This window comes from Cuculus canorus, unplaced genomic scaffold (assembly GCF_017976375.1).
Source record: "Cuculus canorus isolate bCucCan1 unplaced genomic scaffold, bCucCan1.pri scaffold_93_arrow_ctg1, whole genome shotgun sequence".
Lineage (NCBI taxonomy): Eukaryota > Metazoa > Chordata > Aves > Cuculiformes > Cuculidae > Cuculus > Cuculus canorus.
The window spans coordinates 93517-163429 of record NW_026527857.1 but is presented as its reverse complement, the minus strand read 5'-3'; the positions used below and the strand labels follow the sequence as shown (position 1 = coordinate 163429).

The window sequence follows — 69913 nt, the reverse complement described above, 5'->3', positions numbered from 1 at the left end:
CCCAAAAGTATTTCTATCCTGAGTGCAAGCTGGGAACCCTGGGCAGGTGGGCTGGGCGTCCGAACACTTTGAGCTCGGTTTCTTGAACGTGTTTTTCATGATCGTTATCAAGTTAAACCGCAAATTGTCCTGCTATTGTTCCATGCCTCCTTAGGAGCTCAAGACCTCTACTCAGGCTCGAATCATCCCTGCAGGCCTTCTTCCCCGTCATCTGTAACGCTATTTTGCAGGTCGTGCACCAACAGGCATTACACGGCATTTTCTGGCATGAATTCAATTTACCCCCTTCACACATTCAATTCTTCGCTATTCTATGAGTCTTTGTTCCAGAAATAAAGCTCCTGGTTTTCACATCAAACTCTTCTTCAGTCCCTTTCTCTCCATTCACCTTCCAGGAATGTCCCAGCGTGGCATGTGGTGGCCGGTATCAACAACTTGGCTCAGGAGGGCCCTGAGGTCCAAGTGGGCTATGTGAGGCGGATCCTGGATCACAAAGGCTATAACAACATCACCATGGCAAATGACATCTCCTTGATGGAACTCCACGAGCCTCTCCAGAGCAGCCCCTACGTGCAGCGCGCCTGCGTGCCCGATTTCTCCCTGCGACTCTGGGAGCTGTGAAACTGCTATGTTCTCACATCTGGCTGGGGGGATACCACGGCCAGATGGGAGTTCTTTAAATGTGTTTTATTGTCCTGGAGCAAGCTGGGAACACTGGGGAGAGGGGCTGGGGGTCCTGACAGCAAGAGGGAGAGCCAACGTCAGCCTGGGAGGACGTCTGCCTCTGGGGAGATGGCAATAAGCTGTGAACCAAAGCAGGGTGGAAGGGAAACACCATGCTGCCTCTATGGATACAAAGCCAAGCACCAGGGAAGGGAGGATGGGGACAGGAAGCAACTGCCGGGTGCTCATTCCTGTCTTGCCCACAGCTCCTGGAACACCCCCTGTGCTGCAGGAGGCCCAAGTCCTCCTCATCGACACCCAAGTCTGCAACAGCAGCGGGTGGTACCGCAGGGGCATCCACTCCCAAAACCTCTGTGTGGGATATGCGCAGGGCGCCATCGACACCTGCCAGGTAGGAACACGATCCCAGTCCTGCCCCAGCAGCACCGCTGCCTGCCTCGCTCAGCAAGTCTTCCTCCCACCGCTGGCTCCCCATCGCTCCTGAGCTCACCTCCTGTTCTCCAACTGCTTGTCCATGCTCAGCGTCCAGCCTGTCCCACAGCCCTGTGACTCTGCCCGTATGGCCCATCCCACGTTCTCCACAGCCCGTAGGTCCAGGCACCAACCCTGGAACATCCCTCTGCCCCACAGCCAGGGTCCATGGGCAGAGAAAAGAGAGAGCCCTGCCTTACAGTCCCACAGCCACCTCCCCAACCACATTCTGTCGGCTCCAGCGCCTGAGCAGAGCCTTTCTGTGCAAGAAACACAGCTCTGGCAGCTGCCGGGAGAGAGCAGGAGCCAGCTCTGCTCCCTCTCTCTGTCTGCCTTCCAGGAATGTCCCAGTGTGGTGCGTGGTAGCTGGTACCATCTGTCTTCTTTGGATTCTATTTCGAGTCTATTCTGTCTAGGAATAAATAGTTTTCGCAGCAAACCCTGCATCAGCCTCATTCTGTACCCTGGGCAAGGCGAGCACTCCAGGCCTGGTCCCTGCACAAGGGAAGGAGGGCACAAAGGCAAAGACTCGCTCCACAAGGCGAACCCGTGCATGCTGTGAGAGGAGGGAGAGAGTGCAGCAGGAGGGAATAGTGGTCCCGGGGGCTGGAGGTCTCAGGTGCTCTTGCCCCAAATTGGGTTTTCTGCCTGTAAAATTGGTGTTCTGGCCCCAAAAGAAAGGGTTCTGGCCCCGAAAAATCAGTGTTCTGACCCCAAAATGTGGTGTTCTTGTGCAAAAAATGGGTGTTCTTGCCCCCCTAAATCACTGTTCTCGTCCCAGCTAGGGGCCTGCGGGCACTGAGCAGAACAGGGGTCCAAGCCAGGGGTCTGGGAACGGGGCTGTGTCCCAAAAAAGGGGTCTTGTGGCACTAAAGATGGGATTTCTGGCCCCCAAAATCTGTGTTCTGGCCTCAAAAATGGCACTTCTGGTCCTAAAAGTTAGTGCATTTGCTCCAAAATGCATGTTCTGGACCCCTCAAGATCCATGTTTTGTCCCCAAAAGTCACTCTTCTGGCCACAAAAGTGAGTGTTCTGATGCCAAATAGTGGTGCTCTGGACCAGAACTAGGTGTTCTGACCTCAGAAATGAACATCCTGCCCCCAAAATGGGAGTTCTGATTCTAAAAATCAGTGTTTTAGCCCTGAAAGTCTGAGTTCTGGCCCCAAAAATCCCTGTTGTGGCCCCAAAATGGGAGTTCTGGCCAAAAATAGTGGTGGTCTGGTCCTAAAACTGGTGTTCTGGCCGTAAAACCTGGTGCTCTTGCCCCAAAATGGGTTTTCTGGCTTTACAATTGCTATTCTGGCTTCAAAGGATTCTTCCCACTAAAAAATCAGTGTTCTGGCCCAAAAGTCAATATCGTTGTGCAAAAATGAGTTTTTGTGACCTCAAAAATCAGTGTTCTGACCCCAACCATGGCACTGAGCAAAGGAGGGATCAAAGCCAGGGGTCTGGGAATGGGGGCTCTGGCCCCAAATGGGTCTTCTGACCCCCACAACGGGAGTTCTGATCCCCAAAATCAATGTTCTAGCCCTAAAAATCTGAGTTGTGGCCCCCAAAATCGGTGTTCTAGCCCCCAAAATCCGCTTCCAGCATCAAAAATGGCAGTTCTGGCCCAAAATTGTGGTGTTCTGCTCCTAAAACTGGTGTTCTGGCCCCCAAAATCAGTGTTCTTGACAAAAAAAAAAAAAAAAAAAGCAGGTTTGGCCCCACTCAGGGAGCTGTGGGAATTGAGGAAAGGAGAGGTCAAAGCAAGGAGGGTCCCCTCCCTGCCCAAAAGCATTGTGCCCCCCCAAAGCCGTGTTTTGGCATCAAAAACACTGCTCTGGCCTCAAAAATCAGTGTTCTGACCCCAACATTTGGTGCTCTTGCCCCAAAATGGGTTTTCTGCCTGTAAAATTGGTGTTCTGGCCCCAAAAGAAACGGTTCTGGCCCCGAAAAATCAGTGTTCTGGCCCAAAAGTCGGCGTCCTTGTGCAAAAAAATGGGTGTTCCTGCCCCCCCAAATCAGTGTTCTCGTCCCAGCTAGGGGCCTGCGGGCACTGAGCAGAGCAGGGATCCAAGCCCGGGGTCTGGGAACGGGGCTGAGTCCCAAAAAGGGGTCTTGTGGCACCAAAGATGGGATTTCTGGCCCCAAAATCTGTGTTCTGGCCTCAAAAATGGCACTTCTGGCCATAAAATTAGTGAACTTGCTCCAAAATGGGTGTTGTGGACCCTTCAAGATCCATGTTCTCTCCCCAAATATCACTATTCTGGCCCCAAAAATCAGTGTTCTGATGCGAAATATTGGTGCTCTGGACCAGAACAAGGTGTTCTGACCTCAGAAATCAACATCCTGCCCCCAAAATGGGAGTTATGGCCCGCAAAATCAGTGTTCTGTCCACCAGAATGGGAGTTCTGGCCCCAAAATCAGTGTTCTCTGTACAAAAATGGGAGTTCTAGCTCCAGAAGTCTGTATTTTGGCCCCAAAAATGGGAGTTCTGCTCCCAACAGTTTTGGTTCTGACCCCAAGAATGGGAGTTGTGGCCCAGCCAGAGGGCTGTGGACACTGAGAAAAGCAGGGATCAAAGGCCGGGGTCATGGAATGGGGGCTCTGGCCCAAAATGCATCTTCTGGCCCCCCAAAATGGGAGTTCTGATCCCAAAAAAACTATGTTCTAGCCCTAAAAATCTTGAGTTCTGGCCCCAAGAATAGGTGCTCTGACCTAGAAATGGGTGTTCTGGCCCCCAAAATCTGTGTTCTGCCCCAAAAATCAGTGTTCTGGCCTTAAAAAATGGGAGCTCTGGCCCCCAGAGTCTGTCTTGTAGCCCTAAAAATGGCAGTTCTGGCCCCAAAGAGTGATGGTCTGGTCCTAAAACTGCTGTTCTGGCCACAAAGATTAGTGTTCTGGCCTATAAAAAAATGGGAGCCTGCCCCCCCAAATGGCAGGTTTGGCCCCCAAATGGCAGTTCTGGCCCCACTCAGGGCGCTGTGGGAAATGAGGAAAGGAGAGGTCAAAGCCAGGGGGGTCTCTGCCCCCCAACCCCACCCCCCCCAAGTGTTCTGCTCCCCAGATCAGTGTTCTGGCATCAAAAATCTATGTCCTAACCCTGAAAATATGAATTCTGGCCTCAAAAATCAGTGTTCTGACCCCAACATTTGGTGCTCTTGCCCCAAAGTGGGTTTTCTGCCTGTAAGATTGGTGTTCTGGCCCCAAAAGAAACGGCTCTGGCCCTGAAAAATCAGTGTTCTGACCCCAAAATGTGGTGTTCTTGCCCATAAAATGGGTGTTCCTGCCCCCCAAAATCAGTGTTCTCGTCCCAGCTGGGGGCCTGGGTGGACTACAGGGATGAAGTGAGATCGTGCAGGGAAAAAATCAGGAGGGCCAAGGCCCAACTAGAAATAAAACTGGCTGAGTCTGTGAAAGACAACAAAAAGTCTTTCTACAAATACATTAACAGGAAAAGGAGGACGAGGGAGAATATCCAGTCTCTAGTGGATGCAGAAGGAATAACAGTGGCAGGGGATAAGGACAAGGCTGAGGTACTTAATGCCTTCTTCGCCTCAGTCTTTAATAGCAAAGAAAGTTGTTCCTTCTGTTTACAAATCCAAGAGTTAGAGGAGCAGAGTGAGGCTCCCACAATCCAAGAGGAGGTGGTTAGAGACTTGCTTGCCCAGCTCGACACCCACAAGTCTATGGGGCCGGATGGGATCCACCCAAGGGTATTGAAGGAGCTGGCGGATGTCCTTTCCAAACCCTTATCCATCATCTTCCAGAGGTCCTGGCTGACTGGGGAAGTTCCACTGGACTGGAGGCTGGCTGATGTTGTGCCCATCTACAAGAAGGGTTGCAGAGAGGATCCGGGGAACTCCAGGCCTGTCAGTCTGACCTCAGTGCCGGGGAAAGTCATGGAACAGGTGATCTTGAGTGCTATCATGAAGCACATGCAAGAGAACCGGGTGATCAGGCCCAGTCAACAGGGGTTTACAAAAGGCAGATCTTGCCAAACTAACCTGATCGCCTTCCATGACAAAGTGACTCGATTACTGGATGGGGGAAAGGCTGTGGATGGAGTCTTCCTGGACTTCAGGAAAGCCTTTGACACAGTTTCTCACAGCATTCTGCTGCAGACACTGTCAGCCTCTGGCCTGGACGGGCGCACACTCTCCTGGGTTGAAAACTGGTTGGATGGCCCAGAGAGTGGTGGTCAATGGAGTTAACTCCAGCTGGAGGCCAGTTACAAGTGGGGTTCCTCAGGGCTCAGTACTGGGTCCAGCTCTGTTCAATGTCTTTATCAATGACCTGGATGAAGGCATTGAGTGCACCCTCAGCAAGTTTGCAGATGACACTAAGCTGGGTGGAAGTGTGGATCTGCTGGAGGGTAGGGAGGCTCTGCAGAGGGATCTGAACAGGCTGGACTGCTGGGCTGAGGCCAATGGCATGAGGTTCAACAAGGCCAAGTGCCGGGTGCTGCACTTGGGGCACAACAACCCTATGCACTGCCACCAACTGGGAGCAGTCTGGCAAGAAAGCTGCACAGAGGAGAAGGACCTGGGGGTGTTGGTTGACAGTGACTGAACATGAGCCAGCAGTGTGCCCAGGTGGCCAAGAAGGCCAATGGCATCTTGGCTTGGATCAGAAGCAGCGTGACCAGCAGGCCCAGGGAGGTTATTAAGTTATTCTCCCTCTGTACTCAGCACCGCTGGGACCGCACCTCGAATCTTGTATTCAATTCTGGGCCCCTCACCACAAGAAAAATGTTAACGCTGTGGAGTGTGTCCAGAGAAGAGCAACAAAGCTGGTGAAGGGGCTGGAGAACAAGTCTTACAAGGAACGGCTGGGGGACCTGGGGTTGTTTAGCCTGGAGAAGAGGAGGCTGAGGAGAGACCTTATTGCTCTCTACAACTACCTGAAAGGATTTTCTGGAGAGGAGGTAGCTGGGCTCTTCTCCCCAGTGACAGAGGACAGGACAAGGGGGAATGGCCTGAAGCTCCGCCAGGGGAGGTTCAGGCTGGATATCAGAAAAAAATTCTTCACAGAAAGAGTCATCGGGCACTGGAACAGCTGCCCAGGGAGGTGTTCGAGTCACCTTCCCAGGAGGGGTTTAAGGAATGGGTTGATGAAGTGCTTAGGGACATGGTTTAGGGAGTGTTAGGAATGGTTGGACTCGATGATCCAGTGGGTCCTTTCCAACCTGAAGATTCTATGATTCTATGATTCTGTGACCCTATTGCAGCCTTTCAATATCTGAACGGGCTTTTAATGATAAAGATGCTGAAACACTGGATCAGGTTTCCCAGAGAAGATGAGGATGCCTCATCACTGGTAGTGTTCAAGGTCAGGTTGGATGGGGCTTTGAGAACCTGACTGAGTATAAGGTGTTGCCGCCCATGGCCGGGGGGGGTGGTGTGGGGGGGGTGAGGAGTTGGGGGCGGGTAAGGTGGACTAGATGGATGTTTGAGATCCCTTCCAACCCAAACCATGGTTCTGGCCTCTGTGATGTCATCCTTTGTGATGCTGCCCTGTGTCCTCAGAGACCTCTCTGCTGTCCAGGACAAGCACCCTCTGGACTCACTCTCCAGGAGGATCTGGAGGAGGCAGGTGGTCTCTCCGCTGGGAGCTGCCTGCGCCTTGCTCTGTGTGTGAGAAACAAAGCAGCTGCGGTTCAGCCATTGCAGTGCCCGGTGCCGGTTCCAACGGAGAGGAAACTCTTCCCTACGGACAGGGTAAGTCAGGTGTGCCCATGCCTGCTTCTGTGTAGTGATTGCTCGGAGGTTAATCTCCCTGGCAGGGCCTCCAGTTCTTGAGGGTTCTGTCAGCTCCTGTTCTTGTGCCTCCCTGTGCTCCCACAGTCCTCAAATTCCTCATATCCTTTACGATCTCTCCAACCCTCTAAGGTGCAGCAAGGTGGAATTGAGTGTTGTTCCAGTTTTCCAGTTTCCGCACAGTGGTTGCTCGCAGAGGAATCTGACCAGGCTGGCACTCGGGACTCTTGATTCAAGGCCTTCCCTATTCTTCTCATTTATCACACATAAAAGTTTAATTACATTCTACAAGTCCTTAGCAAATGCTGACCCAGCTCAGAGAGCTCCCAGCAGCATTATGGCTTCATGGCTTCAGTGGTGGTTTTACACCTGATTCTCTTCTGTCAAGTCCCCCATTGAGACTCGTTCATGGATCGATCTTCCTTATTGTCGGATGAGTCTCAGATCCATCCCATGGCTGTAATTCTTATTGCCAGAGAAGCGATAGTTGAGATGGGAGAAATTAGTGCAATAATCACATTTTTAAACTCCCAAACATGATGCAAACCATCAGCATAATTCTCACAAATGCCATTACGTTTTGTACCAAACTCTGTAACCATCTTTTTAGGGACAATCCTAACCCACGCAAAATGTTGTTTCACCATCCTGGTTCCATTGCTGCTTTCACCTCCTGGCTGAGGGTGATGTACTGACGATCCAATGGCAGTGGGGTTTGATGATTCAGACTTCTGTCGAAGGGAATCAAACATGGGACAGGAGATCAAAAGCTTCTTAGCATTCCTCCCCCTTTTAGACCCATTTCTTCCTTGTGGTGAGCGAGACCAGTTTCTGGGGATGGTTTTCCACAGAGCACTGCAAAAGCACTCCCTTTTCCTCTTGCCCGGGGGTTACCCTGACTTGCACTAAGGCTGACGGCAAAACCTCTGTCTGTTTGAGATGAGTCTCTTGGCATAATTTGGCACTTTGTCTTTTGAGGGTCTGCTTCATCCTTTATACATTACCACTCGGCAGAGGTGGTAAAGGAGAATGGAATCCCCATTCCATCTGTAGGAATTCAGATTCCCCCTTTACTACTTCTGCAAGAAAATGAGGTCCACTGGCTGTGGCCTCTGTGATGTCATCCTCTGTGATGCTGCCCTGTGTCCTCGGAGACCTCTCTGCTGTCCAGGACAAGCACCCTCTGGACTCACTCTCCAGGAGGATCTGGAGGAGGCAGGTGGTCTCTCCGCTGGGAGCTGCCTGCGCCTTGCTCTGTGTGTGAGAAACAAAGCAGCTGCGGTTCAGCCGTCTCATTGTCTGGTGCCGGTTCTGCCGGAGAGGAAACTCTCCCCTACGGCCGGGGTAGGTCAGGTCTGGCTGTGTCTGCTTCTGCGCAGTCATTGCTCGGAGGTTAATCTCCATGGCAGGGCCTCCAGTTCTTGAGGGTTCTGTCAGCTCCTGTTCTGGTGCCTCCTAGGACCTGGAGCCTGTGCTCCTGGTTATTTTCCACATGGGAGACATTCCCAGCCCAGGGGGTCCTGTTTTGGTGTAACTGTGCCTGCTTGTTTGCTCTGGGATCATTCAGTGCAGTCCTTAACTGCAATCCGGATTTCCCCTGATTTTGGGGTTTGGTGGTGTAATCTCTCCAATCGGGATGTGGAGGGGGCAGGGAGCGGCAGCACGGTCAGATCTGTCCCTGCAGAGCATGGGGACTCCAACACCTGGGAGTTGTCCTGGTCTCTCTTCTGGTGGAGCCTTGAAGCAGCCGGTCCCCAGAATGGACCTTCCTGGGTGTAGGGAGCCCTGAATATCTGGAGTGAGTGTTTGCCCAACTCTCTTCTTGCATGTTGAGAGGGAACTCCCTGGCGCATCCAGCGCTCCACACTGGGTCTGGATTGTCCCAGATGACCATCTCTGGTAGAGAAACGTTTTATCTGCTGGACTTGAGGACAGGTCTGTCCATCCTTGGGTGTCCTGCTGCTGCCGTCCTGCACCACAGGATGGTGCGGGAGAACTGTTTGTGCAGTTGGTGCAGCTGAACAGAGCAGTGGAGAAGAATGGGGCTCTGCTCCATCAGAAACTGCTGAGAGGGGAGTGATGGGAGTTCTCTGTTTGTGGTCAGTTTGTGGTGTGGCTGTGAGACAGCTCGTAGGGTGTTCCTGCAGGAATTCTGACCACAGGAGCGGGCAGCAGGGAGCACTCACAGAAAGGAGGGGAATTGTTTTAAGCATAAAGATGAGGGGAGAGTGATGAGTGCCCTGGTGAACAATGTCCGGGTATCCCTGGTCTCAGGTGAGGTTCCTGTTCCGTGTCCTGCTGGTGGAGCAGAGATGGAGATGTACAGAGCAGCTGGAAAATGAGCCTGTTTGTGCTCACAGAAATACCTGAAGGCCTTGATAGAACTTCAGGCTTCCCATTCCCTTCCCTGTGACCATTTGACCATGATTTCTCTTTCTCCTTCTAGGGAAAAACTGAGGCTCTGCAGCATGGCTTTACGGTTCCGTGATGTTCTGTTCTACGCCGTTCCTGGAGCGGTGGGAATTCTGGGGTGCTGGTGGATCTACTCCCGTATGAAGAAAAATGCACTGAGCCCTAAGGAAAAGCAAGAGGAGGAAGGGCAGGAGAAAGATGCATCAGCCAGAGCAGCAGCGTGTGTTCCTCGTAACCTGCCCATCTTAGCGAAGGAGGAATGCCGAGAGAGTGAAACCTCGGCCTCCCTGCTGCCAGCAGCGTCATCGATGTCCAAGAGCTCCCCAGAGAAGAGGAAGAAGGAGAGGGAAGCCTGGGAGAAGGAGCTGATGGAGAAGGAGGCCAGGCTGGCTCAGCGAGAGCAGCAGCTCCGGAGATGGTGGGAGGACCTGGAGCGGGAGCGCAAGGAGCTGCAGAAGGAGAAGGCCTCCTTCCAGCTCGAAGGGCAGAGCCAGGTAAGTGCCGCCAGGGTTCATGCTGCCGGGGAAGTCGTGTCCTCAGGGAACTCCTGGGTGCTCCTGGGCCAGCTGCACACCAGCAGTGATCGACAGATGCCAGCCCAGACTCAGACAGGCAGGGTCTGGTATTTCTGGCTCATTCCCTGCCCGGGATGTGTGGGACTGTGTTTGGGGCTCCTCCAGAGCTGCTGAGGCATCATCAGCACTCAGGGCTGCAGGAGGGGGTTCCAACACCTTGAGCTCTGTCCGTTTCTTTGTGCCGTGTGTCGGCAGACAGTGGAGCTGAGGGGGTTGGTGCGCAGAGCAGATGCCCTGGGCAGTCCCAGGAGGTCGATATTGCCTTTGCCTTTGGCCTTCACACCGTGAGGGCTCAGCTCTGGGGAGTGATCGGGCAGATGGGGCGTCCTTTCTGGAAACAGCCAGAGCCCTGTGGGTTACCAGCACCTCAGCTGCCACCAAAGCCGCTTGTGAGGCCAATAACTGTTGGGCAATGCTGTTTCTACACTGACATCCATCTCCAAAAGCGTTTGTGAGATCTGCCCAAGAGAAGGGTGTTGTTCAGAGCCAGAAAGATCATCCCCACACAGACCCTGCTCGGAGCATCTCTCAGCCAGCTGGGGTTCATGGTTTCACGCCTGTGCCCCAGTCTGGCTGAGGAGAGCAAGCGTCCCTTGGCAAAACACAGGCTGAGGGGATCCTCGAGGCTGCTGCCGATGGCTTGTGTGCACCTCACTCATTCTGAGGGGAATTGGCTTAGAGCTGGAGAAACATTACTTGACAGCTCTTGGATTGTGTCCTGGAAATGGTTCTGTGTGCGTGAGCAGAGGAATTTTGGATCTCAGCAGTGAGGCCTGGGAAGCAAATCCTCAGGGCAGGGCTGGCTCCCTCCCAGCTTGGCTCCTGATCGGGCCAGGAGTTTCCCGAGCACCCGGCGAATCTCCTGCAGCATCGAACAGATGCCGACGTGTGAGAGGCACAGATGCTGCCGGAGAGGCTCGCTTCTCCTTGGCCTTCTGCCACCGTCCCTGTGCAGGAACGCTGCAGGGGGAGCCTTGGTCTGGAGAGCTTAGAGAATATTTGCCCTTGTCTTGTAAGAGCAAAGCCAGCGGAACACTCCTCTTGCTGTGTTTGGTTTCTTTGTCCAGCAGAGAGGGCTTCGGCCTCTGCTTTGCCTGGATGGGGCCCACTCTTGAGCTGCTGAGCGGGCTGGATGTTCACCACAAAAACCTCTGTCTCTGAGCAGTCTGGGACACCTTTCCTACCCAGGGTCTCTGCTGGCCTCTTCCGTCACTAAAGAAAATTGCTTTTCTTTTCCTTTACAGACTTCCAGTTTACAGAAGAAAGTCGTAAGATTCCCCTCTCAGTCTGGGGTCGCTGAGGCCTCCAAGGAGAAGAGCCCTGCCCGTCCTCAGCAAGGGCACGTGGAGTCAGAACCGTCCGTCTCCCCAAGAAGCAAGAGTCTCCTAAGGGCCCTCAAAGAGAAAAGCCCTTTCCGTTCCCCTGGAAGATCCAAGACGATGGACCAGGCTGCTGAGGAACAGCCCGGATGCCAGACTGCCTCTTCTGTTCAGCCAAAGCCCAGGGGAAGGAGAAGGAGAAGATAACGGGACGGAGACTCTTAGGTCCCTTTCCAAAGTCCTTCAAGTGTCTTAAATTCCAAACGGATCGATTTATGATGAAACAACACCAGCGATCCTTTTCCACATTATGTTTTATTTGTTTGGAAATACTTGTTGGTTTCTTTGGAGGAAAAATAAAGAATCTTAGAATCATAGAATATTGTGAGTGTGAAGGGACCTTCTCCTAATATCCAACCTAAACCTCCCTTGGCTCATCTTCCCGACATTCCCTTGGGTGGACAAGGTATCATGTGGCCCAGTGTGTCTCAAGAACCCATCACCCAGTAGGAAGGCACAGGCCATGAAGGGGGCTTGGAAGCTCACATCTGGCAGTGTCTCTGACAGACCAGCAGAAGGCACCTGGTTGACACATTGACTGTGAGATCCTCTAGAGGGGTCAGGCTCATGGAATGGTGGGTCATAGAAGATGTGGTTCATTAAAGAACTGTGGCATTGAAGGATCAAATCAATGCAGTTTCATAGTAGGGTCAAAGGAGATTCGAAAGATTCAGGTCAGAGAAAGGTTGTAGAAGAGTCGGGTAATAGAGGGGATGGGTCTTAGAAGCATCATAGATGAGTTGGTTCATATAAGGGTCAGAGAACAGCCAGGTAATAGAAGTTTCAGTTCAAAGAAGGATTGGGTCACTCAATAGTCACAGAAGTGACTTCCAGAGGGCAGACTTTGGACTGTTCAGAAGGTTGGTTGGCAAAGTCCCATGGGATACAGTCCTTCAGGGCAAGGGAGCCCACGAGGGCTGGCTGGGCGCTCTTAAAAAATGAAATACTAGCAGCTCAAGAGCAAACCATCCCTGTGTTCTGGAAAAGGAGCTGGTGGGGGGAAAAAGCCAGCTCGGTTGAGCAGGGAGATCCTGATATACATCAAAAAGAAGAAGAATGTCTCTGAGCTTTGGAGGAAGGGACAGGCATCTTGGGTGGACTACAGGGAGGAAGTGAGATCATGCAGGGAAAAAATCAGAAGGGCTGAGGCCCAATTAGAAATCAAATTGGCTAAATCTGTGAAAGATAATAAAAATCTTTCTAAAAATACATTAACAAGAAAAGGAGTACTGAGGAGAATATTCAGTCCCTATTGGATGCAGAAGGAACAACAACAACAGGGGATGAGGATAAGGCTGAGGTACTTAATGTCTTCTTTGCCTCAGTCTTTAATAGTAAGGGAAGTTGTTCCCTCTGTGTACAAACCCAGGAGTTAGAGGAACAGAATGAGGCCCCCATGATCCAAGAGGAGGTGGTTAGAGACTTGCTTGCCCAGCTAGACACCCACAAGTCTATGGGGCCGGATGGGATCCACCCAAGTGTATCGAAGGAGCTGGCGGATGTCCTTTCCAAACCCCTTTCCATCATCTTCCAGTGGTCCTGGCTGACTGGGGAAGTTCCACTGGACTGGAGGCTGGCTGATGTTGTGCCCATCTACAAGAAGGTTTGCAGGGAGGATCTGGGGAACTCCAGTCCTGTCAGTCTGACCTCAGTGCCGGGGAAAGTCATGGAACAGGTGATCTTGAGTGCTATCACGAAGCACATGCAAGAGAACCGGGTGATCAGGCCCAGTCAACACGGGTTCATGAAAGGCAGGTCTTGCCAAACTAACCTGGATCAGGGAAAGGCTGTGGATGAAGTCTTCTTGGACTTCAGGAAAGCCTTTGTCACAGTTTCTCATAGCATTCTGCTTCAGAAACTGTCAGCCTCTGGCCTGGACAGGTGCACACTCTCCTGGGTTGAAAACTGGTTGGATGGCCCAGAGAGTGGTGGTCAATGGAGTTAACTCCAGCTGGAGGCCAGTCACAAGTGGGGTTCCCCAGGGCTCGGTACTGGGTCCAGCCCTGTTCAATGTCTTTATCAATGACCTGGATGAAGGCATTGAGTGCACCCTCAGCAAGTTTGCAGACGGCACTAAGCTGGGTGGAAGTGTGGATCTGCTGGAGGGTAGGGAGGCTCTGCAAAGGGATCTGAACAGGCTGGACCGCTGGGCCGAGGCCAATGGCATGAGGTTCAACAAGGCCAAACGCCGGGTCCTGCGCTTGGGGCACAACAACCCTATGCAGTGCTACAGACTAGGAGAAGTCTGGCTAGAAAGTGCCTAGAGGAGAAGGACCTGGGGGTGTTGGTTGACAGTTACTGAACATGAGCCAGCAGTGTGCCCAGGTGGCCAAGAAGGCCAATGGCATCTTGGCTTGGATCAGAAACACTGTGACCAGCAGGTCCAGGGAGGTTATTCTCACTCTGTACTCAGCACTGGTCAGACCGCACCTTGAGTACTGTGTTCAGTTCTGGGCCCCTCACCACAAGAAGGATGTTGAGGCTCTGGAGCGTGTCCAGAGAAGAGCAATGAGGCTGGTGAGAGGGCTGGAGAAAAAGTCTTTTGAGGAGCATCTGAGAGAGCTGGGTTTGTTTATCCTGGAGAAGAGGAAGCTGAGGGGAGACCTTATCATTGTCTACAACTGCCTGAAAGGGGGTTGTAGAGAGGTGGGTGTTGGTCTCTTTGCCCAAGTGATAGGACCAGAGGGAATGGCCTCAAGGTGCACCAGGGCAGGCTCAGCGTGGACATCAGGAAAAACTTCTTCACCGAAAGGAGGTTGTGGAGAGAAGGGAGCTGGACTCCCCAAGTGAGAGGGGACAGGACAAGGGGGGATGGCCTCAAGCTCCACCAGGGGAGGTTCAGGTAGACATCAGGAAAAAAATTTCACAGAAAGGGTCATTGGGCACTGGAAGAGGCTGCCCAGGGAGGTGGCTGAGTCACCTTCTCTGCAGGTGTTTAAGGGACGGGTGGACGGGTTGCTGAGGGTCATGGTTTTGGGAGCGTTAGGAATGGTTGGACTTGATGAACCAGTGCATCCCTTCCAACCTAGTTATTCTATGATTCTATGATTCTATCACCTAACAGTACTATGGCCCAGGTCTTCTCTGATCCAACACTTCTACGACCTTACCATTCTATCACCTTTCTGTGACTCTTGTATGATGCAACACGTCTCTGACCTTGCTATGAAATATTTCTATGACACTACTCTTCAATGACCTCATTTTTCTATCACTCTTCTATGACACGACACCTTTGACCCTGCCCTTCCATCAGCAAACTCTCCTATAACAATTCTATATCTTGAGTCTTCTTCAGTCCCTCTGTGACGCGACCCTTCAATGACCCAACTCTTCTATGACTCTTCTGGGACACCTACACATGTGTGACCTGACCCTTCCACGACCCAACTCTTCCATTTCCCTTCAATGACCCAGTTCCTCTATGACCCAAACCTTCTATGACCCCACTCTCATATGACTCTTCTCTGACCTTTCTGTGACCTTGCTCTACTATGACCTAACTCTTCTATGACTCTTCTATGACCTCACACTTTGGAGACCATTCAGCGACCACCTCCATATGCAGCCTCAACATTCTTTCACCTGACTGCTCTCTGACCCTTCAATAACCCAAGCCTCATGTGACCTTACTCACCTATGACCTTTCTAAGACCCAATTCCTCTATTTCCTGACTCTTCGACAACATTTCTCTAAAGCGCCCATGGACTGGAGATGGGCCAGGAGTCTGGCCGAAGGATCCCAGTGGTCTGGATAAGAAGGTGGACATTCCCAGGTGTCACAGAAGATGTGGATGACCGATAGACATGTTTACGGAGCCGGTCAAATGCCAAAATCCTTTCCTTTATTTGTAGCCTTGGTGCCTTGTTGTTGTCTAAACTCTCTCTGTGGATGCTGACATGGACTGAGCAGCCTGGTCTGACATCAGAGCTAGTGCTGCTTGGATCTGGGCTTTGGACTAGAACTAGAGGTCACCTGAGCTCTATTATTCCCTAAGTTTTTCTAGGAGCAGAAGATGTAGAAATCCACTTAGCAGGTTGCTCCGAGCGTCCCCAGGAGGCCTAAGTGTGCCCTCACACCTCATGCTGTGGGCCTCTAACTCTATCCTGGCAGACCTCCTCCAGATCCACTCCAGTTACTCCACTTTCCTTTTGAAATGGGAGACTCTTTGGGTCTGGTGACATCGTCCTGGTGCCAGAAGAGTGAGGGCAGTGATTGTCTCCCTTGCACAGCGTTAGGAGTTGCTCACTCTGCTTCCTCCCAGGGAGGGGCTGGGGGTGGGCAAGAAGTTGACGGGGGACACAGCAAGGAGAGATGACTCCAGTAGTCCAGAATGAGATTCCATAGCATAGATGCCACGGTCAGTGATAAAGACTGTGACAGGAGAAGGAAGAAGCGGACATTTTTATAATTAAAGGCATCAGGTGGTGGTAGACTGATGGAGTGTGAGTCCGCTTGAGGAGAGTGGCAAGTGATGGCATTTGCATTAGTATTTGGTTTGGATTATATGGTCTTTATCTTTTTTTCTTTCAGCTATTAGACTACTTGTAGCTCAGCCCACAAGTCAAAACCACTTCCATGCAGCTTCATGAGCAGAGACCTGGCCGGCTGAGGAGTGCCCTGAGGAGGTGGACCTGGGCACTAGGATGCTTGCTTGTCCTCTCTCACAAGAGGCCTGCACCAATCCCATGCCTTTCAAAAGAGATTTTCCAAAGAAACATTGATCTTCTCCTGGAACGTGCTCAGCATTGAGAAGTAAAGGCTTCAGGGAGACCTTAGAGTAGCCTTCCAGTACCGGAAAGTAGTCACCAAGAAAACTGAGCAGGAACTTTTCCCAAGGACATGGAGTGATAGGACAAGGGGGAATGGCTTTAAATTGGAGAGGGAAAGATTTAGATTAGACATTAGGAAAAAATTGTTCACAAGGAAGGTGGTGAGGCAGTGGCCCAGGTTGCCCAGGGAAGCTGTGGATGCCCCCTGCCTGGAGGTGTTCAAGGCTAGGTTTGATGGGGACATGAACAGCCTGGACCAGTGGGAGGTGTCCCTGCCCATGGCAGGGGTTGGAACTGGATGGGCTTTAAGGTCCCTTCCAACCCAAACCATTCTATGATTCTGAAAAGTGTGGTAATACAAACTTAAATTAAAACATTCTTTTCTTAGGTGGACTTTGAAATCTTCCTCTTTAACCACACTGGGAAATGACTCCAAGGAGATGTACAAGGCTTGAAGACCTGGAGAAATCTCCAGGAAGACAAAGAGCTCGTTAAGGCTTTCTGTATTTTAATGAGACCCAGGGTGGATTTGCTGATGAGTCCTTGAACCTCATCTTCTGAGAGGAGAATGAAGAAAGCTCTCAAGAAGTCAAAAGCAGAACTCAGAGTTCCTTGAAGTCTTAATTGGTCTCAGTGAGGATGGTTAGTGAGAAAGATTCCCCAGGGACTCGTTAGAGCCGAGAATTGGAGGCCATGATTGCAGGCAGGCAAAGGCACTGTGCAGGCAGCTGTGATGCTGAGAGAAGCCTGGGTTTGCTTGGTGAAGCAGAAAGGCCAAGGCCTGACCCCCAGGCCCTGGGCAGGCAGATCTGGCTTTGACTGCAATGACGCTGCTGTCATGAACATTCTCACACTGCTGAACTAAATTGGGAGCAGTTATTCCATGTCATTCCAAACACAGGCCTGTAGGGTTACATGAGATGCCAAGGCTCTCACACCAAGATCCATGCAGTTGTAGAAGCGTCGGGTCATAGCAGGTCAGGGTCATAGAAGTGTTGATTCATAGAAGAGTTGCAGAAAACTTTTGTGTGAGAAAAGTCAGGTGATAGAAGGGTTGGATCACAGAGGAGTGATAGAGGAATTCAATCATAGAAGGTTTATCGAAGAGTTGGGTCATAGAAGTCTCATAGCAGAACTGGGTCATAGATGATTAAGGTCATAAAAGGTTCATAGAATATTCAGGCCGTGGAAGAGTCGAGTCACTGAAGTGTGAGTTTATTTGGGGTTTTAGGAGGGTTTGTCCATAGAACGGTCACAAAAGTTTTGGTTCAGAGAAGGGTTGGGTCAGAGAAGAGTCTTGGAACCATCAGGTAATAAAAGAATCAGGTCACAGAAGGTTCATATAAGTGTCAGGTCATAGAAGAGTCATAGAAGAGTGGAGGCATAGAAAGTCACATCATAGAACAGTCAGACCAAAGTCAGGTCATGGAATGACGTATTGTGTCATAGAAGGCTCGAGTCGAGGAGGGGCCTGATTATATGAGAGGCAGGTCACAGAAGAGTTGAGTTATAGATGTGTCAGGTCTTAGAGGAGCAATAGAAGAGTTCAGTCATAGAAGGTTCCTACAAGTTTCAGGTCACAGAATTTTCTCGTAATAGAAGAGTTGAGTCACAGAAAAATGAGAGTTGATTTGGATAATAGAAGAGTTTGGTCATAGAAGGGTCATCAAAGAGTCAGATTATAGAGGTGTTAGGTCATAAAATGATTGGGTCATAGATTGTTCTGGTCCTAGAGGAGCCAGGTCATAGCAAGCTGTAGAAGGATCATAGAAGAATTGGGTCATAGAAGGCTTGAGCCATAGAAGGCTCGGGTTTTAGAAGAGCCTTGTCATAGAGGAGTCCATAGAAGAGTGGGGTGGTAGAAGAGTTGGTTCATAGAAGAGATGGGTGATTGAAGGCTCATTGAAGAGTAGGGTTGTAGAAGGGGTGTGTCCTTGAATTGTCTAGGTCATAGAAGGGTCATAGAATTCGGGGTGATAGAAGTCCTAAAAACACAGCTGGTGGCTCATATAAGAATAATATCATGCAGGAGTCAGATCATAGAAGGGTCACTTAAGAGTAGGATTGGTTCATAGAACAGTTGGGTTATGAAGGGTCGGGTTAGAAGGGTTGGGTCATAGAGGCGTCAGGGCATTTGCGTCACAGAAGAGTGAAAGAAGACTTGGGTCATAGAAAGTCATGTGACAGAAGACTCAGAGCATGGTCAAGTCATAGAAGGTCACAGAAGGCTCGAGTCACAGAAGTGTCAGGTCATATAAGGGACGGGTCAATGAAGAGTCAGGTTATAGATGAGATGGATCATAGAGGAGTAATAGAAGAATTCAGTCCCAAAAGGTTCATAGAGGTGTTATGTCACAGAAGTCTCAGGCCATAAAACATTTGGGTGCTAGAAGGGTCATAAAATATGTGGGTCATGGAAGAGTCAAGTCATAGAAGCATGAGAGTTTAGTCAGGAGAAGGAAGGATCGGGTCACAGAAAAGTCTTAGAAGAGTTAGGTCATAGAAGTATTGGGTCATAGAAGAGTTGAGTCCCAAATCATTCAGGTCATAGAGGAGTTTGGTAATAGAAGGATGGTGAGACACAATCTGCCCAAAGGGAATCCAGTCCCCTTCTCTTTCAGATATCCAGAAATAGAATCTGAGGGGAAAATGTCTGGGGCACAGCCTTTAGCTCCCCTGCTCATCCATTGGCCATTTCTGAAAAGGACATGCAAAGTGGAAGAAGTGCCAGTGGTCAGGGAGTCTCCATGGCCTTGTGAAAATGATGGAGAATGGCCTCACTGGGACATCGTCCTGCTCACTCAGCTCCCTGGGATAATCTCCTCTCCTGTCCCACAGGACTGGGAAGGAATTGTGTTTGCTCAAGTGATCCCTGACTTGTTCCCACCCACCCCTGGTCCATCTCCTCCAGAGTCCCGTCCTGAGTCACAGTGGCCTGGGAGAACTTGCTGAGGAAGACAGGGACAAAGAGGAAGACAGGGGATCTCAGATCTCTCTACACCTGCTCTGCCTGAATTCATCAGTGCCCACACAGGTCTGAAGCAGCAAACACTCATCATGGGGCCATTGAATGGCCTTTCAAGTTGAGACTGAATCTCGGTCTGGACCCATGCTGAGCATGGAGGATGCTGTCCTTGAAGACTCTCTGTGCTGAGCTCTGTGACCATGTCCCAGCTCTGTCTCCCACAGGAACAGCTCCATCTCCTCCTGCCTGTGCCCCTGGCTGAGGGCACTGCTGCCCACTGGGGTTGAAGCCCTGCAGCTGTGGCACCAGGCAACCTCATTCCTGCAATGAGGAAAACTGGGACCAAGTGTCCAAACCCCATGTGTGCAAAGCCTTTGCTTAGCAGAAAGACATGGCTGGGACAGAAGAGAGCTGAGTGTCTTTCAGACTCCAGGGCTAAAGACCTATAATGAAATGCATAAATTCACTCAATGGAACAGATACTCGCGGCGTGGAGAGCTGAGATCATTCCCTGTCACCTTCCTGTTGTCCTGTCTAATGATGGGACAATAACATTGATTTTCATGGCCAGCTGTTTTTCTAACAGGAGCAATGACACTGCAGGACAGAAGTGTCTCTTCCAGCTGAGAGAGGGAACATCAGGGATGGCTTCAGGCTGTTTCTCAGCAGGTTCCCTGGAGCCCCAGGGACACCTGGAGGGAGCCCCGAGGGGGCAGAGAAAGGGCTGCCTTGGGCTGCTCCTCTGCTGCTGAGCTGGGCTGGGCTCCTGGCACGGAGGGAGCTGGTGGCAAGTGGGCAGCGCTACAAAGAGCCATCTCTGGGCAGGAGCAGCTCCTCTGCAAAGCCCAGCAGGGCTGAGGGCACTGCCTGCAGGCAGCGAGGGGAGAGGAGGGAGGCACAGAGAGGGGAAAGGCAGGGTGGGGTGGGAGGAAAGAGGAGGCTTCATTTGGAGAAAGATCTTCACAGCCCTTCTCCAGGTGAGTCTCTGGGTGCAGGACAATGCAGGTGCTGTTCCTGGAGGGATCTCCTAAAGCCAACACAGCCACAGCCTGTGGGATCTGTCAGGAGGGCTCTTGCTGTTTCTCCAGCAGAGAAAAAAACAGAGTCAGTGCTCAGCCTGCCCGGGGAGTTCCCCATGGAGGGACAGAGAGAAGGTATGGGAGGAAGAAGCACCTCCTGGCAGGAGAGGGTCTTTCTGCTTTCAGGAGGTGCTGTGTGAGTCAGGGCTGCTCACAGCTCCAAATGCCTTCAGGATATTTCTAAGAGGACATTCTAAAGGGAAGATCAGGGCAAAGATTACATTAAAGATAAGGAACTCTCCTGAGTTTGCCTTTTCACTTTCCTGCCCTTGGGGAATTTCAGTGGAAAAATAGAAGAAAAGGCTGTCATGATTGAAGAAATCAGTGAGACTCCTGAGCTGTGTCCTTGAGGGGTCAGTAGGTCTGATAGGAGCCTCCTAAAGTGTCTCCAGCTGCTCCTCTGCTCATGGACACCACCAGCATCACCTCTGCTGGACCCACCAGGCTCAGTCTGTGCTGTCCTTTTCTGCTTATAAACAAGACCCTGTGCCCAGCTTTACCCGGCAAACAGGCAGGATTGTGTAGGGCTGGGGGAGAGCAGAGAGGGTCAGATGGGGTCTGTGAGCACTGACAGGGAGAAGGCATGGGACAGGGAAACACCTCCCAGGAGGAAAATCTCCATCAGAAGGCATTGGATCACGGAATGAGAGGAGAATTAATACAGAGATGTTGTGGGAGGGAGAATTGAGACAGCTCTGTGTGCTCCCCTGCAGGGCAGCCCCTTCCTCTGAGCAAGCCCCCTGGCCTCCTCTCCCACCCAGCAAAGCCTCTGCCCTCAGGGCTCTGGGCTCCAGGGCTGAACCCCCTCCTCTGCAGCCACAGCTCCAGTGCCCTCTCCAGAGCACAGGGGCTGAGAGCAACTGCCCGGCAAGGTTGGTGTCTGGGAGGGGGTGAGCACAGCTGGGGAAGGGGAACACTGTCTGTGTGCCCGGCTGCCTCTGCCCTGGCCTCTCGCAGCCAGACCCTCACTCTCTTTCTCCCTGTTTCTCCCCTTGTCTCTGTTCTTGCTGTTGTTCTCTCATTCTCACTGCCAGGCTCTCTGGGGATGGGAGTTGCAGCTGTACAGTCACCCACTGCCCTGGTGGCTCCTTTCCTGCTGTTGTGTCCATGGGAACCCGTGTCCCAGCTTTGCTCTGAGCTGTGAGGCTGTGGGCAATGCAGTCAGTGGGGCTGGGGAAGGAGCTGAATCTCCTCTAATCAAATGCCATCCTGAGGACACTTGGCTCTCCTTGAGGTTTCCTTCCAAGCTCTGAGCTTCCCTCCAGGATGCAAACCTGTCCCATCGTTTTCAGTTAACACCTGTCCCATCAGGTGTTACCTGAAAGCCTCATGGAGAAATGCAGAGATGCTGCAAGAGAGAAAATGCTGTTGGGCACGTGGGACCAAGAGCGAGGCACAGAGCAGCTCCCCTCCCTCTGCACTAAGCCACAGGCAATGCTCTCACCTCACAGGACTCCCTCTCTTCTCCCAGAGTGCAGCAGAGATGCTGAGCAGTTCTGACAGCCGAGAGCACTGCCCAGGGTGGGAGAAGGAGCTGTAAATTCCCAAAACTCTCAGCCTGCCTTCTGCCCTCTCTGCCTTCCTCGTCCCTGGTGGTGCAGATGCTGACAGGCCCTTCTGCACCAGGAGCAGTTCCCCAGGACAAAGCTGAACCCCAGCAGTGTCCCCTGTCCCCACTGTCCCCATGTCCCCCTGCTGCAGAGCAGGGCTGACTCCTCGCAGCCAGCGGGCAGAGGCTCTGCTCCTCCCGGCACATTTACACATCACCGAGCAGGGCTGCAGGCACAGCGATAAAGGGCGGGCTGAGAGAGAAGGGACAGGGTGTGAGCAGCAGGGAGAGGGGAATGAGAAATAGCTTTGATTTGCACAAAGACATCTCCCTTAACTTTTCACAGTTGCCTTTTGACAGTGCCCCATGTCCAGAGGCAGCAGATGTCCAACAGCAGCTCCATCACCCAGTTCCTCCTCCTGGCATTCGCAGACACACGGGAGCTGCAGCTCTTGCACTTCTGGCTCTTCCTGGGCATCTACCTGGCTGCCCTCCTGGGCAACGGCCTCATCATCACCACCATTGCCTGTGACCACCACCTCCACACCCCCATGTACTTCTTCCTCCTCAACCTCTCTGTTCTTGACCTGGGATCCATCTCCACCACTGTCCCCAAATCCATGGCCAATTCCCTCTGGGATAACAGGACCATCTCCTACTCAGGATGTGTTTCTCAAGTCTTTCTGTTTGCCTTTTTCATTTCAGCAGAGTATTCTCTTCTCACCATCATGTCCTACGACCGCTACGTTGCCATCTGCAAACCCCTGCACTACGGGACCCTCCTGGGCAGCAGAGCTTGTGTCCACATGGCAGCAGCTGCCTGGGGCGCTGGGTTTCTCAATGCTCTGCTGCACACGGCCAATACATTTTCCCTGCCCCTCTGCCAGGGCAATGCTGTGGAACAGTTCTTCTGTGAAATCCCTCAGATCCTCAAGCTCTCCTGCTCACACTCTGACCTCAGGGAGGTTGGGCTTCTTGATGTTAGTGCCTGTTTATTTTTTGGCTGTTTTGTTTTCATTGTGGTGTCCTATGTGCAGATCTTCAGGGCAGTGCTGAGGATCCCCTCTGAGCAGGGACGGCACAAAGCCTTTTCCACGTGCCTCCCTCACCTGGCCGTGGTCTCCCTCTTTGTCAGCACTGCAGCATTTGCCTACCTGAAGCCCCCCTCCATCTCCTCTCCGCCCTTGGACCTTGTGGTGTCAGTTCTGTACTCAGTGGTGCCTCCAGCACTGAATCCCCTCATCTACAGCTTGAGGAACCAGCAGCTCAAGGATGCAGTGTGGAAACTGAAAACTGGGTGATCCTCCAAAGCAATGAACTGCTTATCACCTTCTGCATAGCAGTTATCCTGTAACTCATGGCAGGCTCAGGCCAGCTTCTATATTTGTTGATAGTTTTTCGATTCTTTTCATTCTGTTGTTTTTTTTTTTAATTCACTGTCTTCTTCTCTTTTCTTTTCTTACTGATTGTTTGTGTAAATGAGGAGCTGTGCTCTCTGTGTGTTTCAACAAAATAAAGGGATATTCAATGACTTTTCTTTCCTGATCTCTTCCCTCCAAGTCTATTTTGGAGCTCTTGAGACAGTTCCTGTGGTCATGGGTGGAGGGGAAAAGAGTCCCAGCACGGCAGCCCTGCCAGGCACCAGCGCTTGATCTCCCAGAGCTGTTCTCTCTCCCCTTCCACACTCTCCTCCTCACCCCTTGCCTTGCTGGAAGGCCTGAGGGCTCTGAGCTTGGTCACAGCGGTGCTGCGTGGCAGTGCTGTGCCCGCAGGCAGGGACAGGCAGTGGGCACTTGTGGGACAGAGCTGCCTCCACAACAGCCTTTCCATAGAGCAAAGGGGATCTCCTCAGGGCAGAGCCTGAAGGCTTAGGGCTTCTTTCAGGGATTCCCCCAAGGGTATGTCCAAGAACCTGAGACAGAGGTGAAAACACCAGTGTAAAGGCAGACGCTGTGGGTGTAATGGATTCGGAAGAATATTGTTTTCTTCTACAGACATGCCTCCTCTGGGAGATCTTCAGCATCAGCAGGGAAGGGTCTGGTCTGTGCCCACGTGCACTGGAGCACCCACAGAACCTGCCCCAGGACAATCATCCTGAAGTAGCCCCTCAAAAGCACCATTCCCAGCACTTCCCTCTCACTCCAGCTTGGAGACATTCTTTGTCGCTCCCTGGAAGGACACGGAATGAGGAGGTCAGAGTCAAAGTTCACACTGTTCAGAGGAGATGTGAGGATGTACATCACAATCATGAGGTGAGATGAACCCAAGAGAACACAAACAGCCCTTCCTTGGGTTTCATGAAGGTCTGTGGGACAGAAAGTTTCTCAAGGTCACATCATGTTGAGGTCAACATCCCAAGAGTGAGTGCCTGAATGCAGTACTGGGATGTGCTTTCTTGAACTGAGGTCCCTGTGTCCATTCCTCATGACATGAGGCATCTCAGACAAGTACAGAGTGGTGGGATACACCACAGGTCTGAGATGCGTCTGATTCTCTGGGAGTCCAGAGAAACCCTGTGACTATTGCCTTTGTGTGTAAAAAGGGAAAACTGGGTGAACATCTTTGGGTACATAAGGAGTCCACGAGGCCAGCTCAGACATGGACTCCTGACAGAACCCTGGCATTTCTGTGTGTGCCTCCAGGAAAAACCCTACCGGTCCAGGGAGATTCATCTCACCTGCCTTGGACAGGCTCAGTGCAAATGTTTCTGCCTGCTGCATCACCCTTGCCTGTGACCCTTGAATGTGCTCTCAAAGGTGCCAGAGCAATCAGAGCAGTTCTGGGGTCCTTGGAAAAGGCAGATGTGGGTGGCAAACGTCCCACAGGCATTTCCAGGCCCTTGAAGGACAAGAAAGGTGTTGACAATCAAGCCCCAAGAGCAGAGAGAAGGAAATGCAGGTAGGGAATATACCGGTAGAAACCAAATATGGAAAGATACGTGTCGTTGTTGGGATGGACACGACATTCAAAAGTTTGTGAGCAAAAGCCAAACCTTATTGTTTTACTGGCCTCTTTATATTTTTTGTTATCTATCAGGCTGTGTTCATATACTAAAGCTGTTAAAGTGATTTGCTCAACCGCTCTGTCCACGTGCCTAAAGCTTTACTATGATTCGTTGAACAACACTGTCCATTTGCTACCTGTATCTACTATTTTTCTTGCCAACTTTCCAATAGATGTTACTTGTTTCACTTCCAAGATTCTTCTTCCGGACTTTCCAGCCTCGTTATGGGAACACGTGTATCTATTCAAGGTCAATATCCATTTTCTCTGAGTCCTCACACCAGCTGTGGACTCCCACAATTCCCCCTTTTTGTATTTGTGCTACAAAAATTTTCCCGACAGTCCCTTGCAGGGCCCTTTGCAACAAACTGATCAGAGAAGGCAACATTAATAACACAATTACAACAGTAACCAGAGTCAACAACCCTGTTTTTATCAATGATAACAATCACCCTGACAGTCCCCATCCTTTAAACAAGCTATTCAACCAATCTGATCCATCATCTACTTGTAACCTTTTCACCCCTTCTTTTAGAAGCTGAATGCTTTTATATATTGTTTCCGAATGATCCGACAAACATCCCTGTCTGCCCCGTTAACAGCTACGTCAACAGCTACCCCAATAAAATTCCACCACTGGAGTTTCCATAACTACGGAGATAAAGAGCAATGACTGTGCTGGAGATGTACCCCTTTTCTTCTTATTTCTCTTTGCCACAAGCTCCTACATTCCCACAAGCGCTGTTAGTGATTCCAAGGTCTTTTAAGCCAGTTAGCAACCTTCAGAACAGCGGCCGCTTGCTCTGCGTTTGCTACTGATATCATGGGCACACCAAGGCATCGGCCGCCTGTGTTGGTGCACACACGACAAAGGAATCCTTTATGCTCGCGCTGATTCAGGGGCACAGTCTTTTCTCATCGAGTTCAAATCCGTACACGCTTTCTCCCATATCTCCTCCTTTTCTGTTTGCAATCATCACAGCCTTCAAGGGTAATCTGTAATGAAAAACTGTTATCTAAACACCAGTCTAAATATTCTATTGTAATAGAGAAAAAATGTTAATGGCTCATTTCCAGTTATTTGTACTATTCTTTTTCTGCCTTTAATGATGATACCTGCAATTATCTGAATTGGAATAAATATGGTTTCCTTAGGTTGATAAAATATCCACTCTAATATCACAAGATCTGAAAGCACAGGTACCCATTATGCTATCAGACCAAATGCCTGACAGAGTAACAACACCAAACAAACACATTGGATGACCATCGAGTCGTCTCTGGGCTTTTCTCTGAGTAATGGCTTTTTCAATTTTGTCCAAAGTTTGTTGTGCTTCACTCGTAAGAGTACGAGGTGTTGTTAAAGCCATGTCTGCCTTAAGAAGATCAAATAATGGATTTATTAGTAATACCCAAATAAGGTTTAACCGAAATGATTGTTCCTCGTAGCTTTTGCAAATCGTTTAAAGTTTTAACTGCTGTTTGCAATTTTGCTGAGGTTCAATTGTGGCACCTAAAATTTTCCACTCACAGTATTTCCAGATTTGGATTTTTTCAGGTGCGATTTGAAGGCCAATTTTCTCCAATACAATTTTTGAAATGGTGTTAATTGAGGTTTGGGTGATATACAGCTCAACCGCTCTGTCCACGTGCCTAAAGCTTTACTATGATTCGTTGAACAACGCTGTCCATGCGCTACCTGTATCTACTATTTTTCTTGCCAACTTTCAATTAGATGTTACTTGTTTCGCTTCCAAGATTCTTCTTCGGGACTTTCCAGCCTCGTTATGGGAACACAGTTGTCTGTTGATGTCAATATCCATTTTCTCTGATTCCTCAGACAGCTGTGGACTCCCACAGGGTGACACTGATGGTGACCTCACACCCTCCTGCTGCTGCTTTGAGCTCATGAGTCAGATGCTCACTCCTGTGTGCTGTGCATGGGTTCTGCTGATGATGGTTCCTCCAAAAAGCCATATTCAGTCATGTTTAAGCATTATTGTGATGTCATCAGGAGCCCCACACAAGCCGTGTGCCTGCTCTTTTCCCAAAAGCTGCTCCAGCACCAGTGCAATCCCAAGCTTGTACATAGCCATGTGCCTTCTCCTGGCCCACCCACCACTCACCCACAGGTGACCTCCTGGCATCTACAACTGCCATGTCTGCTCCTGGTCTATCGGATGTTCAGATACCACTGACACCCAAAGGAGCTTCACAGGCCATGTGCCACCTCCTGGCCTATCACCTGCTCAGGCACCGGTGACCTCACAAGCACCTGCACCATCTACAGGCCTTCTCCTGACCTATCAGCTCCTCAGGGGGGAGTGACCTCATAAGAACCTGCACAACCCATGGGCCTTCTCCTGGCCTGTGGAGGAATCAGACACTAATGACCTCACCAACACCTACACAAGCTTCTGTCCTTCCCCAGGCCTGTTGGTTCCGTGGGAATCAGTGACCTGACCACCATGTATCCAACCTTTTGCTCTCTCCCCGCTTATCAGGTACGAGTGAACAAGTGACCTCACAAGCTCCTACAAATGCCACGAGTCTCCTCTTGGCCCATCGGCTACTCGGGCAGTGGTGACCTCACAAGCACGCACCGACCCCTTTGCTGTGTGATTGTCTTTTGGGGTGACCCCCTCGCAGCAAAACCCTTACATAATCCCCTCCTCCCTCCCCCAGCAGGATGGGGGAGACCATCGCCAGGGCAAAAGCGAGAAAACAAAACTCGTGGGTGAAGATAAAGAGAGTTTCCTAAATGGAGGGAAGCAAAAAGGAAACCAGGGATGGAGAAGCAGTCAGTCCCAGCAGCAGAGTGATGTCCAGCCAGTGTCCAAGCAATGGCTGCTTTGGAGAAGCTCCCCTCCCAGTTTTAGTGCTGAACAAGGTTCTACAAGGCGTGCGATTGCTCTTTGGTCCGTTTGAGCCACCCGTCCTGATTTTCCCCCTTCCCAGTCTCTTCCCACCCCAAGCCTCCTCTCTCTGGGGCAGAAACAGAGAAGGCCTTTGCCTCTCTGCCCGCACGGAGCAGCAGGAGCTGCAGTACCAGTGTGTTATCAGCGCCCTGCGCAGAGCACAGCCCCACACAGGCTACGAGCAAGAAAATGAACCCCATCCCGGCCAGGCCCTGGGCAATCTCCATCTCTTAGTCCATACTGGTTTGTTCCGGTCTGAGCTAGAACTGAATCAGTTTTCTCATTTTAGCTCAAAGTTCCTGACCTTGGACACTTCCAGAGATGGGACACCCACAACTTCTCTGGGTACCTGTTCCGATTCCTTGAAACCCATACTGTAAAATATTTCTTCCTTACATCCAATCTAAATCTCCCCTCTTCCAGTTCAAAGCCATTGCCCCTCGTCCTGCCACCACAGGCTTTGGGAAAAAGTCTTTCTTGGCCTCTGACCACTATGATTTCACCTGCAAACACCCCGGAGAGTGCCCAGAGGCCTCCCAGGATGGGGTTTGGAGACCTCAAGCGTATGACCAGTGGCCTCTGGGCTCATTGGTGTGGAGGCTGCAGACACCGTAGGATTCGCCTGAGAGTGCTTCAAGGGTGGTTTCCGAGATGGTGGAGCTTTTCTGCATAGTGGAAAATGGCAGGAGAAAGAAATAATGCTAAAACTTGTAGCTGGGGAGGTCCAGGCTGGACAAGAGGAGAACGAAAAGGGCAGTGCTGTGGTGCCACAAGTCATCCAGAAGGAGTCTGGATCAGCCCAGGGCTTTGTGTGTCAAGCAAGAGCCGGGGAGGACAGAGAGACATCAGCAAAGGAAGGTGACAGCAAGGTGGGGCAGCCGGGGAGATGAGTGCAGCCTCAGGGCAAGAGGCACAGGTGATGCAACACTGTGGGACAGCATGTTGTGGAGAGGACAGAGGGATGTGGAAAAGCTGAAAGTTCCCTACCAGAGCAGCCTTTCCATGACTTTGGTGGTGGTTGTCCTCTCTGCCACGGATGCCCATGAGGAGATGACAAATCCTTCCAGCCCTGGGGCCTCATTGCCTCCTTGTCCATTCTCAGGAGGTGTTTTTCCACGGTCCTGCCCTTGGCATTGCCCATCTCCACATTCCACTGCCCCAGGAAGAGCCATGAGGACTGAGTGAGGGACAGAATGTCCCTTCCTAAGGGCTGGGGGTCAGGGCTTGGCCTTTCAGTTAATGGGATCAGGGCTTGGTCCTTTGGATTAATGAAACACATCCAGGTTTGCTCAGCATCAGAGCCACCTTTACCTTGTTTTCATGGAATCATAGAATAGTTGGAGTTGGAAGGGACCTTAAAGATCATCTACTTCCAACCCCCCTGCCATAGGCAGGCACATCCCACTAAATCAGGCTGCCCAAGGCCCCATCCAACCTGGCCCTGCACACCTCCAGGGATGGGGTTTCTTGCCAGCCTCTGGTCCCTGTCCTGCTGGTTTACTGTTACCTCCTTGTAAGAGAAAAACTCACATTTCTAACCTGTAGTGAAATAGATGTAATTCCTATGGATATTTTTGCCACCAGAGGTCAGCACACACCAGATTAAATAGCAGATCAGCTCCTATAAACTAAATTAAAGAGGAAAGTCCTCAGCATTGGGGGACTCTGAACAGCCACTCTTCAAGGATGCAAGCAACTTAGTTGTGGGGAGCACAGATGAGGCTGAAAGCTTTTTAAAGGGATGAGAATATTTTCTCTGCAATCTGGACAGGTTGTTCCGGGTTTAGGGTTATACATCACTGTGTAAGGGCCTCTACTTTTTGCACCAGTGGAATGACGCGGAGGATACAAATCATACCTTTATCGTGCAAATTAAATGAGAAACACTAGTAGGGAGTTATAAGAGCGCTCTGTGATACTCACAGAAGCATGGCACCATCAATATGGACTGCACTGGGAAGAGGGTTTCTCATCCCTGCCTGGAGCCGTTTTCCCAAGTATGGTGCTTTCCTTCCTTTTTTCTGGGACACACATTCAAAATGTTCCCTCCTTTCCCCCTTTCCCCATGAAAACCCTGAACCCACCCTCAAAGCACTGTGCAGGAACAGTTGTAAGAGGCGAACTAAATAGGACTGCTTATACAGTTTGTGCCGAGAAATAGTTTTGAAAATAAGAGGCTTCGTGACAGCAGAAACCTTTTTCTCATCTTTACACATGTTTTGGTCTAATGATCTTACCTCTAAATATTAAAAGGAGTTAAAGACAGAGTATCATGGGAGTTTCTGGGATGTGTTCCTTACTCAGTTCTAGGGAACTCGGGGCCCAAAGTCCTTATCCGTGTGTGTGCGCTCCCTTCAGGCTGACGGATAGCGCACTTCTGCCTCCAGTGCCAGCACAAGCTGCAGAGCAGTTCTGTGCCTCTGCAACAGAGAAAACCCACAGCAAACAGGACTTTACCTTTCTATGTCGTGTACCTGGGGACGGGTGTTTATTGTTTGCAGTCCTTGTGTTTTGAAGAGTGCTTTGGCTGAGCCTGGCGTAAGCACACCTGCTCATTGGTTTGGAAAAGGATTACAATTTATTTATTATTAATTTATTATCTCTCTATTACTCTATATCTATATCTATTCATTTATTCATTACTCCAGGACTTGCCTTTTCCTAACCTGTTTTCACTGCCTCCATTTCTCTGCTCTAACAGGACACTGGAGATGCTTTCTCAGCAGTGCCCTCGGTGGGACCCATTAACACTGCAAGAAACTTTGGGGTTTGAATTGGACTTTGACTTTGACTTCTTGAGAGGTTTATTCAACTTCCTCGAAGGGGCTGTGGTTCATGGACTCAGCATCAAAACCACCAGAGTGTCATTAAAATGCCGTGGGCTGCTCCTCTGCTGCTGAGCTGGGCTGGGCTCCTGGCACGGAGGGAGCTGGTGGCAAGTGGGCAGCGCTACAAAGAGCCATCTCTGGGCAGGAGCAGCTCCTCTGCAAAGCCCAGCAGGGCTGAGGGCACTGCCTGCAGGCAGCGAGGGCAGAGGAGGGAGGCACAGAGAGGGGAAAGGCAGGGTGGGGTGGGAGGAAAGAGGAGGCTTCATTTGGAGGAAGATCTTCACAGTCCTTCTCAAGGTGAGTCTCTGGGTGCAGGACAATGCAGGTGCTGTTCCTGGAGGGATCTCCTAAAGCCAACACAGCCACAGCCTGTGGGATCTGTCAGGAGGGCTCTTGCTGTTTCTCCAGCAGAGAAAAAATAGAGTTTTTTTGGATCAGACAGTTCCCCATGGAGGGGCAGAGAGAAGGTATGGGGGGAAGAAGCACCTCCTGTCAGAAGAGGGTCTTTCTGCTTTCAGGAGGTGCTGTGTGAGTCAGGGCTGCTCACAGCTCCAAATGCCTTCAGGATATTTCTAAGAGGACATTTTAAAGGGAAGATCAGGGCAGAGATTACATTAAAGATAAGGAACTTCACTGAGTTTCGCTTTTCACTTTCCTGCCCTTGGGGAATTTCAGTGGAAAAATAGAAAAAAAGGCTGTCATGATTGAACAAATCAGTGAGACTCCTGAGCTGTGTCCTTGAGGGGTCAGTAGGTCTGATAGGAGCCTCCTAAAGTGTCTCCAGCTGCTCCTCTGCCCACGGACACCACCAGCATCACCTCTGCTGGACCCACCAGGCTCAGTCTGTGCTGTCCTTTTCTGCTTATAAACAAGACCCTGTGCCCAGCTTTACCCGGCAAACAGGCAGGTTTGTGTAGGGCTGGGGGAGAGCAGAGAGGGTCAGATGGGGTCTGTGAGCACTGACGGGGTGAAGGTATGGGACAGGGAAGCACCTCCCGGGAGGAAAATCTCCATCAGAAGGCATTGGATCACGGAATGAGAGGAGAATTAATACAGAGATATTGTGGGAGGGAGAATTCAGAGATCTCTGTGTGCTCCCCTGCAGGGCAGCCCCTTCCTCTGAGCAAGCCCCCTGGCCTCCTCTCCCACCCAGCAAAGCCTCTGCCCTCAGGGCTCTGGGCTCCAGGGCTGAACCCCCTCCTCTGCAGCCACAGCTCCAGTGCCCTCTCCAGAGCACAGGGGCTGAGAGCAACTGCCCGGCAAGGTTGGTGTCTGGGAGGGGGTGAGCACAGCTGGGGAAGGGGAACACTGTCTGTGTGCCCGGCTGCCTCTGCCCTGGCCTCTCGCAGCCAGACACTCAAACTCTTTCTCCTGTTTCTCCCCTTGCCTCTGCTCTTGCTATTTTTCTCTTATTCTCCCTGCCAGGCTCTCTGGGGATGGGACTTTCAGAGTCAGGCACTGATCTTCTCTGGGGCTGTGAGCAGTGCATACCTGACGAATTATCACACCTCACTAATGAGATATCATCATTAAGACACTTGGCTTTCCTTGAGGATTCCTCCCAAGCACTGAGCAGCTCTCCAGGATGCAAACCTGTCTTATGGCATCTTTGTGTTCCCTGAATCTCTGTGGAAAAGCACAGAGATGCTCCAGCCAAGGAAATGCTGTTGGGTTTGTGAAATGAGCTGTGTGTGTCCTGGGCTGAAAGTGGAATGCTGAGACCTCGAGAAAGGGTTGGGCACTCAGTGCTTGGCAGTGGGTTTGTCTGCTTTCAGCAGATCCTGGTGGCTTTGAAGGTGAATATGAAAGTGTGATTACTCTGTCTTTGAAAGGTGCAAGCCCAGGGCAGCAGGGAACAAGAGTGAAGGACAGAGCAGCTCCCTACCTTCTGCACTGAGCTGCAGGCAGTGTTCTCGCCTCGCAGGACTCCCTCTGTTGTCTTTGAGTGCAGCAGAAATGCTGAGGGGTTCTGACATCCAAGAACACTGCCCAGGGTGGCAGAAGGAGCTGTAAAATCCCAGACCTCTCAGACTGCCTTCTTCCATCTCAGCTCCTCATCCCTGGCAGTGCAGATGCTGACAGCCCCTTCTGCACCAGGAGCAGTTCCCCAGGACAAAGCTGAACCCCAGCAGTGTCCCCTGTCCCCACCGTCCCCATCACCCCCTGCTGCAGAGCAGGGCTGACTCCTGGCAGCCAGAGGGCAGAGGCTCTACTCCTCCCGGCACATTCAGCCGGCACCGAGCAGGGCTGCAGGCACGGAGCTGAAGGAAGGGCTGGAGGAAAAGGGACAGTGTGTGAACAGCAGGGGAGGGGAAGGAGAAATGGCTTTGATTTGGCTCAGAGAAGTCTCATTTAAATTGTCACTGTCTTTTCCTCCTATAACAGTGCCTCTCGGCCAGATGAAGCAGATGTCCAACAGAAGCTCCATCACCCAGTTCCTCCTCCTGGCATTCGCAGACACACGGGAGCTGCAGCTCTTGCACTTCTGGCTCTTCCTGGGCACCTACCTGGCTGCCCTCCTGGGCAACGGCCTCATCATCACCACCATCGCCTGTGACCACCACCTCCACACCCCCATGTACTTCTTCCTCCTCAACCTCTCTCTTCTTGACCTGGGTTCCATCTCCACGACTGTTCCCAAATCCATGGCAAATTCCTTATGGAACACGAGGGCCATCTCCTACGTGGGATGTGTTGCTCAGGTCTTCTTTGTGTTGTTCTTATTTGGTGCAGAATACTCTCTTCTCACGGTCATGTCCTACGACCGCTACGTTGCCATCTGCAAACCCCTGCACTACGGGACCCTCCTGGGCAGCAGAGCTTGTGTCCACATGGCAGCAGCTGCCTGGGGCGCTGGGTTTCTCTATGCTCTGCTGCACACGGCCAATACATTTTCCCTGCCCCTCTGCCAGGGCAATGCTGTGGAACAGTTCTTCTGTGAAATCCCTCAGATCCTCAAGCTCTCCTGCTCACACTCCGACCTCAGGGAGGCTGGGCTTCTTGATGTTAGTGCCTGTTTATTTTTTGGTTTTTTTGTTTTCATTGTGGTGTCCTACGTGCAGATCTTCAGGGCTGTACTGAGGATCCCCTCTGTTCAGGGACAGCACAAAGCCTTTTCCACGTGCCTCCCTCACCTGGCCGTGGTCTCCCTATTTCTCAGCACTGCAGGGTTTGCCTACCTGAAGCCCCCCTCCATCTCCTCTCCATCCCTGGACATTGTGGTGTCAGTTCTGTACTCAGTTGTGCCTCCAGCATTGAACCCCCTCATTTACAGCTTGAGGAACAAGGACCTCAAGGATGCAGTGTTGAAATTGATATTGCATGAGTGTCTGAAGCAATAAATTGCTCATCATGTACTGCATAGCCGTTTTCATTTAATTCATAGCACATACAGACTGGCTTCTCTATATTTTGTTGCTGGTGGGATTTTTTAGTTATTATGATGTCCTTTCATAGAATCATAGAATCAGCAGATTGGAAAGGACCCACCGGATCATCGAGTCCAACCATTCCTAACACTCCCTTAAACCATGTCCCTATGCACTTTTTCCACCCTTTCCTTAAACACCTCCAGGGAAGGTGACTCGAACACCTCCCTGGGCAGCTGTTCCAGTGCCCGATGACTCTTTCCGTGAAGAATTTTTTTCTCATATCCAGCCTGAACCTCCCCTGGCGATTCCCCCTTGTCCTGTCCCCTGTCACTTGGGAGAAGAGGCCAGCTCCCTCCTCTCCACAACCTCCTTTCAGGTAGTTGTAGAGAGTAATAAGGTCTCCCCTCAGCCTCCTCTTCTCCAGGCTAAACAACCCCAGCTCTCTCAGATGCTCCTCCTAAGACTTGTTCTCCAGCCCCCTCACCAGCTTCGTTGCTCTTCTCTGGACACGCTCCAGAGCCTCAACATCCTTCTTGTGGTGAGGGGTCCAGAACTGAACACAGTACTCAAGGTGTGGTCTCACCAGTGCCGAGTACAGAGGGAGAATAACCTGCCTGGACCTGCTGGTCACACCGTTTATGATCCAAGCCAAGATGCCATTGGCCTTCTTGGCCCCCTGGGCACACTGCTGGCTCATGTTCAGTCGGCTGTCAACCATTACCCCCAGGTCCTTCTCCTCTGTACAGCTCTCCAGCCACTCTTCCCCCAGTCTGTAGCACTGCATAGGGTTGTTGTGCCCCAAGTGCAGGACCCGGCATTTGGCCTTGTTGAACCTCATGCCATTGGCCTCAGCCCAGCAGTCCAGCCTGTTCAGATCCCTCTGCAGAGCCTCCCTACCCTCCAGCAGATCCACACTTCCACCCAGCTTAGTGTCCTCTTCAAACTTGCTGAGGGTGCACTCAATGCCTTCATCCAGGTCATTGATAAAGACATTGAACAGGGCTGGACCCAGTACCGAGCCCTGAGGAACCCCACCTGTAACTGGCCTCCAGCTGGAGTTAACTCCATTGACCACCACTCTCTGGGCCATCCAACCAGTTTTCAACCCAGGAGAGCGTGCGCCTGTCCAGGCCAGAGGCTGACAGTTTCTGAAGCAGAATGCTGTGAGAAACTGTGTCAAAGGCTTTCCTGAAGTCCAAGAAGACTACACCCACAGCCTTTCCCCCATCCAGTATTCGAGTCACTTTGTCATAGAAGGCGATCAGGTCAGTTTGGCAAGATCTGCCTTTCGTGAACCTGTGTTGACTGGGCCTGATCACCCTGTTCTCTTGCATGTGCTTCATGATAGCACTCAAGATCACCTGTTCCGTGACTTTCCCTGGCACTGAGGTCAGACTGACAGGCCTGGAGTTCCCCAGATCCTCCCTGCAACCCTTCTTGTAGATGGGCACAACATCAGCCAGCCTCCAGTCCAGTGGAACTTCCCCAGTCAGCCAGGACCGCTGGAAGATGATGGAAAGGGGTTTGGAAAGGACATCCACCAGCTCCTTCAATACTCTTGGGTGGATCCCATCTGGCCCCATAGACTTGTGGGAGTCTAGCTGGGCAAGCAAGTCTCTAACCACCTCCTCTTGGATCATGGGGGCCTCATTCTGCTCCTCTAACTCCTGTGTTTGTACACAGGGGGAACAACTTTCCTTACTATTAAACAAGGGAAAGAAGGCACTAAGTACCTCAGCCTTATCCTCATCCCTTGTCACTGTTGTTCCTTCTGCATCCAAGAGGGACTGAATATTCTCCTCAGTCCTCCTTTTCTTGTTGATGTATTTGTAGAAAGATTTTCTATTCTCTTTCACAGACTTAGCCAGTTTGATATCCAGTTGGGCTTTAGCCCTCCTGATTTTTTCCCTGCACGATCTCACTTCCTCCCTGCAGTCCACCCAAGACGCCTATCCCTTCTTCCAAAGCTCATAGACATTCCTCTCCTTTTTGACGTCTCTCAAGATCTCTTAGTGAATAAGAGAGCTCAGGTGACCTCTAGTCCAAAGCCCAGCTCCAAGCAGGGCCTTGTCTGAGGTCAGCCCAGGCTGCTCAGTCCATGTCAGCATCCACAGAGTTTAGACATCAACCAGGCACCGAAGCCACGATTAAAACAAAGGCTTTCGACAATTACCGGCTCCGTGAACACATCTGTTGGTCAGCCATGCCTTCTGTGATACCTGGGAATGTCCACTTTCTTGTCCAGACCAGTTAGATCTTTTTGCTAGAGTCCTGGCCCATCTCCAGCCCATGGGGTTCTTTAGGGAAAGGTTGTAGAAGAGCCATATTATAGAGGAATTGTGTCATAGAAAGGTCACAGTTGAGTCAGGCCATATGAGGCTTGGGTTATTGAAGGGTCGGAGAGCAGTCAGGTCAGAGAACGTTTGTTCCCTATATGGGGGTGATCACTGAATCTCCCAGAAGTGTGAGGTCATAGAAGAGTCATAGAAGTGTTAGGTCTTCTAGAGTAAAGTCACAGAAAGTTCAGAGAAGAGTCATATGAGAGTGGGGTCATAGAAGGGTCAGATTATAAAGGAGCTGAGTCATTGAAGGGTATTGGAAGAGTTGGGTCATGGAAGGGTCAGGTCAAAGATGCATAGGTGTCACAGAAGAGTCATAGAATTGTTGCATCTGTGAAGAGTCGCATCAGAGAGGGACTGAAGAAGACTCAGGATACAGAATTGTACCCTGTAGGATAGAAGAGTTGGCTGACAGAAGGGCAGGGTCAAAAGTGTCCTGTCATAGAAGAGTAACAGAAAAATGAGGTCATTGAAGAGTAGTGTCAGAGAAAGTGGGTCATAGCAAGGTCATACCATGTTGGGTCATACAAGGGTATAGAAAGGTGATAGTATGGTCAGATCGTAGAAGTTTTGGATCAGAGAAGAGCTGGGTCATAGTACTGTTAGGAGATAGAAATGTCAGGTCACAGAATGGTCACTGAAGAGAGCAGCCATAAAAGAACGGAGTCACAGAAGAAGAGGGTCATAGAAGAGTTGGGTCATAGAATAATAGTAGGGTCATAAAAGACCTGTGTCAAAGAACGGTGATAGAAATGTTGGATTATAGGAGAGTAGGCTCACAGAGAGCTGGGAGGGGCTGTGCTGAGCTGGAAAGTGCCCGGGAGAGGACACCACCAATGGTGGCTGAGCTGTGTGACCATGCAGGGAGAGGACACACTGCAGTGGGTGTGAGGGGCAGAGCCCAACCCTGCAGGTGCAGGAGAGAGGAGGCCGCTCAGTGCCCTCAGTGACAGGGACAGACTGGGAAGGGGCCCCAGGGCACCGGTGTCTCCCATTCCCAGTTCCAGCACTGGTCACTCACGCCAGCCGATGGGTGAACTTCGCTCTCTGCCCATCTTCTTTATGACAAAAATCACTCGACTACTGGATGGGGGAAAGGCTGTGGATGTGGTCTTCTTGGGTTATTCTCCCTCTGTACTCAGCACTGGTCAGACCGCACCTTGAATACTGTGTTCAGTTCTGGACCCCTCACCACAAGAAGGATGTTGAGGCTCTGGAGCGTGTCCAGAGAAGAGCAACAAAGCTGGTGAGGGGGCTGGAGAACAAGTCTTATGAGGAGCATCTGAGAGAGCTGGGGTTGTTTAGCCTGGAGAAGAGGAGGCTGAGGGGAGACCTTATTACTCTCTACAACTACCTGAAAGGAGGTTGTGGAGAGGAGGGAGCTGGCCTCTTCTCCCAAGTGACAGGGGACAGGACAAGAGGGAATGGCCTGAAGCTCCGTCAGGGGAGGTTCAGGTTGGATATCAGAAAAAAATTCTTCACAGTAAGAGTCATTGGGTACTGGAACAGCTGCCCAGGGAGGTGGTCGAGTCGCCTTCCCTGGAGGTGTTTAAGGAACGGGTGGATGAAGTGCTGAGGGACATGGTTTAGGGAGTGTTAGGAATGGTTGGACTCGATGATCCAATGGGTCCTTTCCAACCTTGTGATTCTGTGATTCTGTGATTTTAAGAAACTATTAGGACTTGTGAAAGGGACCTAACAGTCCCCGTCCCATTTTCCTTTCCTACTCTTCCTCCTTGGCCTTGGCTGAACTGAAGGAGTAGTCTGGCATCTGGACTGTTCCTCAGCAGCCTGGTCCATCAGCTTGATTGTGCCAGGGGAACAGAAAGGGCTTTTCTCTTTGAGGGTCCTGTGATGCTTGAATGTGCTCTCAAAGGTGCCAGAGCAATCCGGGCAGTTCTGGGGTCCTTGAAAAAGGCAGATGTCACACCCATCTTCAGGAAAATCAAGAACCAGGACTGGGAGAACTACAGACAGTTCAGCCTACCCCAAACCCTGGGGAGTGGGGGGCACACATCCTGCAGCCGTTTCCAGACCCCTGACGGACAAGAAAGCTGTGGCTGATACAAAATGGGCAGGAAAAGAAGGGCATGTATTGCACATGGACTTTTGAAAGGGCTTAGACATGGTCTCCTGTGGTATCATTACAGCCAGAGTGGGGCAGCCCTGAGGGGAAGGACTTGGGGTGCCCATTGATGAGAAGCTCGAAATGAGCCGGCAATGTGCACTCACAGCCTGAAGACCAACCGTGTCCTGGGCTGCATCCAAAGCAGCATGGCCAGCAGGGCGAGGGAAGGCATTCTGCCCCTCTATTCCTCTCTTGGGAGACCTCATCTGGAGTATTGTGTCCAGATCTGATATCCCCAACATGAGATAGAGATGGAGCTGTTGGAATGGGTCCAGAGGAGGCTACAAGGATGATGCAAGGGCTGGAGTGCCTCCCATTCGAGGACAGGCTGAGAGAGTTGGGCTTGTTCAGCCTGGAGAAGAGAAGGCTCCCAGGAGACCTTATAGCAACCTTCCAGTACCTGGAGAGGGTACAAGAAAGGTGGGGAGGGGCTGTTTCCAAAGGCTGGTAGTGATAGGACGAGGGGCAATGGGTGTAAACTGGAGAGGGGCAGATTTAGACTAGACGTAAGGAGGAATTTCTTCACTATGAGAGTGGTGAGACACTGGCCCAGGTTTCCCAGGGAAGCTGTGGCTGCCCCATCCCTGGAGGTGCTCAAGGCACGGTTGGATGGGCCTTGGGCAGCCTGATGCAGTGGGAGGTGTCCCTGCCCGTGCCAGCGGGGTTGCAACTGGATGATCTTTAAGAACCCTTCCAACCCAAACCGCTCTATGATTCTTTGAAGCAGCAGCACATCTCTGCCCCATGATGGTGATCCAGAACTTCCCCCAGATGGACATTGCCCAGGGACCTGCAGTGTGGGCCAGGCATCGCGTGCTCAGTGCACGTCAGGGGGATGCTGCTGCCCACAGGCCCACACGGACCAGCAGCACCCACCGGCCCCGACATGGAGCTGGGGAGCAAAGAACGGGAAGCAAACACGCCTTGTCTTCTTCTAGAGAGAAAGTGAGGTGCAGGGCAAACAGTGGTTGCTCCATTCCAAGCAGAAGTGGATTTGGGGTGGTTTTCTGCTCATTTTGGTGGGATTGGCCCCTGAGGGTGCCACGAGCCAGCGCAGTGTATGGCTTAAGAGAGGCTGGTGGGGCAGGTTTCAGTGGGTTTTTTCAACCAAAAACGGTTCCTGGAACATTCAAAGGCGCTTTAGCACACAAATCCTTCTTACAACCATTTCTGCCACATAAGCCTCCATCAGCAAGCAGCCCCGGAGATGCTGGCGTGCTGGAGCGTCCTCTGACCAGGACAGGAGCTTTTAAAGGCACTTGAAAATTCAGGGTCCAGTCCTGTTAATGATCTGGATGATGGGGCAGAGGGTGCCCTCAGCAATTTTTGCTGATGATACCAAACTGGGAGGTGTGGCTGATGCTCCAGAGGCTTGTGCTGCCATCCAGAGGGACCTGGACAGCCTGGAGAAATGGGCTGACAGGAACCTGATGCAGTTCAACAAGGAGAGGTGCAAAGTCCTGCCCCCGGGTAGGAACAACCCCAAGCAGTGATAGAGAATCATAGAATAGTTAGGGTTGGAAGGGACCTTAAAGATCACTCAGTTCCAACCCCCCTGCCATAGGCAGGGACACCTCCCACTAAATCAGGCTGCCCAAGGCCCATCCAACCTGGCCTGGAACACCTCCAGGGATGGGGCAGACACAGCCTCCCCGGGCAACCCGTTCCGGCGCCTCAGCACTCTCAGGGGGAAGAAATTATTCCTCGTGTCTCTGCTGAGAGCCACACAGCTGGAAAGGAGCTTGGCAGAAAAGGACCGGGGTTACCTGGGGATCAGCAAGTTACGTTTGAGCCACCAACGTGTCTTCACCGCAAAGAGGGCCGAGTGCAGCCTGGGCTGCATATGGCCACGTACTGCGAGCAGGGAGGGGAGACTGAGAGGAGACCTTCGGAAGAACTGTTTCTCTGTGAGGGGGGAGGCCCTGGCCCAGGTTGCCCAAAGAAGTCACGGCTGCCCCATCCCTGGAGGTGTTCAAGGCCAGGTTGGATGGGGCCTGGAGCAACGAGATCCGGTGGGAGGTGTCCCTGTCCATGGCATGGGGTGGAACTGGATGGGCTTTGAGGTCTCTTACAGCCCAAACCATTCGAGGATGACTCTACGGTGATGATCCTCCAGGGGATTCCGCACCACTGAGGCCACACCTGGAGCACTGTGTTCTGGGCTCCTCGTCCTTGTGCTTTGCTCCCCAGGAAGGCGCTTCCTGTGTGTGCCTGGAGATGTGTGCCAGCTCAGGACAGAAGGAACTGACGGGGCCCCGGGAAGACACTGACAAGCTCTCAGGGCCTGGCTTGAAGCAGCGCTGCCAAGGGTACAAGAGAAGAAGTGGTGGATGGGGTGGCATTGCAATAAGCCCCAAGGTGTGTGCCACGGCTGCTGGGGGGGAGCACAGTGGGCAAGGATGGCCCACGCTGACACCCCCCAGCCACGTGTCGTGGTACCCCCCGACCACGCACTGTGACATCAGAGCCCTCGCTGCTTATATTGCAGCACGCAGCCTCTCCCAGACGGCTCGAGCCTTCCCTCCAGCTGAGCGTGTCGGCGAGGCTGGGAGTGCGGAGCGAGCCTTTAGCTCGGTGCTGGGCTTGTGCCCTGCCAACTGGTAGCTGCAGCTCTCGGTGCCGCCTGTGGAGCCGCAGCAGGTTCTTCCCCGGCCGTGCTGGGTTCAGGCAGCCGGGGCAGCCAGGAGGAGCGCTGGCCGCAGCAGAGGTGAGCTGTGCGGGGAACCTTCCCCCTGGGAAGGAGGTGCATCACTTGTTTTCTTTGGGCATTGTTTTCCTCTCTCTTTCTTGTTTATTGTGATTTATTTCTTAGTCTTTGTGAAAATAAGAAAATGAGAAGCTGCTCTGCTCTGCTCTGCTCTGCTCTGGTGAGACCTCACCTGGAGCCCAGCGTTCAGTTCTGGAGCCCTCAGCACAGACAGGGCATAGAGCTCTTGTAGCAAATCCAGAAGAGGCCACAAGGATGATTTGAGGGCTGGGGCACCTCCCATAGGAGGACAGGCGGAGAGTTTGGCTTGTTCAGCCTCGGGGAGAGAATGGTCCAGGAAGACCTTAGAGCAGCTTCTAGTACTGAAAGGGGCTCCAGGAAGAGCTGGGAAGGGGCTCTTGATCCGGGAGAGCAGGAACAGGGTGAGGGGGAGCAGCTTGAAGCTGCTGGATGGCACGTTGAGATGAGATCTTAGGAAGAACTATTTTGCGGTTGGGCTGTTGAGGCACTGGCATAGACTGCCCAAAGAAGCTGGGGATGGCCTGACCCTGGAGGTTTTGAAGGCCAGGTTGGAAGGGGCTTTGAGGAACTGTATCTCATAGAAGGTGACCCAGCCCATGGCAGGGGGGTTGGAAATTCATGGTCTTTAATAGTCCCTCCAATGTGGACCATTCCATGATTGTATGTGTACCCCTGAGGCACACACCGTGGTACCCCCGACCACGCACTGTGACATCACAGCCCTCGCTGCTTATATTGCAGCACGCAGCCTCTCCCAGACGGCTCAAGCCTTCCCTCCAGCTGAGCGTGTCGGCGAGGCTGGGAGTGCGGAGCGAGCCTTTAGCTCGGTGCTGGGCTTGTGCCCTGCCAACCGGTAGCTGCAGCTCTCAGTGCCGCCTGTGGAGCCGCAGCAGGTTCTTCCCCGGCCGTGCTGGGTTCAGGCAGCCGGGGCAGCCAGGAGGAGTGCTGGCCACAGCAGAGGTGAGCTGTGTGGAGAACCTTCTCCTTGGGGAGCTGGGCACGTTTCCATTGGGATGGATCTGGGCTGCCCTTCCAGCACTCTCTGCGCAGCCCATGACCGGGGTCTCTCCTCCTCTTCCAGCGGGACCCCCACCACTGCAGCGTTACAGAGGACGAGGAGTCCATCCCCAGGAGCTCTCCCAGACCAGCGCAGCATCTGTGGAGTATGGCCATGGAGGAGGCAGTGGCCCCTGCGGCAGCGTTTGACAGCACCCAAGAGGAGGGACGTGATGGAGCAGAGGCACCACCAACACGCAGCGAACCCCAACGCCAGACTCGGGATCCAGACTTTGTGGGCGGCCTTTCTGCCTCGACCTGGGGGCATCTCTTCCGCCAGTACCCAGGTCTCCTTCGTCACCTGCGGCCCTGGCTGCACCGTGAGCTGGGGCGCATCTTTGAGGGAGATCCCGCTCAGGCAGTCGGGCTGCAGGAGATGATCCTGAGCGCCCTGCCCGTGCTGGGTCTGCACGAAGAGCGCCTGGAGGAGGAGCTGCACCACGACCTGGGCAGCCACACCAAAGTGTTCGTGAGAGGACTAATTGACTTTGCAGCGAAAGAGTGCAGGAGGGAAGCCTGCCACCTCCTGCACCACGGCACGCCCCGTTTTGGTGGGGGCTTGGAAGAGAGCCCCGGACGCGTCATCTATGCATCCTTCAGGAGGTGGCGCGATCGCAGCCCTGTGCGCAGAACAACCTGGGCTGCCCACCAGGAGAGACTGCAGGGCAAGCTGGTGGCCAGAAGCAGACGCGCTGGCTTCCAAGAGGAAGGCAGGTGCTGCTTTGTGTCCAGCACCAGGCTGGCTGTCTACCGACGGGAGCGGGAGCGCAGCCCCATGGCCACCAACAGATCCTCTGCATCCCCACACCAAGAGGACCATAGCCCTTTGTGCACCACCAGCACCGCTGCCTCCCGCGGGGGGACTCCTGCCCCACAACCAGACCTCTCCAGCAGCGCTGCGGCAGCGGACGAAGAGGAACTGCCTGTCATCTCGGTTGCTGAGTTGTGGGGGTGTCCTGACTGCCCCCCCTCTGTCCTCAATCCCACCCCAGGACGGTACCAAGACCGGCACGCGGTGCCATGGGCGGATGGCGGTGGGGACTGTGATCGGGGCCAGGCAGGGGCTCCTCGTCTCCAGGTCCCCGCTGGCCCTTGAAGAGGAAGACCAGCAGCTCCCAGGACTCTTCCTCACCCACCAAGAAGACACCCTGCCACAGATGCTGGAAGGCAGCCCTGCAGCTGGCAAAAGAAGGGCCTGGCCAGAAGCAGGGCCACGCGCTGAGTCCCCTGGGGACCACAGGGCTCTGCTCCCTCCTCCTAAACACAGCTCTCCCTCACAATAAAGACGCAATAATGGCAAAAAGAGTCGCAATGTTCTTAGCAACGCAGCTGCTGGCGGTCTCCCCACACAGGCTGCTGAATCTCCCTTTGCCGGATGCTCAGCTGACCTTTTCCCCTGGCAAACCTGGATGGTATTTAAGGTCCCTTCCAACCCGCACATTCCATGATGCTATGATTTACAACTTCAGCCCTGCATGTTGGTGGTGCCACTAAGGAGAAGAGGCTGGAGAGCATCTTTCGGGGGCTCTCGGGGCGCTGCAGCAGGCAGTGCTGTGCCCAGACACTGCTCTGGCCTCTCTTGGAAGGCCGCGAATGCCTCCCACATCTAATTCCATCCCCTGCTCCCACACGTGTCACTGTATGCTATCACAGCCGGGATGTGGCTAGGCCTTCAGCAGGCAATGGCTGCAAACCTAGATGCAGCAGAGCATCCCAGACACATGGCTGAGGAACACTATCCCATTTTCTGATGGCGCAGTGTTCCCTTTCTTCATCTCTTTTCCATTCAGCACCAGCAGAAGTCGGAGTCAGCAGGGAGGGCAGGATATGTGCAGGCTCTGACAAAGCCAACAGCAACCTGCGCTGAGACCGGGGCAGCCAGGGCCTCCGGTGGAACAGGGAGGCTGCTGGCATCCATGGATCCTCAACACTGAAGCAAGAAGACAGCACGGCCAAATTTGATAAAGAAAGCAGCTCTTTAGAAACCTTCGCCTGCTGTTAGCGCCCCTCCTTTTATGCTGTATTCGCACTGCCCAAAGAAAACAAGGTGGTGTCCTGGCAGCAACACAGGCCTGTTCATGTCCCTCTGCAGAGCCTCGCTACCCTCCATCAGATCCACGCTTCCATTCCAAGCAGAAGTGGATTTGGGGTGGTTTTCTGCTCGTTTTGCTGGGATTGGCTGCTGCAGGTGCCAGGAGGCAGTACAGTGTATGGCTGAAGAGAGGCTGGTGGGGCAGGTCTGAGTTGGTTTTTTTAACCAAAAACGGTTCCTGGAACATTCAAAGGAATTTTAGCACACAAATCCCTCTTAAATCCATTTCTGCTGCATGAGCCTCCATCAGCAAGCAGCCCCGGAGGTGCTGGCGTGCTGGAGCGTCTTCTCACCAGGACAGGAGCTTTTAAAGGCACTTTTGTTGGTGTTTGAAAGCAGGTAGAGCCCCTAATATCCTGGTTTGCAGGTCTCAAGGGACAAGGCAATTCAGTTTCCTGTCGCTAGGTAGGAACAACCCCAAGCAGTGATATAGAATTCTAGAATAGTTTGGGTTGGAAAGGACCATCAAGATCATCCAGTTCCAACCCCCCTGCCATAGGCAGGGACACCTCCCACTAAATCAGGCTGCCCAAGGCCCATCCAACCTGGCCTGGAACACCTCCAGGGATGGGGCAGACACAGCCTCCCCGGGCAACCCGTTCTGGTGCCTCAGCACTCTCAGGGGGAAGAAATTCTTCCTCATGTCTATGCTGAGAGCCACACAGCTGGAAAGCAGCTTGGCAGAAAAGGACCGGGGTTACCTGGGGATCAGCATGTTACGTTTGAGATACCAACGTGTCTTCACCGCAAAGAGGGTCGAGAGCAACCTGGGCTGCATATGGCCACGTACTGCGAGCAGGGAGGGGAGACTGAGAGGAGACCTTCGGAAGAACTGTTTCTCTGTGAGGGGGGAGGCCCTGGCCCAGGTTGCCCAAAGAAGTCACGGCTGCCCCATCCCTGGAGGTGTTCAAGGCCAGGTTGGATGGGGCCTGGAGCAACGGGATCCGGTGGGAAGTGTCCCTGCCCACAGCAGGGGGTGGAAGTGGATGGGCTTTGAGGTCTCTTGCAGCCCAAACCATTCAAGGATGACTCTACGGTGATGATCTTCCAGGTGATTCCGCACCACTGAGGCCACACCTGGAGCGCTGTGTTCTGGGCTCCTCGTCCTTGTGCTTTGCTCCCCAGGAAGGCGCTTCCTGTGTGTGCCTGGAGATGTGTGCCAGCTCAGGGCAGAGGGAACTGATGGGGCCCCGGGAAGACACTGACAAGCTCTCAGGGCCTGGCTTGAAGCAGCGCTGCCAAGGGTACAAGAGAAGAAGTGTTGGATGGGGTGGCATTGCAATAAGCCCCAAGGTGTGTGCCACGGCTGCTGGGGGGGAGCACAGTGGGCAAGGATGGCCCACGCTGACACCCCCAAACCACGTGTCGTGGTACCCCCCGACCACGCACTGTGACATCAGAGCCCTCGCTGCTTATATTGCAGCACGCAGCCTCTCCCAGACGGCTCGAGCCTTCCCTCCAGCTGAGCGTGTCGGCGAGGCTGGGAGTGCTGAGCGAGCCTTTAGCTCGGTGCTGGGCTTGTGCCCTGCCAACCGGTAGCTGCAGCTCTCGGTGCCGCCTGTGGAGCCGCAGCAGGTTCTTCCCCGGCCGTGCTGGGTTCAGGCAGCCGGGGCAGCCAGGAGGAGCGCTGGCCGCAGCAGAGGTGAGCTGTGCGGGGAACCTTCCCCCCGGGCAGCTGGGCACGTTTCCTTTGGGATGGATCTCGGCTTCCCTTCCAACCCTCCCTGCTCCAGCCCCTGACCAGGGCCTCTCCTCCTCTTCCAGAGGGACCCCCGCTGCTTCAGCGATACAGAGGACGAGGAGTCCATCCCCAGGAACTCTCCCATACCACAGTGCAGCACCTGTGGAGTATGGCCATGGAGGAGGCAGTGGCCCCTGCGGCAGCATTCAGGAGCGCCCAACACGAGGGACACAATGGTGCAGAGGCACCAGCAACACGCAGCAGACCCCAACGCCGGAGTGTGGATGCTGACTTTGTGGGCGGCCTTTCTGCCTTGACCTGGGGGCATCTCTTCCGCCAGTACCCAGGTCTTCTTCGTCACCTGCGACCCTGGCTGCACCGTGAGCTGGGGCGCATCTTTGAGGGAGATCCCGCTCAGGCAGTCGGGCTGCAGGAGATGATCCTGAGCGCCCTTCCTGTGCTGGGTCTGCACGAAGAGCGCCTGGAGGAGGAACTGCACCACGACCTGGGCAGCCACACCGCAGTGTTCGTGCAAGGACTAATTGACTTTACAGTGAAAGAGTGCAGGAGGGAAGCCTGCCACCTCCTGCACCACGGCACGCCCCGTTTTGGTGGGGGCTTGGAAGAGAGCCCCGGGCGCGTCATCTACGCGTCCTTCAGGAGGTGGCGCGATCGCAGTCCTGTGCGCAGAACAACCTGGGCTGCCCACCAGGAGAGACTGCAGGGCAAGCTGGTGGCCCGAAGCAGACGCGCTGGCTTCCAAGAGGAAGGCAGGTGCTGCTTTGTGTCCAGCACCAGGCTGGCTGTCTACCGAGGGGAGCGGGTACGCAGCCCAATGGCCACCAGCAGCCCCTCTGCTTCCCAGCGCCAACGGGAGCGCAGCCCCATGGGCACCACCAGCACTGCTGCCTCCCGCGGGGGGACTCCTGCCCCCCGACCAGCCCTCTCCAGCAGCACTGGCACAGCAGAAGAAGAACAACTCCCCATCATCTTGGACGCTGAATTGTGGGGGTGTCCTGACTGCCCCCCTTCCGTGCTCAATCCCACCCCAGGCCGCCACCGAGACCGGCACGCAGCACCATGGGTGGCTGGCGGTGGGGACTGTGCTCGGGGCCAAGAAGGGGCTCCTCATCTCCAGGGCCCCGCTGGCCCCTGAAGAGGAAGGCCAGCTGCTCCCAGGACTCTTCTTCACCGACCAAGAAGACACCCCGCCACCAATGCTGGAAGGCAGCCCAGCAGCTGGCAAAAGAAGGGCCTGGCCAGAAGCAGGGCCACGCGCTGAGTCCCCTGGGGACCACAGAGCTCTGCTCACACCTCCAAACCCCATCTCTCCCTCACAATAAATATGTGAAAATGGCAGGAAGAGTCTCAGTGTTCTTAACAATGCGGATGCTGGCGTTCTCCTCACCCAGGCTGCTGTCTCTCCCTTGGCCGCATGCTCGGCTGACCTTTTCCTCCCAGCTCCGCTGGACCCTCACACCTACAGCATCAGTGTGGCGGGAGAAGGGCTACAGCGATGGATGGATCCATTGCCTCGGGCTCTGCATTGCTGGGTGGTGCCCGTTCCAGTGCTCCATCTCCCTCACAGGAAAGAAACTTGTCCCTATTTTCAGGTGGGACTGAAACCGATAACGAGATTCTTGTCCCATTCTCTTGACATCCACTCTTTAGATATATCATAGATCATAGAATCATAGAATTATACAATAGTTTGGTTTGGAAGGAGTGCCAAACCTCAATAGTTTAGTTTGGAATCAGTGTGGGCCAGGCATCGCGTGCTCAGTGCACGTCAGGGGGATGCTGCTCCCCACAGGCCCACACGGACCAGTAGCACCCACCGGCCCCGACCTGGAGCTGGGGAGCAAAGAATGGGAAGAAAACACGCCTTGTCTTCTTCTAGAGAGAAACTGAGGTACAGGGCAAATAGTGGTTGCTCCATTCCAAGCAGAAGTGGATTTGGGATGATTTTCTCCTCATTTTGGTGGGATTGGCCCCTGAGGGTGCCATGAGCCAGCGCAGTGTATGGCTGAAGAGAGGCTGGTGGGGCAGGTTTCAGTGGGTTTTTTTTAACCAAAAATGGTTCCTGGAACATTCAAAGGCGCTTTAGCACACAAATCCCTCTTACAACCACTTCTGCTGCATGAGCCTCCATCAGCAAGCAGCCCCGGAGACATTGGTGTGCTGGAGCGTCCTCTCACCAGGACAGGAGCTTTTAAAGATGCTTTAAAATTCTGTGTGCAGTCGTGTTTGACTTCGCTGTTAATGATCTGGATGATGGGGCAGAGGGTTGTTGCTGTTGAGACACGACGCGGTGATGTGGAAGCAAGTTTCTTCATTGAAGTTACATGGCTGGCCGGCACCCCCTTGATCTTACACGTGTAAGATCTTACAGATCTTAGGGATCTGAACAGGCTGGACTGCTGGGCCGAGACCAATGGGATGAGGTTTAACAAGGCCAAATGCCAGGTGCTGCACTTGGGGCACAACAACCCTATGCAGTGCTACAGACTGGGGGAAGAGTGGCTGGAGAGCTGCACGGAAGAGAAGGACCTGGGGGTGCTGGTTGACAGCCGACTGAACATGAGCCAGCAGTGTGCCCAGGTGGCCAAGAAGGCCAACGGCATCTTGGCTTGTATCAGAAATGGGGTCACCAGCAGGTCCAGGGAGGTTATTCTCCCTCTGTACTCAGCACTGGTGAGACCGCACCTTGAGTACTGTGTTCAGTTCTGGACCCCTCACCACAAGAAGGATGTTGAGGCTCTGGAGTGTGTCCAGAGAAGAGCAACAAAGCTGGTGAGGGAGCTGGAGAACAAGTCTTACGAGGAGCGTCTGAGAGAGCTGGGGTTGTTTAGCCTGGAGAAGAGGAGGCTGAGGGGAGACCTTATTACTCTCTACAACTACCTGAAAGGAGGTTGTGGAGAGGAGGGAGCTGGCCTCTTCTCCCAGGTGACAGGGGACAGGACAAGAGGGAATGGCCTGAAGCTCCACCAGGGGAGGTTCAGGTTGGATATCAGAAAAAAATTCTTCACAGTAAGAGTCATTGGGTACTGGAACAGCTGCCCAGGGAGGTGGTCGAGTCGCCTTCCCTGGAGGTGTTTAAGGAACGGGTGGATGAAGTGCTGAGGGACATGGTTTAGGGAGTGTTAGGAATGGTTGGACTCGATGATCCAGTGGGTCCTTTCCAAGCTGGTGATTCTATGATTGTATGATCCAACACAGCAGTTGAGCTCTTGGTTTCAGAATTACGAGTACCTCTTCACATTTCCTATGCCATCGCTTCTTTGGTGATTTTGCCCCATGGCTGCAGCTTCCCTACAGTACACGAGTGCTGATGCACAACTCGTCACCCCTGGGGAGTGTGGACCAGCCCAAGGCTTTGTCTTTCTAGGAACACCCAGGGAGGACAGAGAGGTATCAGTAAAGAAAGGAAGATGCTCAGGGGAGAGCAAGGTGCAGTGACAGGGTGGATGTCCACAGCCGACAGGCAGAGGTGTGGGACATCATTACCTGCGGTGGAGATGGTCAAGGGTTCCAACAAGGCTCAAAACCCCCAAAAGGACCAAAGTCTTCTTTTCCTTGTCTATGGCTGTTGTCTCTGACACTGATGCCAAAGAGGAAACACCTCATCCTTACAGTCCCATGGCCTCCTCATTCCCACCCAGGAGCCTGGGAGGTGTTTTTCCACAGTCTTGCCTTTGGTATTGCCCATCCCTACATCCCACTGCCCAGGAAGAGCCCCGAGGAATGAGTGAGGGACAGGATCTCCCTTTAAGGATCTAGGGTTCAAGGCTTTGCCACTTGGTTAAGAGGGTCATGGCTTGGCCTTTTGGATTCATGAAACGCATCTCAGCGTTAGAGCCACCATTACCTTTGTTTTCTCAACCTTTCATCACTGCCTCCACTTTTCTGCTCTAACTGAACCCTGGAGATGCTTTCTCAGCAGTGCCCTCCGTGGGACCCATTAACACTACAAGAAACTTTGGAGCTTGAATTGGAGTTTTACTTCTTGAGAAGTTTGTTCAACTTCCTCTAAGAGGCTGAGGTTCATGGACTCGGCATCAAACCCACCAGAGGGATCGTTAAATGCCCTGGGCTGCTCCTCTGCTGCTGAGCTGGGCTGGGCTCTTGGCACTGAGGGAGCTCATGTTCTGCCCAAGAACTCCACAAAGCCCAGCAGGGAGAAGAGAACGTCCATGGTTTCTAAGAGAGACGAGCAAGGTAGAGAGAGCTTAAACATGGTCGGGAGTGGGAGGATGATTGAGAGCTGACTGGAGGAGCAACCTCTGCAGTCCTAGACATGGTGAGTCTGGGTGCAGGGCAATGCAGCTGTGGATCCTGGTGGCATCTCCCAAGCTTGCAGAGCCCTCAGCTCATTGGATCTGTGAGGAGGAGGCTCTTGTGAGGCACTTTGGAAGGGCTGTGAAGCCAGGGGTGCCCTGGGCTGTCGTTCAGAGCATGTTCCCTGACTCCAGGCTCTGGGTGGTGGGAACGGGGACTCTGCCACCTGCCAGGGTCAGTGCTCAGCCTGCCCGGGGAGCTGCCCATGGACCTGTGGGAGAAGCTGTGGGGGAAGGAGTGACCCCCAGCAGGGCAGAACAGGGTCCTTCTGCTGTTGAGAGGGTGCTGTGTGTGTCAGGGCTTCTCAAAGATCCAGGTGCAAAGGGTGCTTTTGAAGAATGGCATCAAGGCAGCATTCACCTGGAAGGGATGGAGTCTGTGCTTTCAGGTTTCCACTCCTGCTTGGCTGGGGGGGCAGTGGGAGGTGGGAATTTATTTCTCCCTTCTTGAAAGACACTGGGACTCCAGTTCCCGTCAGGATTTTTCTGAGCTGCTTCTCAGCCCCTGTACACCCAGAGGTGCCCCTGAGCAGTGCCCCACTGCCAGGAGGGCTCTGCAGGGCAGAGCTGAGCACACAGTGGGTGGGGTGGGCTCTGTGAGCACAGACAGGGAGGAGATCCTGGGACAGAGAAACAGCTCTCAGCAGGCACAAGCTCCAGGCAGAAGAGACGTGGGCAGGGATGGAGAAGGATCTGCTCCCATTAGCACCAGGGGAAGGGGGATTCAGGCTCCTGCCTGCCATCCCCTGCAGAGCAGGCACCTGCCATGGAGCAAACCCAGGCTCTCCTCTCCTGCCTCTTCTCTTCAGGCCGGGTGGTCAGTCACCTTCCCAGCAGCCTCACCCCTTCAAAGGAGAAATTACCACCCCACCCTAACTGTCTGTCTCTGTGCTGGCTCCATCGGCAGCAGCGCTGTGCATGTCTCCCTCTTTCCTCTCCTGCTTTGCTTCACGTTCTCATCACTGGACCTTCTGCGATGGGGTTTGGGTTAATGTGCAGTTCATGGAGCCGTCCTGTGGGTTCTGCCATGCAGGGAGTAAAGGGTCCAATCCCTCTCCTAATTGACAGGTTCAGGGCAATGCAAACGAGCAGATTCTCCTTTCAGGACACCCCAGATTTAGGACATTTGACTCGTTCCCTGGTGAATCCTGCTGGGCTGCAGGCTGCCCTCCAGAAGGGCACAGCTCTCCCATGGTATCTCTGTGTTATCCAGCAGTCCCATGGAGAAGAGACCTCAGCGCTAAGGCCGTGGAAGCGCTGCTCATCGTCTGCATGGAGGCAGCAGCAATGAGCCCTCTGTGTCCCTGGCTGGGAGGGGAGAGCTGAGATCCCCCTCAGGTAGGAAGCATGAGGGTATTTGGAGATCTGCACTGGGAAACCGGATTCCTCTGCTCCCAGCAGTGCAGTTTCTTTTGGGGGGAACACCTGAGTGCAAAAGTCCTCCAGCACAGGGCAGCTGAGACCAGGGTTGATGGACAGACCGTCTGTGCTCACTCTGCATGAAGGGAGAGCCCATTTGCCTGTCAGGACTCAGGAGACTTCACCCTGAGTGAAGTGGAAGAGCCAGGAGTTTCTGCATCAAAACCATCCTGGGCTGTGTTGGGGCAACCAGAACAGAAGACACAGAGCAAAATTCCCTCAGCTCTGCTCTGCAGTTGTGTAAATGGGGAGGGGCAATGATGGGAAGCTCTTTGATACCAGGAGTGGACTCATCCTGAGATCACTCTGTGTTCCATTCCCTGTTGCTGTAGGGCAGCACTGACTCCTGCATAGGCCACATAACAGCCTTCTGCCTCCTGGGGCAACCTCAGTGAGGAGCAAGGAGAGCTTCTGAAAGGGACCTGCAAAGGTCCTCCTTACGAGAAGAGGCACGTTGGGGGTGGTCCTATGAGAAATAGATTTAATTTTCACCAGAGAAGTGTCCCCTAATTTGTCTATGTCCTTTTAATCTTGGAAAGTGCCCCATGCCCAGAGGCAGCAGATGTCCAACAGCAGCTCCATCACCCAGTTCCTCCTCCTGGCATTCGCAGACACACGGGAGCTGCAGCTCTTGCACTTCTGGCTCTTCCTGGGCATCTACCTGGCTGCCCTCCTGGGCAACGGCCTCATCATCACCACCATTGCCTGTGACCACCACCTCCACACCCCCATGTACTTCTTCCTCCTCAACCTCTCTGTTATTGACCTGGGATCCATCTCCACCACTGTCCCCAAATCAATGGCAAATTCCCTCTGGGATAACAGGACCATCTCCCACTCAGGATGTGTTTCTCAAGTCTTTCTGCTTGTCTTTTTCATTTCAGCAGAGTATTCTCTTCTCACCATCATGTCCTACGACCGCTATGTTGCCATCTGCAAACCCCTGCACTACGGGACCCTCCTGGGCAGCAGAGCTTGTGTCCACATGGCAGCAGCTGCCTGGGGCGCTGGGTTTCTCAATGCTCTGCTGCACACGGCCAATACATTTTCCCTGCCCCTCTGCCAGGGCAATGCTGTGGAACAGTTCTTCTGTGAAATCCCCCAGATCCTCAAGCTCTCCTGCTCACACTCCTTCCTCAGGGAGGTTGGGCTTCTTGGTGTTAGTGCCTGTTTATTTTTTGTTTTTTTTTGTTTTCGTTGTGGTTTTCTACGTGCAGATCTTCAGGGTCGTGTTGAAGATCCCCTCGGATCAGGGACGGCACAAAGCCTTTTCCACGTGCCTCCCTCACCTGGCCGTGGTCTCCCTCTTTGTCAGCACTGCATATTTTGCCTACCTGAAGCCTCTCTCCATCTCCTCTCCATCCTTGGATCTTGTGGTGTCAGTTCTGTACTCCGTGGTGCCTCCAGCACTGAATCCCCTCATCTACAGCTTGAGGAACCAGCAGCTCAAGGATGCAGTGTGGAAACTGATATCTGGATGGTTCTCTATAGCAATGAGCTGCTCATTACCTTCTCCATAGCAACTATCCTGCAACTCAGAGCAGGCCGAGACCGGCTTCATTATTTGTTGTTGGTATTGCTGGTTTTTCAGTTGAGATAATCTTGTCATTCTGTTTTGAATTAACTGTCTTCCTCTCTTTTCTTACTGATTGTCTGTGTAAATGAGAAGCTGTGCTCTCTGCATGTTTCAACAAAATAAAGGTATATTCAAGGACTTCTCTTTCCTCCAAGGCCTTTTTGGAGCTGCAGGGACAGTTCCTGTGGGCATGAGTGGAGTGGAAAAGAGTCCCAGCACGGCAGCCCTGCCAGGCACCAGCGCTTGATCTCCCCGAGCTGTTCTCTCTCCCCTTCCACTCTCTCCTCCTCACCTCTTGCCTTGCTGGAAGGCCTGAGGGCTCTGAGCTTGGTCACAGCGGTGCTGCGTGGCAGTGCTGTGCCCGCAGGCAGGGACAGGCAGTGGGCACTTGTGGGACAGAGCTGCCTCCACAACAGCCTTTCCATAGAGCAAGGGGATCTCCTCAGAGCAGAGCCTGAAGGCTTAGGGCTTCTTCCAAGGATTCCCTCAAGGGTATGTCCAAGAACCTGAGACAGAGGTGAAAACAACAGTGTAAAGGCAGACACTGCGGGTGTAATGGATTCGGAAGAATATTGTTTTCTTCTACAGACATGCCTCCTCTGGGAGATCTTCAGCATCAGCAGAGAAGGGTCTCGTCTGTGCCCACGTGCCCTGGAGCACCCACAGAACCTGCCCCAGGACAATCATCCTGAAGTAGCCCCTCAAAATCACAATTCCCGGCACTTCCCTCTCACCCCAGCTTGGAGACATTCTTTGTTGCTCCCTGGAAGGACACGGAATGAGGAGGTCAGAGTCAAAGTTCACAGTGTTCAGAGGACATGTGAGGACGTACATCACAAGCATGAGGTGAGATGAACCCAAGAGAACACAAACAGCCCTTCCTTGGGTTTCATGAAGCTCTGTGGGACAGAAAGTTTCTCAAGGTCACATCATCTTGAGGTCAACATCCCAAGAGTGAGTGCCTGAATGCAGCACTGGGATGTGCTTTCTTGAACTGAGGTCCCTGTGTCCATTTCTCATGACATGAGGCATCTCAGACAAGTACAGAGTGGTGGGATACACCACAGCTCTGAGTGCATCTGAGTCTCTGGGAGTCCAGAGAAACCCTGTGACTCTTGCCTTTGTGTGTAAAAAGGGAAAACTGGGTGAACATCTTTGGGTACATAAGGAGTCCACGAGGCCAGCTGAGACGTGGACTCCTGACAGAACCCTGGCATTTCTGTGTGTGCCTCCAGGAAAAACCCTACCGGTCCAGGGAGATTCATCTCACCTGCCCTGGACAGGCTCAGTGCAAATGTTTCTGCCTGCTGCATCACCCTTGCCTGTGACCCTTGAATGTGCTCTCAAAGATGCCAGAGCAATCAGAGCAGTTCTGGGGTCCTTGGAAAAGGCAGATGTGGGTGGCAAACGTCCCGCAGGCATTTCCAGGCCCTTGAAGGACAAGAAAGGTGTTGACAATCAAGCCCCAAGGGCAGAGAGAAGGAAATGCAGGGAGGGAATATACCGGTAGAAACCAAATATGGAAAGATACGTGTCGTTGTTGGGATGGACACGACATTCAAAAGTTTGTGAGCAAAAGCCAAACCTTATTGTTTTACTGGCCTCTTTATATTTTTTGTTATCTATCAGGCTGTGTTCATATACTAAAGCTGTTAAAGTGATTTGCTCAACTGCTCTGTCCACGTGCCTACAGCTTTACTATGATTACAGTGCAATCCCAAGCTCATACATAGCCATGTGCCTTCTCCTGGCCCACCCACCACTCACCCACAGGTGACCTCCTGGCATCTACAACTGCCATGTCTGCTCCTGGTCTATCGGATGTTCAGATACCACTGACACCCAAAGGAGCTTCACAGGCCATGTGCCACCTCCTGGCCTATCACCTGCTCAGGCACCGGTGACCTCACAAGCACCTGCACCATCTACAGGCCTTCTCCTGACCTATCAGCTCCTCAGGGGGGAGTGACCTCATAAGAACCTGCACAACCCATGGGCCTTCTCCTGGCCTGTGGAGGAATCCGACACTAATGACCTCACCAACACCTACACAAGCTTTTGTCCTTCCCCAGGTGTTGGGAAATGGTTAAGTGAAAAAGGACATGAGAATGTTGAAAAATGGATCGAGGAATGGTTAAGTGAACAAGGACATGATTTAACAGAAAAGCTTTGTGAGACTCGTATTGTGTAAGTGGAAACCTTGTTAAACTCTGAGTGTAGATATGGACTGAGAGAACAAGAAGGCATACAAGAAGGAATCTCTAAGAAGAAACTTCTGAAGGACAAGTGAGTCTTTCCCAGGGGAACAGATGGAGCACTGAGCCCAGCTGTAACTGTAATATACCTGCAAGAAGATACACGAAACTCGAAGTAGCAATATAGTAATAATGAATTAACAAAGGACAATGAATCAATAATGAATTAACAAAAGGCAATGAATCAATAAAGAGCAAATAGTTTTAAGTAACTAATCATGTATAAGTTGTAACAAAGCATAAGGCATAAAGCACAAAGCACAAAGCATCTTTTGAATGTTAGGGTATATAATCCGGGCTGATTTTGAATAAAGTAGAAGCTTGCTTTATCACTCACACTGAGTTGTCCGCTTGCTTCCCTCGCCGTCGACAAGTGGCGCCCGAACAGGGACCAAAAAAAAAAGAAGCAGATGAGCAAGGGACAGGGATCCCCAATCCCTGTTACCTCCGGACGGCGAGCTCGGCAAAAGCACTGGTAGCAGCGACCAGGGGGTGAAAGATCGGGAGCACTGAATCAGTACGAACGATCCGCGCCTGAACGCAGATATCTACGTGAGGAGGTTCGCCGGCCGAGTGAGAGACTACCTACTCGTGAGTAAAAAGGCTGCAACCTTTCATGGCTGGATCATGAAAGAGGGTCCGGACCAGATAAAATAAGGAACAATTTAATATAAGAGGGTCCGATAAAGCGCGCGCAACGAGAGGTAGCATTTGAGATTTTATGCTTTTTAGAAAAGCGGGGAGCAGGTCCAATTAAGGACTTAATAGACGAGTGGAGAAATTATGGAGATTGTTTGTAAAAGTCGGGAAAAGTGCCGGGATACAGCGACTAGAAGGCGAAGATTAAGAGTTTATGGTTTCGTTAGGGATCGTTGCACTCTAGTCTGAACGCCTGAATCGTCAAAAGGGATCCGTCGCCCGACATCATACGGCTTTGGAGAGATAAGACAGAACAGGGCTGCACGTAAGACTTTATAAATTTATAAGGTTTTTTTTTTCTCTCTGACCAGAAATGGATAGAGAAATGGCTATGAAATATTACAAAGCTTCTTAGAGAAGCGAGGACTCGACTCACAATATCTCAAACAACTTGCGGGACTCATTACCTTAGGAAAAACTAGGGGATGTTTTAAGGATCCAAATGAGATATTTGAGGAAAGTGAATGGCGCAAATTTGGGAACATCCCGTGGGAGGCATTTACAGATGATGATAAAACTGCAAAGAAACCAATGAAAGCTTGGAAAGAGATGACAAATTGTATAAAACGTTACAGGGTAAAAAGGTAGCGAAGAATCAGAGGAGGAAGAAGATGCCACGAAAATGCTGTAATAACCAAGGACTGTTACCTGTTAAACAATTGATACCAGCCTTATTTTGTGATATATGTGCATGTTTTGAGTGTTGTGTGTGTTCGGTGCTGTGTGTAGTTTACATATTCATACCATCGTGCTCTTCTTACTGAGCGGTCGTAAACAATGCTGTATGGGTATATTAATCCAGCTCAAAAGAGTGGTTCTGTGTGTGTGTATGTGTGTGTGTGTTTAAAGCGCTTTAAACGTTTGTAAGACTTGCAAATTGGGGTTTGGTTATATTGAGCCTCTGTTTTGATTAATCTTTAAAATGCAACTCTGAAACCTTTCAATCTCAAACGTCCATTAAGCTGGCAAACAGGTGATTTACCGGGGACCTTTGAAGTGAAAGGCTGCAGAGGACAAGATTTTAAAATACATAGAGAAAAAAAAAAAAAAATACAGAAAGAAAAAAAGAAAAGAAAATGGAAAAAGAAAAAATAGAAAAATAGAAAAAAGAACGTAGAAAACAAAACAAAACAAAACTGGAAAAAACCTCAGCCCTATGGCTGTGTGTGAGTTCCCCCCCCCCCCCATCGCCCCCCCCCCCCTTACTCCTGTAAGGTTTTTTGTCTTGTTTCAGCCTGGGAGTTTCTATGTCTCTCTAGGGGAGTAACAGTTTATGAAGAACACTCTGCATTCCAGTGTCCCTTATCAGATCAGCAACTGCTGGGTCCTAGTGCAGACAGCCATAAAGGGAATTTTAGCCAGACACTAATGAAGACATGATTTAAGAGTCCAAAAGGAGTATCCTCTGAGAGTAAAAAATTACAAAAGAATAGAAAAGTTAATGCATTTGCAGCCTTGAGAATTCCCATACAGGTTAAAACAGATAAAAGAAGGGTAAACTGTTAACATTAAAGAACCAAGGAAACCAGCAACCCAGCATGCAGCGGAGACTGTGACAACAGTAAACGCTCCTGCTTGGATCTTCTCCACAGCCTCCTCAGTAAGAAGAGATTGAAAAGCGCACAAGGTTTTGCTCCAAGCTTTTGGTCTTATTGGTAACGGTTTAAGTGTTTTGGTTAGTAGGTCATTCGAGTGTCACTTTGCAAAGTCTTTTTGTGTAACCTGGTGTTATTAATTCTGCTTTTACTGGACAAATACAAGCTATGGTTTATATTCCTTTCCCACCTGTGTATATCACCCAAAGCAGTTGTATTACTCAATTAATACCATTTCAAAGAGTGTATTGGAGAAAATAGACCTTCAAGTCGCACCTGGAAAAAAAAAAAAATTCAAACCTGGAAATATTTTGAGTGGAAAATTTTGAATGCCACAATTGAACCCCAGCAAGCCAAATTGCAAATAGTAGTTAAAACAACTTACAAAAGCTCCTAGAAACAATCAATCGAGTTAAACCTTTTTTGTGTATAACTAATGCAGAACTAAGTCCATTATTTGATCTCCTTAAGGGAGGACATGGCTTTAACAGCACCTCCTACTTTTAGGAGTGATACACAACAAACTTTGAGCAAAATTGGAAAAGCCATTACTCAGAGAATAAGCTCATAGTCGACTTGATGGTCATCCAATGTGTGTGTTTTTGTTATTATGTGTCAGGCATTTGCTGATCATAGACTTAAAGGACTGTTTCTTCACTCTTCAGTTCCATCCTAATGACACTCAACGCTTTGCATTCACTTTACCCACAATCAATAGGGAAGGACCTGATTTGGGCTTTGAGTGGACAGTATTGCTGCAGGGCATGAAAAATAGCCCCACTTTGTGTCGGTTGTTTGTGGATAATGCTTTAAGAGAAATAAGGCGTGCATGGCCACAAACCATGATCTATCACTATATGGACGATATTCCTTTTGCACAGAACCGGCCATTTACCACTCAACAAGAGAACTATTTGGAGACACAACTAACCACACGTAAATTGATTATAGCAATGGAAAAAATTCAGCGTTCCCCTGTTTGGAAGTATCTAGGATGGAACATAACGAATTCTCAAGTACAACCACAAAAATTAACCTTTTGCACCTCGCTTACAACAGTTAATGATGCTCAACGACTTTTAGGGGACCTGCAATGGTTGTGACCCATAGCAGGAATCCCCAATGATGAACTGGATGTTTTGCGTCCTCTTTGAAAAGGAACTGATCCAGCACGGAAAATTACTTTAACAATCGAACAACGACAAATGAGACAACGCCTTAGTGAAACTCTTGTCGACTGCACAGTGGACCGTATAGATCCCAACTTGCCTTGGACCTCACAATTCTCCAAGAGCGATCCCAATTTATCGGAGCCCTTACGCAAATAAAGAAAAAGGGGGAGATTAGAGTACTCGAATGGATCTTTACAATGGATGCATCATGATCTGAATGTAGTAACGGACTCCATGTATGTTGCCAATATAGCGAATCGTGTAGAAGATGCTCGACTAAAAGAAATACACAATCAACGCTTGTTTGATTTAATTCAACAACTACAATCAGCTATCCGACAACGAACGTGCCCCTTTTTGCATAGTACAGAAGGACTTGGAGAAGGAAATTATGGAGCAGATCAACTCGTATCTTTGGCTGCACCACTGAGTGATTTTGTGAAGGCACGAGAAGCACATAATGCCTTTCACCAAAATGCACGAGGACTACATCGACAATTCAACATTACAATGGAGGAAGCAAAAGGAATTGTCCGCGCCTGCCCTACATGCAGTCATCATGGACCTGGTTTAGGGTTAGGTGTAAATCCAAGGGGTCTCAATCTCAAGAATTATGGCAAATGGACGTGACCATTTTGCTGCATTCGGCAGATGGAAATATGTACGTCACCATAGACACTTATAGCAAATATCTATGGGCCTCTGCGCAAATGGGTGGAAAGGCACTCCATGTTATAAGACACTTAACACAATGTTTTGCCATTATGGGAGTGCCTCAGGTGATAAAAACGGATAATGGTCCAGCATACACGAGCATGAGGGTTCGACGATTTTTACAAACATGGGGAGTACGGCATACTACTGGTATTCCACACTGCCCCACAGGTCAAGCTATTATTGAAAGGGCTCATCAAACCCTAAAGCAATATCTTCAAAAAATTTATGGATCTATCTGATGTTCAAGAACGATTGGCAAAGACTCTCTTTGTTTTAAACCATCTCTGTATATTTGGAGATCAGAAAGGACCATCAGCATGGATCCATAGTCATGATAGTGATGAGCAAAAGAATCCACCAATGTTTGTTATGTACAGAGATCTGACAACGGGAACCTGGATGGGACCAGCTGAAGTAAAATACATGGGAAAAGGGTACATGTGTGTACTTACTCCCACAGGTCCTAAATGGATTCCCAGTAAATGGACTAAAGCAGCAATAACTCAAGAAGTCAATGACCGACAGATGGATTCTTCTGACGGAAGAAGACAAGCAGAGGGTCAATGATAAACTCTTGTTGACTGTAAAACCTATTATTGAGAGGTTAAGAGGCTATCAAAAAGAGATTGATGACATAGTTGAAAGTTGTACATCCTTTGAAAATATTGTAAATGGGATAGAAGAGTTCGCAACATTTAAAGTCGAGGGACCAGCTGAACAGGACTGTCTTGGATGCAAAAAACCACAGTGTGCAGCATGGGGAGCTTTACAATGTGGAATGTGTAAAGAGATATTTTGGATAAGGCAAAAATTTTTGAGAGCACTATGGTGTTCAACTTGTGAATTTAAATTTGGCAGAGAGAGCTGCGGAGACAAACTAAATTACCTTTGTCCATTGCCATAGCCTTGTTTGAATCACCAGAACAAAAAATATTGGCCTTTTATTGCTCTGAGGCTGAGGCCTGTGTAAGAAGGATTCAGGCTCAGTTAAGTTCAAAGATTTTAACCTATTATTGTTCCAAGGAGGTACCATTTACAAGACATTCACTATTCGGTCCCATCAAAGGGAACTTGAAAGAAGAATTGTTTAGAGCGATTGCAAAAGGGGGACTGTAATCATGTTTATAAAAATTGATCACATGATGTTGTTTGGCGCGCTAATAGCTATAGTTTTGGGGATAACACGTTTTAATCAGCCAAGGGACAATATTTGTGTAACATTTGCAAATCAGTTGAAGCAGTCTTCGCTTTGTCTTAGCTTAGGAGGAGTGACTAATCCTTTTCGAACTTGTTTAATAGGTCTACCAGTGTGGAAGCCTGAGGAATTTTGTGGTTTAGTGAGCAATGAAACATTGTGCCGAAATCTATCTGCGGTTAAGGTTTTAGATGTAGTGATTAATGGAACTCCACCACTTCATGATGCCTATCGGCAGTGTCAATTAATACTGTCACTCAACACCACCTTGCAATCGCCCCCTGAAGAGTTAGACCTTCTTGGGAGCGCTAATGCCAGTCTGTCAGGAAGCAACTCAGGAGGATGGATTAACTTTACTCCTGTAAGTGACACAGCGCCTCGACCGTGGTTAAAACACAGGGGCGCCTGGGCTACTTTGGACTCTAAATTAGATTGGCATAGTGTTCTCGACCAAACGTTTGATAAATGCAATGCCAGCAAAATTGACACTCCAAAAAGGCTACCGAAAGGCATCTTCCTGATTTGTGGAGATAGAGCATGGAATGGCATACCGGCACAGCCACAAGGAGGGCCTTGCTATCTTGGCAGACTATCACTGTTTCACCCTAATGTATCTTTGATCATGCAGTGGAGCCAAAACACGAGCAGGAGAAAACGCAGTGTACATGAGCTAGACTGCAATCAGATAGGAGACCCTACATTTTGGAGTGAATTCAAACAGGTAGCGATTGCGACCATTCTCCCTGGAGCTGCAGCTAATAAGGCAATGAATTTAGCAAAACAATTGGGTTGTTGGGCAAAAGACGAATTGAACATGACATCGGAAATTCTGGACATGCTCACAAGTGATGTACAAAGTGTCAATCATGCAGTGTTACGAGATAGAGCTGCCATAGATTTCTTGCTCCTGGCACAAGGCCATGGGTGCGAGGAGTTTGAAGGTATGTGCTGCTTGAACCTGTCTGATCACTCCACATCTATACATGCGAAAATAAAAAGATTACAGCAGGGTCTTCACCAACTGAAACAAGAAGATGGGTGGGGAATCGATGGTTGGTTACAATCAATATTTGGCTCTTTATCACCCTGGCTCCTCTCTGTAATTAAAGAAGCATTGCGTTGGATAGGCCTAATATTGTTGCTTATAGCTGCATTTAAGATAGGCTACAACTGTATTATGCGCAGTATAACAAAAAATCACCATGCTCTGCTTGTGCAAAAAGAAAAAGGGGGAAATGTTGGGAAATGGTTAAGTGAAAAAGGACATGAGAATGTTGAAAAATGGATCGAGGAATGGTTAAGTGAACAAGGACATGATTTAACAGAAAAGCTTTGTATACACGTATTGTATAAATGGAAACCTTGTTAAACTCTGAGTGTGGATATGGACTGAAAGAACAAGAAGGCGCGCAAGGAGGAATCTCTAAGAAGAAACTTCTGAAGGACAAGTGAATCTTTCCCAAGGGAACAGATGGAGCACCGAGCCCGGCTGCAACTGGAATATAACTGCAAGGAGATAAACGGAACTCGAAGGAGCAACATAGTATTAATGAATTAACAAAGGACAATGAATCAATAGAGAACAAATAGTTTTAAGTAACTAATCATGTATAAGGTGTAACAAATTATAAAGCACAAAGCATCTTTTGAATGTTAGGGTATATAATCCAGGCTGATTTTAAATAAAGTCAAAGCTTGCTTTATCACTCACACTGAGTTGTCCGCTTGCTTCCCTCGCCGTCGACAAGAAGGCACCTCTGGGGATACACAGGGCTGGGATGGGACAGCCCCTGTGTCTCTGCAGTTTTACCCATCCGGTTTGTATCAGCCTGGCTGCAGGGAGACACGGTGCCTGTATTTTAGCAAACTATTTCCCTCTCAACAATAACAGTGGGCGCAGATGAAGTGGGGGAAGCAAGGAGGGCCCTGATGATGGTGTCCACCATGGTGCTGCCACGTGTTGCCACTGTAAATGGGGCCGTGGCCACATGGGTGTAAAGACCCTCCTCTTCCTCCTTGCTGCAAATGTGCTTTTCCAGCAGCCTCCCCACGCAGACAGGTGCTGTGCCAACAGACAAGTGTCACACCTTGGTTTTTTCTCTTTTTGGTTTAGAGCTCCATCCGGCAAAACCTCTCCTCAAACAAGTGCTTCATCAAGGTGCCTCGGGAGAAAGGCAAGCCAGGGAGAGGTGGCTTTTGGAAGCTTGACCCGCAGTACGCTGACCGGCTCAAGAGCGGTGCCTTCAAAAAGCAGAGGATGCGCCCAGTGCAGATCCACCCAGCCTCCACCGAGAAAGCCCAGCAAGAAGCACAGCGTGGCGCCTCCCTGGCCACATACGATTGTGCTCCCAATAAAGTCTTCTCTGTCAGCATGGAGTCACAGCAGCTGCTGGAAGAGTTTGAAGAATTTATCAAGAACCAGAACCCGAATCTGGTGGATGTCAAAGCAGGGCTCAAGCGCAAGCAGCCCTTGCCCAAGCAAATGGCCAAGGTGCGTCGGCTCTCCAACTCTGCCTTGCTGACCCAGGAGGAGCAGACCCAGCTGGGATCCCTGAAAGGGGACACTGACACCAACCTAAACAGGGAGTTCTCCACTTCTGGGGATCTGGAGGTCACACCTCCTGTCAGCCCCAAAAAGCACAACCTGGAAGTGGTGGTACATGGGCAGCACGTTGACTGTCCCCAGGGGCTGGAGCAGGTCCTCTCTGAGTCCAACCAGAACGACCTGAGCTTGGACGAAAGCTCCACGGCTGCTTCCTTCCTGCAGCATCTCTTTGATGAAGGGACAAGCGATTCCTTTTGCAATACTGTCAATGTGGAGCAGTTGTTTAACGTCAGTGATATATCTGTACCAGCAGATGTAAGCGACTGGAGCAGCCTTGCGTCCCTCTTGTAAGAGGCCAATCACCCTTCAGAGCCCACACATGCTGTAACAGGATGCTTCCCCCACGCTGCTGGGACTTACAAGGGCTGGATTCTGCACCTCTTTGGACCTTTAACGTGATAAGTAGTATTTATGGAGAGCAGTTTTAGTGTATGAATCAGTAAAGAAGCATTAAAACAATCCCATTACTCTTGGTGTAATTTGCACTCCAATGTGGGGAGATGTTGGGGTGTGGAGGTGGGAGCCCAAGTTCTGCGTTCCCCTCCCCCTGCCCAGTAAAGCACGGTGTGAGCCCTGAACCGACACCTTCAGCTCCTGCGAGCAACAGAGCTGGGCCTGGGGCTGCTGCTTTATCCGGGTGCCGGCAACTGAAGTCCCCTGGGATGGCAGCGTACGGCTGGGGACATTGTTCCAGGGCGAGGGATTGAGGGGAAAACACAAAGCACCCCCTGTGTGACAACGGTCAGACGCTCTCTGTGGCACAAGGGTGGCTGTGCCCCGAGGCCTGGGAGCTGCTCCAGCCCCTGGAGCATCCTTCCCTGTCCCTGCGGGCAGCTCTGGGGGTGACACGGTGTGAGTGCCCGACACTGTCCCTCTGCTGATGTCACGCACCCACCCGTCCTTGTACAAGCCCTTAGAAACACGAAGCGGCTTCAGAGCCCTCCAGGCTACAGGACAGCGAGTGGAGCTGCGCATGAGCTGCAGGAACAGCTGAAGCCTCATGTGTCCAATGGCGCTGAGGAGCCGCTGGGCTCTGCCAAGGCCGGGAAGAAAAGCAGCGGACGCTCGGCTGCCGGTGCATGCAGGGAGGAGGTGGTGGGTCAGGGAACAGCAGGCTTGGGAATCCCCACAGGGAGGGCAGGTTGGCTCAGGATGCAGGGATGTGTGCGAGGCTGGCTGGGGCCAGGCTGTGCATTCCTCTCTCGGTGGGCCGAGAGCAATGGGGAGAGACCAAAGAGAGCAGTGATGGGCGACTCCCCTTCGCCTGAGCCCTGCCCGGGAACTGCATTACCAGGAGCCTCCGGAATGTACTGCCCACAAAAGCCCTGTCCTGGGCAATCCTGGAGCCGTTGCAGTCACTAAAGCTTGCTTGGGAACTCTCCAAGGGCAGTACTTTGTATTACCATGGGACCATGACCAGATATCAGCCCCTCTGTTTCAACCCTGTAGAGCATCTGACTTTTTTCCTGTCTGCCTATAAATCCAGCAGGCCTCTAAAATAGGATTAAGTTCCCCAGAAAGCACCTTGTCCTTATTTGAGGAGGAAGTACTTCCCGGGTGTCATGGGTGGGGCAACAGCTACACTGGCAGAATTGGGAGATGGGCATGAACTCACGAGCAATGTCTTGGACTGCTGATGTTGTGACGGGGAAGAAGTTTGGATTACAGGTCTTCCAATGGTTCAGAAACTGGACAAGAACCATCACTCAAGAGAATTGTTTGGCAATAGCGACAGTCAAGGCAAGAGTCTCTTGAGATGAGACTTCTTCTCCAGACAAGTGCATGACTGCCGCACAGCCCTTGGGCTGCTTCACGATGAGACAGCCCACGTGATATAGAGATCACAGCCCAAACCTCTGGTGTCAGCGCAGACACAGCTCAGAGCTCACCCACCACGCGCTGGTTTGTGGTCAGCATACACAGAACAGCACTCGTGTTGCTCTCCAAATCAAAACAACAGACAGACTGCAGGGGATTCAACCCCTTGTTGGGGAGAAGGCACTGAATTGAACAAAAAGATATTACCACCATAAAACATGTTATAAAACGTGAGCATCAATTCAGCACACGCTGCAATGCTTCAGCTTTTAGCAGAGACCAATAGTTTGCGTCTGGCTAAATGTCTATTTTCAAAGTAAGCATCTCTTAGCACAAAGACTTCCCCATCTTTTGTGAGCGCATCAGACCACCACACATCTACCTCTCCACAAAATGCACTGCTGGTTCAATTTCACAGTCCCCAAAACTGGATGTGATCCACTCTAGCAGCTGTTCAGATTGAGAGCCAGGGATCTCAGCGTGAGGTGAGCTCCATCCGCTCTCCTCACAGGCACAGATTCTATGTCCAACTCTTTTCCTCGCTCCAAGCTTTCCTCCCTCTGGGAGATGCAGTTCCCCTTCTCACCTCTTTCAGGGTGGTTGGCAACAACACAGGCCCGGTTCTATAGAGGACACAAATGAACCTACGTCGTCGTCATCTCCATGGGACACCATGGACTGACAGACTTCCTTGTTGAGATCATAGACCAGTTTGGGTTGGAGAGGACCTTCAAGATCATCTAGTTCCACCCCTGCCATGGGCAGGGAGATCCCACTGGATCAGGCTGCCCAAGCCCCATCCAACCTGGCCTTGAACACCTCCAGGGATGGGGCAGCCACAACTTCCCTCGGCAACCTGTTGCAGTGTCTCACCAGCCTCATGGTGAAGAAATTCTTCCTAATGTCGAGTCTACCCACCCTGAAGGCGACGCCGGGTGTCAAGAGAGTGACTGTGAGACTGCAGAGACAGGACAAGGCAATGTGAAAAGAGGCGTTTTTAACAGCAACAAACACTGTTTTATTACTTATTCTTCGACTAACGTGTTCCTACATCTACGACAAGACTCGCAGCCCAAGATCGCTGCTGCTTCCATCCTGACCCCTTTCAACGTCCATCGCCGTGTCGGGCAGCCGGGTCATTTGGTGGGCAGTAGCAGGTTGGGCAGTGTCGGAACTCGCGAGCTGGATGCTGCGGCAGCTGTGGCACGGGAGCGGCCAGAGGTGCCGGAGGGTGGAACCCAAAGGCCCCGGCCCCTGGGACCTGGTCGGGAGCCGGACCGGGCCACCAGTCTGGGCGTGGAGGGGGCCCGAAGAACAGCAGGACAGGAGGTGTGCGGCGCTGGGGTGAAGGTGCGGATGGAGCAGGAGCCGCCTCCTGGATGTTCTCGGGGCTGTCTCTTGAGTGCCGTCTGCCCGGGACTGGACCGGCGCTGGTGCTCGGCATGTCTGGGTCATCCCATGGCTCAGTCACTGTGGGGCTGGGGGCTGCGCGGCTCTGGGAGTTGTTCTGATCCTCCTCCTCTGCTCCTGCCACAAATGGGCTGTGTGGTAGCACAGGAGCGGCATCCCTCGCTGGCTCCAGAGCAGAGGGTTGAGGGGGGCTCATCCTGCCGACCAGCCAAGGAAGTGAACAGGGCCGCTGAGCTTGGTGTTGAGGGGGCTCAATGCCTTGTGGAGCTGGAGGTGTGCTGTGCTGGGGTGATGCCATGGCTGGAGCCAGAGCCACTTCCAAGACATTCTCAGGGCTCTGGCTGCGGCGTTGTTTGGCCGGGGCTGGACCGGCACTGGTGCTCGGCGCATCTGGGTCAGCCCACGGCTCAGTCTCTGTGGGGCTGAGTCCTGCGGATCTTTGGGAGTCGTTCTCCCCCACAGCTCCTCCCACCGCCAGAGCATCAGCTCGTCTCTTCCTCGGTCGCTCGTCCTCCTGCCCGGGGCTGCGTGGGGCTGCAGCCGGGGCTCGCTCTCCTTCTCCAGGGCTTTGCACCCACCTCCCGAGGAGCTCAGACTGATCTCTCTGGAAGAAGGGGCTGTGGAAGAAGTGCAGCTGCAGAAGGCGAAGGAGAGGAGTCAGTGCCATCATTTCCAGAAGGACAAAGACAGAGATTCTCTAGTCAAGCCTTTGCCTCGGCAAAGACACACATGACTATGACAAAGGGCTCTTGGTGGGCTGTGAAATCTCCACTTAGACTGAATAAAATGTTGGGATGGAGCTTTTGTCAGTAGTGAGCACGGCAGGGTGCTCAGTAGGTGGCAGCAAAACACATATGGTTTTCCAAGCCTGAAAAATGATGGAGAACCCCAAATACCAGTGGTTTTCAGCCCCCTCAGTGTGGAATGCACCTGTCAGACATAACGTGATGCTGATGTGTGTCTTGTCAGCGTACAGCAGATGCCACAAGATGGGAACTTTTGGTGTAGCCAGATAGAGAGCGAGCACAAAAAGAGCCCCAAGCGACGGCACTGTGCTTGCCTTTCACAGCCGTAACCAAATCCCTTTGGTCAGTACTTCTGCTCCTCCAAAATCCTGCACTTGGAATTCCTGACCCTGAGACAAATACAGGCCATGTGCTCCCACTCCCATTCTCGCTCCCTGCCTGGCAAAGGTTTCTTCTACCTGAACGTGACCCTCTCCCCACCAAAGGTCTTGAGGGTTCTCTCATGGGGGAGGATCTCGCTTACCCTGCCCAGAGAAGATCCTGCTGCTGCTATGGCTTGCAGCTCCTCAACAGAGATAGAGATGGGAAAATCTCCTTCCATTGTGTGGAATCCATGGAGGTTCAGTTGGAGGATGAAGACTTCCATGGACTCTGTTGCAAAGATGTTCCTCCCCAGCACTTCCTCACGGAACAGATTCTCTGCGATCACAATGCAGTTTCTGTTATCACCCCACCAGATTGACTGGAAGCGATGGCTGCTGACGATATTCCAGAGGGTATTGAGGAACCTGTGGGCTGAAGAGGGGCTGGGTTTAGCACAGCTGTCCTCCCGGAAAGGATAACGAAGGCTGGGCACGCTGCACTCCTCAGGCCTACCTTGAAAGTTCTCTCCAGAGAGAGGCGCGCTGGCAGCATCCCCGGGTGCTGCCGTATCATGTCCTACGTGGTTGGGAGAAGATGAAGGCACCCAACCAGGCTCCTCCGTGTCGGAGGAGGAGTCTGAAGAAGGCGACTCCATGTTATTTCTCATGGCTGAGCTGCCTCGCAGCTTGGAGCCTCGTCCCTTTCCCTGAGCAGCAAGACTGCGTCCTGCCTGTCAGCGGGCTGAAGGGCTGTGGCGTCTGATGCCTGGGCAGCAGCTCCTCAAGTGCCCTGGGCTCAACTGTGACCTCACCGTCTGGCACGCGTCTCCTGGCGACAGGAGGTGGAAGACAGCACAAGTTCTAAAAAGACCTGTTGTCTTACAGAAATGGAGATTGCAACTACCAGAAACTGGTGCCCCAGCTCAGCATATGGATTTGGGTTTCTCTCGCAGGGCCACGGTGCAGCACCAGCCCTTTCCTCAGGCAATCATCGAATCACAGGACCACTTAAGTTTGAAAAGACCTTTCCGATCAAGTCCAGCTGTAAACCTGACACTGCCAAGCCCACCACTAAACTATGGCCCGAGCACAACATCCGCATGGCTTTTCAATCCCTCCATTTTTAAATCCCTGTGCAGCCCCATCCAGTGCGTGACAGCCCTTTCCGTGAAGGAATCTCTCCCAGTACTCAGTCTAAACCTCCCCTGCTGCATTTTGAGGCCATTCCTTCTCATCCCATCGCTTGTCACTTGGGAGAAGAGCCCAGCACCCACCTCACCAGAACCTCCTCTTGGGGAGCTGCAGAGAGCAATGAGGTCTCCCTGCAGCCTTCTCCAGGCTATGGAGAAAAATGGCATTTAGGGATGTGTGAGAGGGACACTGTCAGTCATCAGCGGGAATGAGGGGCAGTGGAGAGCATCCAGGGATAGGGTCTTTCCCAAAGCACTGGGCCTATCTCCAGGAATGGGGTCTGTCCCAAAGAATTGAGGGTGTCCCCAGGGATGGGACTGTCCCCAGGGAAGGATGGGCAAGGCTGCAGCGCTGGACATCAAAGTGCACCAGAGCTCAAGTTCTTCCCTCGGGCAACTTCCCCCATGCAGAAATGCCCGTGCCCTCTGCTGTGGAACAGCCCCTGCTCTGCCATTTCAACCATGTCTGGCATGAAATGGAAGAGAAGTAAATGCTGGATTCTGCATCTGGAAGGGCTCACACTGTTCACGAGAATAAAGTGGGAGAGGAGTGGCTGGAGAGGCGCCATGTCGAGAGGGATCACAGAATCATAGAAGAGTTTAGTTTGGAAGAGACGTTAAAATCATTGAGTTCCAACCCCTGCCATGGGAAGGGACACCTCCCACTGGATCAGGCTGCCCAAGGCCCATCCAACCTGGCCTTGAACACCTCCAGGGATGGGGCAGCCACAACTAAAGGGCTGCGAGAACACATTGCCGGCTCATTTCAAGCTTCTCATAAACCAGCATCAAACTGCCAACTGCTTGTTTACGTCACTGTCATTTCAAAGCCCCCACATCAGTCTGCACGTGGAGTTGCACACTTCCAAGTTTGGAGGTGCGAGACTCAAGGCTGTTTTTGTGCCCTGACAGTTGCGTCACTCCTGGTAGCCTGCAGGATACACGTTACGTATCCGTGCCACGCTTGCATGCTATCTCATCCCATCACAAGTGCTTTGGCTGTTCATCTGTCAAGGAAATGCAAAGCACCTCGATTACTTTGGTT

The 69913-nt window shown here is 51.8% G+C and overlaps 3 protein-coding genes and 1 pseudogene across 3 annotated transcripts; all 4 read left to right on the top strand.

Moving 5' to 3' along the window:
- Positions 1–21996: 21996 nt before the first annotated feature.
- LOC128850835 (olfactory receptor 14J1-like) lies at positions 21997–22929 on the top strand. Its single transcript, XM_054055848.1, has one exon. It carries the CDS (start codon positions 22012–22014, stop codon positions 22927–22929), a length of 918 nt encoding a protein of 305 aa, XP_053911823.1. The 5' UTR covers positions 21997–22011.
- Positions 22930–32773: 9844 nt separating this feature from the next.
- Positions 32774–38129, top strand: LOC128850834 (olfactory receptor 14A16-like). The gene is made up of 2 exons (XM_054055847.1): positions 32774–33696; positions 37973–38129. Exons 1-2 carry the CDS (start codon positions 32777–32779, stop codon positions 38127–38129), a joined length of 1077 nt encoding a protein of 358 aa, XP_053911822.1. The 5' UTR covers positions 32774–32776.
- A 13961-nt stretch (positions 38130–52090) lies between these two features.
- LOC128850833 (olfactory receptor 14A16-like) lies at positions 52091–53048 on the top strand (annotated as a pseudogene).
- An 8609-nt stretch (positions 53049–61657) lies between these two features.
- Positions 61658–63633, top strand: LOC128850832 (forkhead box protein J1-B-like). The gene is made up of 2 exons (XM_054055845.1): positions 61658–61678; positions 62851–63633. The coding sequence occupies exons 1-2, from the start codon at positions 61658–61660 to the stop codon at positions 63631–63633; spliced, it is 804 nt and encodes a 267-aa protein (XP_053911820.1).
- Positions 63634–69913: the final 6280 nt, after the last annotated feature.

Excerpts from the sequence above, each read along its gene's own strand:
- LOC128850834 (XM_054055847.1), top strand. The coding sequence starts at position 32,777 with ATGAAGCAGATGTCCAACAGAAGCTCCATCACCCAGTTCCTCCTCCTG. Across the intron at positions 33,697-37,972 it reads GCAGTGTTGAAATTGATATT|CAATCCGGGCAGTTCTGGGG; the intron begins GCATGAGTGTCT and ends AAGGTGCCAGAG.
- LOC128850835 (XM_054055848.1), top strand. The coding sequence starts at position 22,012 with ATGTCCAACAGCAGCTCCATCACCCAGTTCCTCCTCCTGGCATTCGCA.
- LOC128850832 (XM_054055845.1), top strand. The coding sequence starts at position 61,658 with ATGGGTGCGAGGAGTTTGAAG. Across the intron at positions 61,679-62,850 it reads TGGGTGCGAGGAGTTTGAAG|AGCTCCATCCGGCAAAACCT; the intron begins GTATGTGCTGCT and ends TTTTTGGTTTAG.